Here is a 63399-nt window from a genome sequence, read left to right on the forward strand (position 1 = left end):
GGCAAAAGAATGTACAAGGCACACTTTTCCCCTCTGCATTGCCTGTGCCTCTCTGAGGTGACAGCTCAGAGTGAAAGAGGCTTCTTGGGAGTCACATTCAAAAGGAACAAGGATGCTGTTGACCCTTGACTGCAATCATCCCCACTACCCCATGGCCAAGCTGAAGTGGCTATTACACACTGGTAGGAGCTGGCCTGGGGAAAAAACTCATCTCAGATGTCTCAGTAATACTGGGATTTGGCAACTTCTCCTCTGTAATCATGCCCATAATGCACATGATGCTGCCAGAGGTGAGTACAGTGGGCCCAGGATTTACAGATTTGGAAGGGGCCATGCAAGTGATAGAGAAGGGGGCTGGTACTGGGGCAATGGATCAGCAGGGAAGAACAATGACAGGTCTGCACTGAGAGGCTGGAGAGTGAATGTCCTCCAATGTGGATATTCTTACTATGTCCTCCAATATGGATATTCCTTCTCCACACCCGATGCTCTTCCTGTTGGAAAGTCCACCAACTTCCAATGGGTTAGGCATGACCTACAGATTGGTTTACTACTCTGCCTCGAAGGTGAACTTTCTGGTCATTAAATACACGTTTTTAGGAGAGTGTAAGATCAATTAGAGTGGGGAGGTTCATCTGTGTTAGACAGTGTGCCTTGAGGTTGTTCACACAATGGGAGAGCACTTAAAGGAGATAGCCCACATGAGAATTCACCTTCTCCATTAATTCTCAGTGACTTATCTCTGTATTAGAGATGTTCCTCAATGAAACTGATTATCAAAGTGGATTTTTGAAAAAAAAAAAAAAAAGTTTATAGGTCTTTTTCTGAAACATAAACCCATTTTTGTTTTGGAAATCCCTATTAATTTCTTATCCTAAACATATATGCCTGTCTCAGGGATACTGGTCCCCTTCCCCATATCAGGCTGTGAACTTTCTTTAACCCAGGCCTTCCCATTCACTAAAATGTCTCTTTGACCTGAGCTGTAAAGCAGTTGACCTTCCCACCTCCAGCTCCCTCATTCATATGCACTTCTTCCAAGATATCTGCATGACACAGGCCATCTTTATGGGCGACATAAAGAGCAGTCAGGCTAAGTACCTAATAACAATGCCTAAGGGTTTAAAAGCCCTCAATGTCTGAAAAGTATCGTTATAGTTTGTGTGATATACGACATTGTAGAGCACCTCTGACTCTCCAAATGAGGAGGCTTTCAGAGAACTGGGACAGCCATCCTCATCTCTGGATAGGTGAAAACTTTGGAGCGAAGATGTGCAGAATTGTGTTATTGCCCCTAAAGAAACTAACTGAAAAAACCCCAGAAGGTAGGCAAAGCATGGTCTGTACTTGTATCCTGAAAGCTTTGTCCTTTGGTACAATAAAGAAACCCAAGAGATTATAATTACATTTAGTTTCCTCACGGTGTCTCCAGATGGAGAGGTATGGACACGGTGCAAACCAATCTTCTGAGCAGGAGGCGATCTTGCAGTTTGAAGTCTTGACAAGCTTAATGGACCTCTAATACTTCCTGCTGCTTTTGGAAAGACTTTTGGAAATGGATTTATTCCTTCACTGTCATATAACCCTTGGACAAACACTACTTCTAAAAAGAATCTCAAAATGTCTGTTTTGTGAGTGAAATACACTTGCTTGGCACAGATCTAAATAGCAGCAAATATACAATAGGAGAGAAGACACTGCTTATATACATTTTAATTTGAGCAACAACAAATTTGTTGCTATCGGTCACCATAAAGTATGTATGTTTCATATATCTCACATAGAAAAACTATGGCATGAAATAGGCCTGCAAATAGCATTAGTTCTTCTTTTGGCATCTGGTATTTAGTGCCACCATATGTTGATCCTGCATGCTGAGATTTGTTTCCTTCATCTAATATTACCATTTTTCCCCACAGCTGGTTTTGTAGAAGATGAGAGATATTGATGCAGTGGCTGCTTGCATTTGTCCTGCCAGGCTTCGCTTGCTGCAATGGAATCATTATACCTCTCATTAAATAGTCAAGGTCAAACCAGCAGCTAAGATCTCTTGTATGTGGTTCTCTGTGGGTGGCTAAATAAATGAAGATTTCAATAAATATTTGATGTGTTCTGAGAGATGAGAAGTAGCTTTCTTTGTTCTTACAGAAGGTCCTTGGCTAGTACTGATTTTTAAGGGAACAGCCAGCCTGTAATATATGTTGAAAGGCAATTTTCTTGGATCCTAAAGCTAAAAATATTGGCAGACCTTCATGTAATGATAATGTCTTTGCTCATATGATTTATAGTGCCTGATGCATGAATTCAGCTGGCATGGCTGAGCATCAGCTCCTGTTAGAGCTTGTGTCTAAACATCACAGATATCCTGTTAGAGCTTGAATCTGAGTAATGCCTGGGAAGAACAGCAGACCTCTCTCCAATTAAAACCCTTCAAAGACATGTTCATGGTCATGACATTCCTTTTCTGTCCTCTAGGGTCCCTAGAGGACCTACCAATCAGTTATTTGTGAAATCCCTTAAGGAAATTCTCAGATCACAGAGACATGGCACACTCATCTCTTTGCAGCCAGTGACACATTTTTCTCTGTGTAGAAGCCACTGTGACCATGCCTGAGGAGTGATTCTGCCTGGAGTCCTGTCATATATTAAGGTTTCCTGTTGTTATATTTCCAGAAGTGAATTGTTAATTGTTGGGCAACAAAAACCTGGAGCTATTTGGGACTGTCGGGATGTAGGTGGTGAATCAACCACGGGTCAAGGAAGTGAACTGTCAGTAACAGAGTGACCTGGATTTTTTGAATGGGGTGTTCCTCCATTCTTCCCCAAAATGCTTTGTCAAGTCTCACAGAGTCTTGCTGATCTCAGAAATCAGCATGCTTTGACTGTCAAAGCATGGCCTTGGTCTAGGATCTGGATCAGAGATCAGTTTAGCTTATATTCTGTGATCAGTTGTGCAACAAAGATATCTGTCAGATATTTGCTTCTGTTCTGCCTGATAGCCAATGGAAAGCTGTGGCTTTTACTGCGCATGTGAGAGGCTCAGGTAGAATAAGCCTGGGAAGTAAATAACCTCTCTTTCACCCTTCCCAGCCCCCAGAGACAATGGCTGTAGAGAATCTGTTCACTGGCAGATTAGCTCAGGATAGCTGTCTTTAGGATGTAAATGTTCTGTGTTTTAAAACATGACAAAAGAACTTAATTTGATTGTGAGGCTGGACTTTGTAGAGACTTTTTATCCTTTGAAGAGGATAATAGGCTTCCCGAGATCAATAAAAAGAAAACTTGGGACTGGGACCACAAAAGCATAACTCATGACCTAATACATATGACAAAATTTCAAAACATCTGAGTCATATTTATATGAATGCCTATTACATCAGAATTCTACAAAAAAAAAAAAAAGTAACGAGCAACGCTAGAAAAACTTGTACTTATTTAATGTCCTTTCTTCAAGCTGAAATCTGTAGGGCTGTTCATTTCTTTCCCTGATTATTACATTTCTAGAAGTAAAAAAAAGTAGAATTTTGTACTGATTTACATAAGATTTACAATTATATGGTGAGCAACTGTAGACAGGATGGGCCTGTACATCTTCTTTTATGTGCTAAGTCAAAGAAGAAAAGTTGCATTGACAGTATCATGAAATGTAGGTATGCAGTAATTGTCAGTTTTGGTAAAAGAATAGAATACTATGAGTGTTATTCTCTTGCAAATTGCAATAGCAGTTGTGTTTCATTCTGAAGCTGAATAAAATCCCTGTCATTAAAACAGGGAAGATCTCTCTCCCTCCTGTTGCTTGCAGAAGTTTTTCACTCCAAAAAGCCATGGTGTCATTGTCTCAGTCCCCACTCTGGCATATCCCGTATTGGCTTCTGAAAATATTGTATGTCTGTACCTCCATGTGGCAAAACCAGGATGAAATATTAGCACAATCAAACAAATAGGTACTTCCAGAATCTTATGGATACATGTATCCCAGCAAATTCACAGTATCCATCAACTGATACTTTTGTTTATAACCAGATCAAAAGGGGTCCCAAGTGTTTTGTATTCACTCATTTTGCTCAAAATCAGACAATTTTCTTTGTTTGGAGCATCCAGAAACATATTTTTTTCTTGTTCTTAAACCAGGTTAAAGCACTATGATTATTACAGAGCTGATCGCCTGGACTGGTAAAATGTCCCACATATTTCAACCCTGGGTAATGACTTCTGGAATTTTACTTGCAAAAATATTAACAGAGAAAAAGAGGAATGTATAAATAAAGTTTCATTCACTACTACATTTTGCTACTGTGAGTAAAGCTGCTGTACTTTAAGACAGTCAAATCTCATCCTTATGGTTGTGGTTTCTAGACTTACTAGTTCGAAAAATCATTTTCACCAGTGCTGAATATGAAAGATAAACAAATAATACAGGCAAATTCAGGCTGGTTGACATTGTATTACTCATTTGGGAGCTGATTTTGGGGTTTTGGGTTATTTCTGTAGCAAAATGAAGCAAATCCTTGGTGATATACCTGAGATTTTTTTTAATGATTTCTGCAGTAATACATTCTAGAAAATTGCCACTAGACTCCATGTCCCAGAGATTGAGTGAATTGAAGTTGTTTCACCACCTCCCTGGTGTGTAGGCTGGAAGAAAACCTGTCTGCAAAAAGGAGGCTGAATCACAAGTAGTACCAGGCAGCCTGCAACAGACCTTTAAAAACGAGACGTCTTATACCATTTGCCAAAGAGTGGGGAAAGCGTGAAGATGACTGAGATGATTCAAAGCCCTTTTAAAAGCCCTCACATGCCTCATCATGTTCAGTTTCACAGGGAGTAATTTACTCCCACCACAACATTTTGCTACATTTGGATGAAAACCTGCAAACTGGTGTTAAGCTAGTGTAGTACTAGTGGAAGGTACTAGACCTCATCTTAGAGAGCTGCGGGGTCTGAATGGGATTCTGGGGGAAAGGGTGGTGTAAGGAATTGATTTTATGTTCATTGCAAGAAAGGAGGAGCTAAACCTCTCTCCCTGTTCATGTAGGATGAGGACATAAGCCTATTTACTCTAATGAATTCCCGACTGGAATCTCAGGCCTCATCCCAGCTCAGGCCACCATAGACCTGAAATAGTGTTGAATGCTATTATAGATATTGCTCTACAGTGATAATAAAGAGACTGCAAGACAGTAAGATGGGGGGGGGGGAAGCATTTTATTGTCTGTTTGAGTATCAAATAATTTTTTCTCACCTTAGTTTTTATATATTTTTGTTGGATTTAAGTTAGTAAATTTCAGCACAAGTTAAGAGATTCCACTGCTCTTGACCAGACTCCAGGTCAGCAGTTACTCCAGCTCATGTATTTTCTAAAAGATAAGACAAGAACCACAGAAAAAAGCAGATACTTTCAATACTGAATTACCAATTTTGTTATCAGCTCAATACAGTGGGCAATGTACTGCTATGTGGTTTTAGAAGAGATTTTCTGTTTGAGCCTATGGCTACCTCTTAAAAATTGATAGCACATTAACTTCATTTGTATCTTCATTTTTGATTTTGGGTGTAAATACCTTCAAATAGTGGGAAACTGCTGAAAAGTTAGTGTCCTGGTAGTGTCTTACCTTTATGGAGGTAGTGTTTTATCTTTGTGGACAAAAAGAATAATCTCAGTGTAGAAAAAATCCAGTCAGTTACCATGAGAAAGTAATGCTTTGACATATTTTTTCCTCTGGTCTGCTCCTGTGTGCATGGTTTGCTGTATTCAAGAGCTTTCATGGTATAGCTGACATATTTAGACATTTCTATTTGTCTCTTTCTAATATATGCTGCCTTTTTCTTGCTTTCTGTGTGGTGATGATGATTTCATGGCCTAGGCCATAATAAATCCAGGTGAGGAACATTAAACTAAAAAGAAAAAAGGCATAAGATGCATATTATCCCTTTAAAATTTATTAATGCCAAAGTTTCTTCAATGCATTTTTAAAGACGAACATTTGAAATATTTTTGGCTTAAGAAACTGATTGACACTCTATTAGAGTCCCAATCAGAACAAGCCATTCAGTTCAAACCGATAAAATACGAATGAGTTTTCATTGGGTGTACAAATCTGTTGATAAAAGCTTGAGTTTTATCCAAATTGAGGGATAAAGAACATGAGATGTGACATTTCATTTCTGTGAAATGAAACAAAGAGCTCATAAACAGTGACAGAAGACTTGCTGGTGCACAGTTACAGCTGCTGGTGTCCATAGTGTGCAGCACTTACCAGAGGCCATGGTTGCTTCAGTTTCAGGGTCTGTCTTGACATAAGTAATTACAAAGCCAACCATCATCTTCTTGCACAGCACCTGATTTTGTGCCTGTCCTGGTTACCCTAGGACAGTGCCACAACAGAAGAAGTGATTCCTGTGTTTACACCATCTGGGTGATGTTTGTCTCATGGTTGTTTTGTCATCAGTGAACTTTCCACAGATATTATCTATCCAGAATAAGTAAGAACAAAATCTCCAGTAAATGTACTCTTACCTGCCATCTCCTTGGGAAACAGGCTTGAACTACCTCCAGAATATATGTTTTTCCCTTTTTTTTCTTGATGCTGTGGTTGTAGGGGGAGATTTAACTAAGTTGTCTGGATGTAAGCCTCACAGATGACCAGAAAAAACAGGTGGAAAAAAGCACAACAAAAAATATTGTCAGATATTGTTGACAGCACAGCTTCTATCAGCACACCAGAAGGATTCAGAGTAGTCACAGAGCCACAGCCATAAAATGGATTTGAAGGTGTATAAATTTCCAGGACCACATTTTAAAGCTCAACCTCACAGAAGGCCACTAATGGCTCTCTGTGAAGAAACTCTGTGGCATTGGTTTAGTTTATGGTCATGAGAAAAAGCCTAGCTTTTGTGTTTAAAAAACCCTGCAGAACTGGGGGAAGGGCTAAATAAAGGACCTTTGATTGAGACATGGGAACAGAGGTAGACAGGCTCTAATTTGGTCGTAGCATTTTTATCTGGTGAAATTCCATTACTACAACATCTCATGGTATGCCAGTTTTTGCTGTTAAATCTATTTTTGTTAACATGGAAAATGAAATAATTTCAAGGCTCTGGAGTAATCTGCCCAGTGTTTCACATACACATGCAATATTTTCAGTTTTGCTGGAAGAAAAATAGTATGTGCTTATCTGGAACGTTTTCTTGCCTAGCTCCATCCTGCAGTGATTAATTATTGTTGCATTTCAGTCCTTTGGAACAGAGGACTTATAACAGAAATACTGCAGAGTGTGCCACATTTTTCAGCTCTGCACAACCAGACTGGGCTTGTTGCAGCAGGTTTTGCATACATCTTGAAATGCCTTGCAAGAGCTGAAGCTCTTGAGGATATTTTCAACCTTGTAAGTCTGCGGAAATCTTGCGTCACAGTCTTCACGAGGCTGGCGGTGTGTACAGCAGCCTGCAGGAGGAAAGCTCTGTGGTGCAAAGCTGTTTGAGCACAGGCTGCATGGCTGGTGGTGCCACTGCCTAACCCAGATTCCCCTGACTGCTTCAAAGGGCTGAGAGCCCTCAATCTCTCAAGCACATCTCTATTGCTCTTCCAATCAGTGGCTCATTTCTTACTGCTGGGAAGTAAAAATAGTCTTGTTAGGTAATGTATGAACCTTGGGCTTTTTTTTTTTTTCTGATTGTACAGAGGATGTCTTTATAGATCACTTTTATTTCTGTGTTTGCTTTTATTTTAGCCATTGTAAAATGCAGGTAATAGTTCAAAATGCTTTGCTTTTAGCCACACCGCTGTCTAAAGCTCTACTGGAATTCAGTTGGACAAAAACCCAGAAAACCACAGGAGAAACCTAATCTGCTAACCACAAGAAAGGAACCAGTGGCCATAACTCAGACACTCAGTAGGTTATCACTGTATTATTTTGGTAGCAACTTTTTTCTTTGTTAGTGACACTGTTTCTCAGTGCCCTGGATATCCCAGGCTCTGTATTTTTAAGACATGGAACATGAAAATGGGAATCCCCACTCAGAGCACACGGTAGTCTAGATCACTGTGGTGTGGTCCTAGCTAGGGAAGGAGGTAAATGATGGAGACTGTGGGAGTTGAGAAAGTGGGGGATGGTGCAGGGAGGCAATCATCAGTGGTACCTGCTGGATGAATTCTGCACACACATTTCAGTGACTGAAGGACCAAGGCGTTCAGAAAGGCCTGAAAAGTGCAGTGACTATCTGTCTCCTGAACACAACACCTCCCTGCTGGAATCCTGGCATACATAGCTTTATATGTGCCTCAGCAAGTTCTCCCTGCTGAAGAAAAAGGAGCATGCTGCAGGTTGTGCTTGTCAATATAGTTTCCCCTTTGTGACATTGCAATGCTGCCAACATTCATAAATCATTTCTTTTTGAAAAATACATCTAAGAACCACCTCTTAAAAGTAGATTGTCATTCTTCCCTATCTTAAATAAAATACTATTAGGATTAAAAAGAATGATGTCCTAATCTTCTTTTTATATTTGATCAGTTTTCTTTGTTCGCGTTTACCTTTATGTTTTCATCACTCAGACCAATATAGGTCAAAATCCTCTTACTGATCTCTGTGAATACACACTAATAATTCTGGGGCTCCATGGAAGCATAAATATCTGTCTGCCTACACTGCACTGCAGAAATATCAGGTTTAGTCAGTTTTCCTTTTTCTTTCATTATTTTCTAGCTCCTGCTCCTGCTTTCATGATACATAAGTTTTAACAAAATGCTGGATCTTAGCTGGCAGAATAAACAGACAACATATTCTGAAACTGGATGGAAGAAGTGTAATAACTGTTTTAAAAACCCATAATTAGCTAGGTCACAAGATAGGCATAGAGCATGTACCTAATTCTGTCAACACCCTGCTACCATAAAGTTAGGCTCTTGAAGTTATTCCTGAATCATTCATTAAATGCAGATTAGACTTGCTGTCTTACCTAATCAAGCTTGCAGGCACTGAATTTCCTAAGAGTCTGGTGTCATTAGCTCTGCAGTCACCGGGAATGCAATGACTGGGAGTGATGGCTGCCTATGTCAGACCTACTTCTTTCTTATCTCCCTGTCCCTCTTGGGCAATTAGTTTCATTTGAGTCCTTGAAACAGCTTTTAATATAGCTTTTTTTCAACCCTAGTGGGAATCTCTAGTTTCTTGAAGCAACCACGAGCAGATCTGTGGTGTCTGAAATACACATTATATTTTACTGGAGCAGACATATGACCCAGTTTTTCCCTATTATGGGTAGTGAACACTTCAAAAGGTATAGTTTTGATCAAAGTGCAAAGGGTTGAAATCAAAGATAAAGCAACTACTTTCTAAATACAAAATACTTGATTGGCTTGATGAGGAAAATTTGTTTTGGTTGATAATTGCTATATTGCTTTTCTATTTCATATCCACTCTAAGAAAAATGGTCTCTGAATGACAAAAATAAACAGTTTTTCAAAGGTTTCTATTACTGAGAACATAACATGCTGAAGGAGGGCAGACTTTTCCTTCTCATGAATTGGGACTGACATTTATCATGCAGTCAGATATATTGCAGTTGTTAGATATGAGGCCTAAGGTCTAAAAACACATTATTCCTATACTTTGTTATTATCATATATCTTTATTAAACACAGTGTGGTGATTGATGACAAACCAGGTCAATTGCTCTGACATTATTCCTCCAAATGAAAATAATCTAAATGCTCCACAAATTTAGATTTTTTTTTTCTGTTTGCTATTTTTCTTTCTGAAAGGCAAAGATACACTCACAGTCCCCTCTCCTTAACCTAGAAAGCTGCTCAGTTGCAATATCCTCTGAGAAATAGTATCAGATTTTCATATGGGAATGATCTGACACTTCCATTTACCTGGAGACTTCACAAGGATTAGATGAGTAGATAGAAATAGAATTAGGAGCTGAATCCTGCAAGTCACTTACAAGCATGCTCAGATTTCTTCACATGAGCAGTCCCAACAGCCTAGCTCACACCCATTCCTCCATCTTACCCCCTTTCCACTATTCCTCAGGATACATCCCTAAACTGAAACTAAAAGGAACAGGGCACCTGACCTTTCAAGTATGCAGCCTCCTACCTCTACTACTCATGGAAGGAGAATGGCCCTTCCTGTGCAATGTCTGTGAGAAACCAATTAATCTTTGATTAATGGATAGGATTACTCATGTATGTGATTAGTCACATCAGATCAGGCCTTAACTTCTGTTGTTTCTTCCCCCATACACTTGATGATGTGACGAGTTGTTCTCCAGAGAAGGAGAACCTTAGGAAATGCAGAGCAGAAGGTGACATTTCAGAACTCACAGCAGGAGAATTTTACTCATTCTGGGACTAGTGCATTTTGTATGTGTAGGCATTAATTGAACACTTGTTTATGTCTCTAAAAATAATTTAAAATACTTTGATTTCAAAATGCAGTCTGGGTATGACTTCAATTACTAGTCAGAAAGCATTTAAGAGGGCCTGATGCACTTCTACAGAGAGTAGGAGGAAATTATGTTTACCACCCCCTTTTAAAGCTGATCTGCAAAATGCTGTCCTTGTAAATGTCTCCCAGGAACAGATTTAGAGTGAGGATGGTATATTTTCAAGCCTTGTGTTTCTCTTTTGTTCCAGCCAAATGCTGCTTTTGTTTTCTTTTCTACTTCTACCTTCCTTCTTGAAGCGTGATTATTAACCACTAAAACAACCAAAACACGTGCTCAGTGCAAGTATCTAAAAGCATTTAGATATTGATTTTGATTCAAAGAATATATTATTTAGGACTGTCATTTGAGAATAAAAAGTTAGACTACTGTTAATAAAGTGGTGAAGAGATGCACCATCCAAATTACAGTATCCTGCCTCACCTGATGTGTCAGCCTATTAAACATGCTCATGTTCCTTTTCTTGAATCAAGCCAGCTGATCGAAGAGGGATTTAAGCAAAGGAAAGGGGAAGCTCTTCCCTGACCTTCAAGTAATTCCAGCAAAGTGTTTTGCTGCTACACAGTTTTGCAAATCCAGGATCATTGAATATCCTTCCTCCTTTGCTTTGGAAAGGGTTCTCCATTTCCCTGCTTAGGTGCACTGGACTCCTGAAGGCCCAGCTGTGGAGCAAAAAGGAAGAGAATATCCCATGAGTCATTTCACCAGACTGCTTTTTCCTCTGTAAGGTAGGGTGGCACAAGATGAGGAAAGAGGATCCCTCAATGGTCAAGGGCTCCAGTTTTCACGCTGATAAACCCTGCAGGTTCACTGGAGTGAGTTCATTTGGGCTTCCCAAGACAGAAGGAGGTCACAGAATCACAGAATCACAGAAATTCAAGGCTGGAAGAGACCTGTAAGATCATCAAGTCCAACCCATGTTCTAACAATTCAACTAGATCATGGCAGCAAGTGCCACATCCAGTCTTTTTTTGAACTCTTCGAGGGATGATGACTCCACCACCTCACTGGGTAGATGATTCCAGTATCTGACCACTCTTTCTGTAAAATATTTCCTCCTTAATTCTAGCCTGTATCTCCCTTGGCGCAGCTTGAGACTGTGTCCTCTTGTTCTGTCTGTTGTTGCCCGGAGAAAGAGACCGACCCCCAGCTCACCACAGCCACCCTTCAGGGAGTTGAAGAGAGTGATAAGGTCACCTCTGAGTCTCCTTTTCTCCAGGCTGAACAACCCCAGCTCCCTCAGTCGTTCTTCATATGGCTTGTGCTCCAAGCCCCTCACCAGCCTCAAGGGTCAATACTTTGCAGCGAATTTTCCAGGTCTTTGACCACTCATAATTATTACAAGCCTCATTAAACCCTATTCTTTTGGAAAAGAATGTAATTATATGTTAATATGCACCTGTTACTTCTTTATTGCACATGATATCAATGCATTTCTTTACTCTTTCAGGGTGTGAGCTCACACTGAGCAAAAAAGACCAGTGATTGCCTCTGTACATATGTAGAATACCTTACGACATGCAAGATTATAAAGACAAGGCTTATGTATTGTCTTTTTCCAAGTGACCCGAGGGTACCTTTTTTACTGTTTAATACACTGGAGTGCACTGACACCCTCAGTGATACCCTCAGTGACATCCTTCCTGACAAAACTGACTAATCAGGGATTAGGAGCAGCACAGCTACTCCATGTTAGCACAGAGCCTGCTGACCATCTGGGTCCATCAGGCCAGGCAACAGAGCTGTGTTGCTTTGAGCTGCTTTGAACAAAGTGAGCATTTGGGAGAGCTTCTTGTTAGGGTGAACGTCAGAATCACTGCACTGTAACTCACAATGGGCTGGGATGTACCCAAACCAAATGGCCTTGTTTTGCAGCTTGGATAACACAGAGTGAAATGTGGTCTAAAATTAGTCAGGGATCCCTGAAAAGTTTTGTGCATCTTCCTTTAGGATGTTGTTGGCTGGGGAGCCTCATGGCCTGAGTGAACCATTGATGGCAGCACAGCTGTTTACCATCATAGAGAAAGAGGAAGTGCACAACAGTGAAATGTCCAGTTCCCAAATAGACTTAAAATATACCAAACACTCAGTGTAAACAACTGTCACCAAGTGCTATATGAATGTATGGGGTGCTGTGGTTTGGAAGAGGAAGTGGTGGATGTTAGAGGGTCCATGGGAGTTTTTCAATAAAGCTACTGCTTGTACTTTCATCACTCCTTGTTTCTATGGTACTAGATTTGACACAGCTGTTGCTTGCACGGCTTTCCTTTGGAGAGTCAGAAAATCCTAAAGCTGTCATTTAGTGAGTGATACTCTTCTATAAACTATCTGGACTTCTATAAATATTGCTGACTCTATGAAGGGCATCATTAATCTTATCTTCCAGGGTACATCTCTAATCACAGCTCTACCCGCCCATGTCAATCTAGGACACATCCAAGCCTTAGAAATAGCAGTGGAAAAATCATAAAATGTTCTAACACACGGAGTTGGCAGACAAGTGCCAGACAAGATCACAAACTGTGCAAAATGAACAGTTTGCAAGTGAATGTGCTTCCCTCTTTCCCCCGTCCAAGTGCTGGCTGAGTATCCTATGATGATTTCAAATTAATGCACTAGCCCTTTTTTTTCCTTCTACATGAATTTCCCTTTAATCAGAGCTGCCTAGTTGACAGTAACACAATTACATGTGCTGGAACATCTCTGGTTCCATGACCAAAGTGGTCTCTTAATTTGCATTATGAATTCAGCAACAGTTTTCCAGTTAAAACAGGATGATGTTAGAATGGGTGTTGTCTGCTGTGCAACAATGGCAAGACCTAATTACAAACTTTTTATATAAGCAATTAGTAAATAAGGTCAGAAAGAAGAGCTGGATGCTTCTGTTCACCATTATCTTAATTGAACTCACAATTCAGGGAACAAATCATGAATGCCAAGTAAATTGTTTTCTTTATTTCCGGGTTGGACTTAATACGTGTCTCCCTTAAAAAAGGCTATCTATCTATTGCACTAGAATCAAACTGCAAAATGTGAGTTTGTGGTAAGTTCATGTATCATTTTATTCTGGAGAGAGCTGGAAAGGGGTTTTTTTTTGGGTAGGATTTTGAGGTGTGGTTCTGTAATTTGGCTTACTTCCAGAAAAAGCAAAAAGACTAGTGCTGCCTGGTAGACCACCCAGGTAAGACATAATACAGGCTGTTCCTGTACCTAAATATGTAACCTAGGAACACCAGCATGAACTGTCTGGCTGAATACAGAAGTACTTCATCCTCAGTAAAGGCAAACATATGGCACTGGCAACATTCCAGATAAACAGACTCGCACAAACAAGATGATAAATATATGGCTGATGTTGATTGTCTTCCCTGTTAGCTATTATTTATGGAGCAACCTTGAAGTGTGATGGAATATAAGATATGAAACTCTTTATTGCAGCAGTGGCTAGAACCTCAAGGGCATGTCCATGTTTTTACCCCAGCCATTAGTTCACATTCTCTGTCATGTACCAGCCTGGAAAATTTTTCAGCTCTTCATGTACCAATGAGATTACCACTCCTCAAGCAGCCTTAGTGCTTTGTATTCAGGTTATCATAATTGTCAAGGTATGGGTTTAGAGTTGTAAAATCCGTATTTTGGTTTTGGGTTTGTTGGGTTTTATTTTGAGGGGGGTGTACAATGGTGGGTGTTTTACATGTGGAAGCTTTTCAGAGGCTGAGATCTGACATTTTTTTCTGAAGCTGTTTGTATGCACTTCAAGATATCTTCATTCTCATCACACACATTTCAAGATCCAGGTGCTTCAGAACATAGCCTGCCCAACTGATACCTTATAAATTACAACGTGATTCCTTATGGAGTAGCAAACTCATAACAAATTAATTTAAAAACTAGCACCAAAATCTAGCCCATTCTTCAACAGAATTTTGTTCAAAAGTTTTGTGAGGGCGTCTTTCATTGTACATTCCAATTTGATGATCATTTGTAATGATTGCTCAAAATTAACACTTCCTTCTGCTATCAGAGAGAAGATACCTACTTAGAGAAAATTTCTTAGCATGTCCATACAGTCTTGCATTCATGTTCAGTGTCACTGAAGCCAATTCCCAATGTATGTATCTAGCAATTATGTTTCATATGCAACCATGTGAACAGATTAGTGACTTCTTACCAAAATTAAAATAACAGCAGGGAAGCAAAAAAATAGAAGTATAGATTTATTAGAGAAGTTATCTAAAATACAATATTATTTTCCTTTTTAAATTAGGACATATATTATTTCAATGAAAAGATATTTTGTATTATTTCTATGGTAATAACAACTTTTAAAGAAAACATTTAATTTAGAACATTTTTAATTAAAAAACCCAACACTATCATTAAGACGTAACTAAGGCTGTTGACAGCACGGGTAAAAATGCAAAATAGTCTCAAAAATATTTACATGTCAGTTTCTTAAAATCTAAGTAGTCTAATTCTAAATATTCATTTTGCTTAACTTTCTCAAAATACATTTTTCTCTAAATTATAGCTAGATTCTGTATTCCTGTGCTTCTTACAAAGCTTCAAGTTATCGTTAGTTACGTGTACTATCACACCAGTAGATGAGGTTTCTTAAAATGGCTTATTTTGCTACCACCATATCCTCTCCCAAGTGGCCAACTTACTGTTATACCAAAGTGTCAGTCGCAGTAATAGTCACCAAAATGCACACAGCCACCCACCCCCTGCCTCCCCCAACCCCACACCTTAAGAACCCTTTCCCATTCAGCCAAGAGCCTTTCCCGTTTCAATAGCTGGCATTTCAGACGCAGAGCAAAAGAAAGTAAATGGATCTGGGAGACAAGATGTTGCCTGGGCACACACGGCAAAGTTTGATTTGGGCTTAGCAAAAGGGGCTCCTCACAAACACAGCAATTCCTAACACTCTCAGCACTGAGGTTACTGGAAGGAGGCTCTGACTTCTCTGCTCTTCAAAGGCTGGCATGGGCGCCAGTTGTCCACCATATGGCACACGGGCTCATTCTCAGCGTTGAAGCAAAGGCCACGGAGTTTGCACATCTGTGGGAAAAGGCACAAATATCCTCAAATGCATCCTCCCATTTCAGCAGGACTTGTTGAAACTACACATCTTGGGCCTGAACCAGAGCTCTGACCCAAAGTTTTGACAGTACTAGTAGCCTGGAGATGGCATCAGCACCTACGGGTCTGCATTTCACCCACACCATTTCCAGCCTTGACATAGCCCCTCCTGTCCACAAAATATCCTGGCAAGAACTGTGAATGCACAAAAAACAAGGACATAGACACACATTTCTGAACTCTGCAAGCAAAGAGCTGTTTGTCCTTGATCCAGATATGAATTGAAATCCTTTCAGAATCCTCTGCAAGTTATACAGTTTTGGCTGGGTTTTTTTTAAGTCCACTTGAAATAATAACAATTAAAAATCGTTTTACCCCTGGGTCAAAATAAAGCTGTTGAATGAATTCAAATTATCCTGATTTTGAAATGCTGTGAGGGGAAAGCTGCTTCACATCAACAGCAGCATACTGTATAGTTATGGTACTTGTTCCTAAAGTACAACTGGAACTGTTCTCACAATCTGATGTAAAAACAGCACCTTTATGTGGAAATAGGGATCTCCAAAACTCACAAAAAGATTGTGCCAAAATAATAACCCACCCCAAACATAGTCTCACATGGACAGGTAGAAGTGCTGATGAATGTATGTAGGTGGGTCATAGGATTTCCTACAAATCAGGCTCTAGACCAGTTTTTCCACATTCAAGGAAAAAAGGCCTCAGCAGTGACCTGTGTCCTCTGGACTTCACCTTCAGGACCAACCAGAACAAAGTTCAGAGCTGAACCTCTGACCGGAACTGCTGCATCACAACAAGTGACAGCAGGTTTGCTATACCCTACTCTTATATTCAGCTTCTTTTTAGCTTTGGAAAACCTAACCACCTTAAACCTTGAATCAATACTCTTACATACGGTTTCTTGTTTTGATCAGTATGGGAATGAAAAAGCCAACTGCCACACAGTGTGGAAATATTGATGATAACATGGAGGGATGTGTAAGGGAGAAATAAGTGGTAACTTTTACCACGTGTAGGTGGTTGGAGTAGGTAGAGTAGAAAAAAACCACTATTTTGGTGGATGTGCTCCTGCCTTATAATAAAACCATATTTGCAAACTTTGGATTATCAACAGTAGTAGGAATAGTTTGGAGTAGTGTCAACTTTAATGCTCCCTTGCAGTTTACTAAAGACAAAAATTAAAATCAATTACTACTATAGTTATTACTTCCAATAGATCTTCCTCATCACATATTCTATGGGTGCTGCCTGCTTCTGAAACATCTCAGTTGCATTTTCTTTCCTATCAGAAGCCCCCTAGAATTAGGTGCAGGTTGTTAGCATTTCTAGCATCAATAAAAGATACTTAGGAATTTGAAGGTTAAAGCCCTTCAGGGCTGTTTTGTATTTACAGGCTCTAGATTCTATTTATATCTCTCAAGCACACAGATCTGAACCCAAAAATGGAATCTTAATTTCATTAATGGATAGTACAGAAAGCTGTGGCCAAGAGTGGTTTAATCTGCACAAGCTTCTTCCTGCTAGGAAGACTATCATTCTCAGGCTGGTCAAAAGAGTATTTTCTTAGGCAGCAGACTTCTGGAATCTGCAAATTTTGCCTCTTCTTAACAATGGGAGCTTTGTTAGAATCACCACAAAGCTGCGTAGGATTTCCCAGTCTGTTCTGTGACAACTTGCAAAAAGAGCTCAGTGTCCTGGAAATGCTGGAAAATCAACGGACCAACTACAGCTGTACTGTACTCTGTACAGCTACTACTCACAGTGTGAGACTGTGGATGCAGCACACACGGTCCCCAGGTGCTTTGTAAACCTGGCCTTTTCAGGGCAAGCAGACCCAGAGAGGTAATTACATGTACAGCAAACCTGCTGATGCTCACAATGCATGCTGGAATAACTCTGCATGTGCAAATGGTGCTTTCATGCATGCCTCAATTTTTCAGATTTTTACCACATGACAGCTCTAACCATGTATCTGAAAAATATCTGATAATTTTTTTCAAATTCCCCCCAGTCTTCCCTGGAGTGCCCAAATAGAAGACAGCCTTACATTCTACAGCAAACTACATCCACAAGCAGAAGCAGAGTCCTGTCAGGATTACCACTTCAGATAGATTTTTTTGACATGTGATGCTAGCTAATACCACACACAGCTCTGCACTAACACTGCCACTTCAAAGATCGCCTGGTGGGATGAACTGAAGCCATCAGTGCAACTCCAGTACACATCTACTGGCACCATCCAAAGGAAACCTACCTGCTCAGAGCTCACAGTGATGGGCTCCTTCAGAACATGCCAGATCACACATTCAAGCAGTGGTGGAGTTGTCAGTGAGCCAGGGTATGTCCAGTAGTCTCTGCATGCAGGAAGGAGTCCAGTGGGGTCAAAATTTGTAAAGGAAGCTTGCTTTCCCTACAATAAAATAAGCAGATGGGCTGATGTCAGGGAGAGAGCATTTGCACACACTAGGATTGCAGTAGTGAAGTCTCCTAGGAAAGCTCCATGGTTGTAGAAAGGCAAAAATGGAATTTGGCATCAAGTGTTGCATGCCAATTATAGTGCCTTTGGGATTAAATACTCTCAGCAATATATTTCTTACAAGATTTTCGAGATATTGCTTCTCATAACAAATGCTGCATTTATGTTCCTTAGTCTTAGAGATAAGATTTAACCTTGCCTGAAAAACAATGAGATTTCAGATGCCTCGTACACTGATTGCATGGGAAACACAGAACCTGTGAGACCTGTTGGAGAGTCCATTGCAGTAAGCAGCACATCCCTTTACCACAAAGGGCACCTCATGAGAATATGACAGCATAGTCTCATTTCTTATCTTTGCTGTCCACATTTCTCATTGGCCTTTACCCACTATGAAGGTGTCTAATTACTCACCAAGTACTTTAGTTTCTCATTACTCAGCACACTAAAATCACACACACTGCACACAATATTTAAGACACAGGAAGAGTTTTTCCCCTTAATTATATGTACTGATCAAACTGTTTATCTGAACTCTCTCTAGAAATAGCCAAGAGAAGCATGACCTCCTGGAAAAAGGCAATTTAACCCACAGATGCACAGAGGGGAAATGCCTTTTCCATCTGTTACCACAGACGAGAAAGGGCACCTGTGGTTTAGATTAGGAAGATGAATCCTATCCTATAGGCTTAAAAACAGTTAAAAGACAGAGAAAGGGAAATGTAGTCACAAAGATAGGAAATAATCACTATTTCCAGTATTCCATGCTCTCTACCTCAACTTCATTCCAATCTGTTTTGCTTTTAGAATTATAGGAGCACCTTTGCTAATGGCAGGAAGTTTGTTTTACTTTCATATATGCAGAAGGCTGGGAAGAAGTAAAAAACTGTACTTTCCAAAGAGGATGACTTAGCAGAGTTGTGATGGGTGTCCATGAACACAGACAGCAAGTATTACCTTGGTTTGAATGGAGCTCAGAGCATCCACAACCTTCTGCATCTCAGGCTTGGCATTTCCCACCTGTAACACAAACCATAAGAAAATAAAAATCACCATGCATTCTCATGACACCTTTAGTTTTCTGTTATAGTTCTCAGGGAAACTTTTTTTTTCCCAGTTGCATTTCATTACATAATAGGAGTATTACAGTGTAAGTGACTTAAACAGGCTCTGTAAAATCATGCCAGTTGACAGTGAGCACAAACGGGTCAGCCAAGGACATTGGACACAATGAAGCTATTTTCATTTACAGTGTGTGGATTTATTTTTGGACCTAAGCTGCTGTTCTTTTATGGAAGTCACCCTCCCAATAAAATAGTCACCCTCAGTGAGGCCAGGATGGAATACTACGTACTGCTGGAGCAGATATCTCTGCAAGCTAGCTGTCAAGACAATTCAACTAACACAAAACACAAAACACTCTGGCATTTAACAATGACAAGAAAAGGAAAATAGGTGTTATTTAGGCTGGTCACAATGCAGATGCACACACACAACTTGGTCAGTTATGCACATTACCTTTCACTGGTAAGGCAGCATCACTGTCTTGATGAAGGCAAGAATGCTGCTACAGGGCTGCCACAGTGATGGATGGCAGTCACACTCCATGGCCAGTGTACAATTTTTATAGATAAAGGAAGGTAACAATTTGGAGCACCACCTAGTTTGGTATGGATTTGGGCAGTACAGCACAATGCTGCCTTATTCTTTTCTGCTCTTAGGTTCTCCTCACAACACAATGAATTTGCTGGACAAATAATAAAAAAGTAAAAGTTTCACAAACCTTCATGAAGATGCCCACCACCGCTAAACCATCAGGATGCTTCACAGCTTCAGCAAATTTACCATATTTTACATTCCAGTGAACAATATGGAGCTGGGAGCAAGAAAACAAAGAAGCACTGTGAAGATGATATTCCATCCAGAATACTTCACAAATAAAGATGCAGGGAAGTAATTTATTAAGAGCAAGATGGTGTTTTACTGCTGAGGTTTGAAAGCTTTTGTGTATAGTTAAGAACTTGTTGAATTATTTATCTACTTTAAAGTTTCATTTATTCAAAGAGATTTCTGTAATGTGTTTTATTTTGCTCCTCACTCCAAGTCTCTAGTGAGTTTTAAAGGCAAACTGTGGCTGTATCATTCTGCTTTTCATGTGGTGAAACTCCTGTTATCTTCAGCATAAGTTTTTTCCCACATACAGCCCACAGGATTTCAATGTAGTATTTTAATGCTATATATCCTGGAGTTCTGAGCACACTGACATACATTGCCAGTGTCAGAAGAAGCAGAGAAGACACATTAACTACAGATTTGACTCACAATTTGGAAGGTTTGTTTTTTTTTAAAGCCAGTCCTGCCCTTTACTGGAAAGGCTTGGAAAAGAATATGAAATTAATCTCCAGATCATGTTAGCCAGGATGTTACTTTCTTTTTAATTTCCAAGTTATTTCTAATTTAAGTTTATCAGGCTGTTTCCCTACATCTGCAAGTCAAGTTGAACAAGTAATTATGGTACTGTGAAAGACAGAATGTAATTGAAGTATCTCAGATAAGACAAAAGCTACTTCCCTCATCAAAAAGCAGCAGAGCCAATGAATTTGTGGAGCAGTTTCTTTTATCTGTCAATGCAAATCACAGATACGTTCCACAAATATGTATTTATGAATATATTTTAGAAGTCAGTCACAGAAACCAGAGGTAGATTTCTAAACAGGGGATGAGGAAAGGTGAGATGAAAGGCCCTAAACTCATTCAGTTTCTGTATCAGACTGTAATATGGAGTCTTAAGTGGTCTGAGGGACACCTGGAGTCTCAAGGGATCACAAAGAGTGCCAGACAGTAAGATTGCACTTTACTGTCTGCCCTCTTCATAACTTTCCTTGATTATTTGCGACCAAAGTATGAAAATATCTGTCCCGAAATTATTCTACTGCTTTTATAAAGACCTCTGATGTTAAAAACTGAAGCTAGGAAAAGGGGATGTGCATGTACAGATGTGCTGTAATTCTCTTTTTTCATAATTTCCGAGAGTCATAGAGAAAGCGGGGAAAAATAGAGGTATTATCAATGTGGGGTTTTCTGTTTCTCTTTGACATGAAGTAGCTGAGAAAAATTACAAGGCTAATGCCCTGCTCTTGCAAGGACTATGTTCTAAGGTGGCATCATACCAAAATTGTCTATGCGAACCTTCTCCTGTGAGGATCTGTAGTGAAAGTGCTACTGTGGTGGAATACTTTAAAAAAATCAAACCTCATTATACAAAGAAGACTGGAGAAGGTAAAGCCTACCTCTGCATCATACTTCACACCATCCACAGTGTGCTCAGATCCCTGGCCATCACAGGATCCCCAGTGAATGTGAAACTGCACCAGCCTGTAGACTCCATCCAGCGCTCCTCCTTGCACCACTGCAAAATAAAGCAAATCACATAGTTGTTTCAGTTTGAAGGGAGACTTGATAACAAAAATTATCTCAAGTCTTTTATGTGATTTACAGTTCATTGCATGCTGCCATGCTACTCCAGATCATCCTCAATGGTACATTACTGCAATACACCAAAATTGATAATAAATGCATAAAAACATAAGTGACTTTACAGTGAGCATCTCATCAGCAATTTAACAGGCATGCTGGTATTTCAAGTGATGAAGGAAGATGTAACTTTTCTGTCACCAAATAGATTAAAAAAGCCCTTTGTAAGAGGCCCACATAGAATCATCCTAAGGAGGTACATTTGAAGACTGAATCATCTTCCATGTACAAACGTAGTCTGTTCTTTCGTTTTAGATACTTCATCCATTTAGGCCTTAATCCTGCAAATCCTGTAGCAGATTGGATTGGGTAAAATGATTTTGGTTCCAATTTAAACCTGAACACCTTTTAGCCATGGGTTAGCCTTCCTGCAGCAAGGTAAAGCACTAGGCACAGGAGAAGACAGTGCAGAGATATGAATTCAAATCTCTTGTTCTTGCCATTGTGGTGAAAACAGCAATGCTTACACAGATGGACTTTTTGGAAATGAGTTGTTTATTTCTGCTCTCCATTATCTGGCATTGCTTGTGCTATGGGACTGCTCTGAGTGAAGCTCCTAGACACACTTTGAATTATACAAGAGCAAGCTCCCTTATTCTGCTTGTTAGTTTTACCCTTCTACTCCAACTGTGACCAATCACCATTATGATTTGCAGGATCAAGCCCTACCATTGCAAAATGCTGAGGGCACAGACAACGTCTCCTCCAGTGCAGCATAAAGCACAGAATAATAACAATTAGTTCTATTAAATAGAGGTATTTATCTAAGTTATCAGAGAAAGGTTTCACATCAGGTTATGTTTTGGTTGGGGATTTTTTCATTTTTTTCCCTCAAGCATCTCAAATCCAAATTCAAAATAAAATCTTTAAGTTGTTATTTAAAAATTTAAAAACAAAAAGTAATTTGAAGTGTTAGGTATTTTAAGGGACCAATTTCTCTCTATAAATACCTATATACAATAAAGTGACAGAAGAGTGCTGACATCAGATATTACAGGTAAGTGTGCTCTGTGTATGTACAAATTAATGATTCTGAGGAGTAAAGATGCTTTCCTCTCAGTCTGCAATTAGTCTAGACATTAGCACAATACGTGCATGTGTGAAAATATGTATCAAATGCTGACTGGGAAAGGAGGCTGCAGGTTTGAAAAAGTCCCATTATACACAAGCATGGACAACACTAGCCATAGATACCAACAATCGGGTGAGAAAGATTTCACAAAAAATTTGCAACACATGAAATTGAAGTAAGATTTCTTAAAAATATGTTCATTTCCACCAGTGTTCCCTATGCATGCAAAATTTGGGTTCAGTGGACAAATCTAGAATTTGCCAAGGGCTCCTTTGGTAAATATATTTAGAAGTCTCCCAACATGTATCTTTATTTGAAAAACATGAATGGATGTTCCACTGCAACCTATGTAATTTCCAAAACTTTAGCCAACAGACCAGGACTTGCCCTACCTATTTCCAAGCTATGTGATCCAAAGAAGAATGTCTACTTAAAGTAATCAAATGGGAACTTAACTTATTCTACTTTTACATTTCTGCATGCACTAGTTTTCGAGAAGCATAACTCTTTCAAGCACAGGGCTACAAATCTGAGTACTTGATTCAGAACAGCAGCTGTAGAAGGATATTAGATCTTTTTGGAAATGAAGGAACTGGTTACTGTGTCTTTACAGAAACAAAATCATTTCATGTATACAATTTTAAAATGATGCCATGGAGTTACAGTGTTTCAGTTCCTTTAGCTCAGAGTCTTGCCGGTTGTTGCAGGCACAAATGGACTGAGGTTCCATCACTCCTTGACCTCAGAAAGCACTAGCACAGCACAGGTTAATCTGCCATTATTAATCAATGGAAAGCATGCTGAAAAGCAGAACCATGCAATGTTCTTGAGTTCATTTGCAGTGTTATTTCTCCACACAAAGTTTGCTATAGTCTCAAAACCTCAAAAGATGCAGAAAAGTCTCTTTGCAGTTTTTGCTTACTTTTCTCATTCTGTGGTTCTCAAATCCAGCACTAGCTTATTTTGACTCACAGCAGAGCATTCAAAGAAAGTAACAATTAGATTAGTGTGAATGAATACAAATCCAGCAGGCTTAATTACAGAATGGCCCTCTTGTTCTAGCCTATGTTAAGCAGTTATTTTTTTTAACACTTCTCAGTCTTCCCAAGAAAGTAAAACTAAACTTAAAAGGCAAAGTAGGAATGATGGAACTGCTTTTTTCTTCAGAGCAAGCTTTTCAAACCATAGACAAATGCTACCACTTTTTGCAATATAAAAGTCCACAGAGAATCAGAACAACATTGATACCAGCAACTTCCCTTTGTTCCATCTGACAGGAATATCAATTCGAGGCCATGTTGAAAAAAGTCCAACCTTTCCATCCCTTTTTTAAAAGGAATGGGGAAGTTCTGATCCATATTGGAGAATGTCATCATTAGCTCCCTTACTTTTGAAATCAGTATTAGTGAAAACCATCCCGAAAATACCTAGGTAGCTGTGATCTTTTCTGTTTTATAGTACAGCTTCAGATGCAACACTGTCTGAAAACAGCACAAGAGGAGCTGAAAAAACATTATTTTCTCACAGATTCCATTTACTCAAGACAATTATCACAACCTGGTCTTGTGTTGTAGCCCAAGAGGTGACAGTTTGGCAATGCCTGTTCTTCTTTTCCACTATTAGACACTTATTAGACAAATCTGGAGCTATTTTCCTTAGATTAAGAAAAAGGGGTTTTTTTCATTACCATTCTATCTTCTACCCTTTACTGGAAAAGTTATACTAGCAACATCCAGTAATTACTGGACATTTCATAACATTTCACTGTTAAATGTTCTCATAACTTGGTCTAAATTAAGTGAACACAGTATTAGAAGCACTAATTCAGGAAGTCAAATAAGCACCCAAACTCTTCCCTTTATGTGACTTATACCAACTGTGGGATAGAGAAGGTGAAGTTTATTTGACTTCATTACACTTTCTTGGGATATTTGAAAACACACAGAAATCAAAGGGTGTTTTGCTGCATCTGGTATAGCTGTTAACCGAGGCTTCACACCTTCACTGTTTTATTTAAAGGAAAGTTGGTGAACAGTTATCCTTCCAATGTAAAGCAGAACAGCCTTGTAAAAAAATGCTGTCGACCACTTCATACCTTTTTTCAGGAAGTGGCAGCATCCACATCTAAATTTCTGTAGGAATACCGCAGGAATTCCTGTTATTTAGTTAAGTCCTATGGAATGTTCTCTTTATACAGAGCAGAAGACTAATACACCTCATAAAACCAATAAACATGTCAAAGGATTAATAAAAATGGAGGAAGCACAAGACTGTTTAAAAAGGTAGACTGAATTCCTTCGTGTCATACAAATTAGTGTGACAAGAAAAAATAGAACTGTAAAGTCTGTCAATCTGAGAAAAATGCAGAATGAGAAAATGTTCTACAAATGAGAATCATTGACTACAAAGCTCCTTCCAGCAGCTAAAATAATGGGTTCACTAGAGCACAGTAGATGTCCAAAAGCTCCAGACTTGGAGAATTAATTCTAACTGAGACTCTACCAAACAAAAACCCAGCAGCAGGGAATTTCAAGCGTCTACCTTTGAGCACAGCCCTCTTACACACATACTGCTTTAGCACAAAGAAAACCATGATTTTTTATCAGCCTACAGTAGGTGTGATGTCTAAATAATATTCTAGGCATATGTTTATGTTAATATATGCATAGTACATACATTAGTGCTAATATTTGGTAAGCTTTTGTGTGTACACAGACATCTGTACAGTGGAAAACAGGACAAAAAGACAAAGCAGATGAAGCATTACTTGAGGCAAGAAAAAAACCTACTTGAGCACCATGTACTATTAATGACATGAAAAAGGCTCTTATGATGATGCTCAGGAATTAGCCTTGTGTTCTTATGCAAGGATGGGCTTCCCATCTGACAGACTAGAGTTCAGTTAGGGTGAGCTGCCACTTCTGTGAAACGTGGAGTACAGAGAGCCACATTTTGTGAGATGTTTCCTTCTTTATGTTATCTCTTTCAGACATTCCTCCTAGGACATTGTATCATGACAAGCAACAAGAGCAAGACAGCACCGAAGCATCTGACTTTAGGGCTCATATTTGCAGAAAACATCTGTAATGGGTTTCCCTATGAGAAAAAAAAAGGTATATCATAAGGAAAAAAACCAAAACAAACCTACTTCTGACCTTCCTAGAAACTTAACCTGATAAGGCTGTAAGGATGTTCCACAGAGATAGACCAGAATAAAAAGTTGCCAAAACACAGCAAGTCCTGAAGACGTGTGTATCTGCAGCAGGTCAGCGGTTCCAATTCACCTCAGTTGAACTATTTCACCCAGACTGAGCAGCAGCCAGGAAGACTCTGACCTGCTTCAGGATACAAAGTAATTTAGGTTCTTAACATTCCTCCAACTGCCTGGGACCAGCAGAGCTTATTTCTCATGTAGTCTTTTAAATAAAAATTCTCTGAGAATCATAAGATGCTGTACTGAGTCTCTGACCAGCCTTCTGCCCTCACATTTCACACTATATAGCCTTACAACAACTTTGAGAACCAAGCTGGAAGAATTAAAATTCTCTTGAAAGTATCAACTGATTTAATTTCTAATGTAATACCTAAATACTAATGCAGTGGCTGCTCATTGTACTGAAAATTGTGTACTGGACAGTGTTCATACTACCCTCAGATCTAATGAAGAACTAGCAAATTCAAGGTGTGAGCATTGCCTCTAAGTATGCAGCAGTCCCTCACGCCTGTAAGTAAATAAACAAATTATCAGCTGAGAAGAGTGGTAATCGTGACATCTGGCACACAGCTTCATTACAGCTTAAAAATAAACTTTTCCAAGTGGCCCCAGCTGATAACAGCTGACTAGTTTCTCCTGGTTTTGCATTAAAAGCGCCTCTAGAGGAGGGATTAGCAAAAGGAAAGGAAGGAAGTTTCCATAATGGTTAAATTCACAATCCAAGTCAAATGTCTGCTCAGAAATTGCATGTTAATATTAAAAAAAAAAAAAAACAAAACAAACAAACCTCCCCCCCCGAACAAACCAACCCCACCCCAGTGTAAATGAAGAAGGACACTTCTCTGTGAAGAAATGAAGACCTGAAACATGCAGGACTAATCTCATGCCCTCTCATCTTCTTTCCAGTTCCTGGAAATACTGGAACTATTCAAGTTACTTGTTTGTACAGACTTTGCAGCTTCTGCTGATCCCAATTCACAGGAAAGATGACTTAAAGATCACACGCCCTTGAAACCTCTGACTTTTTAGCCAAGCCATGCACAACATTACTTGTGACATAAGCAGGTGTCTGAATGCAGTCCCCTAAATCTATAATCAGTCAGTTCTCTGATTCCAAAGGATCAACACATTCATTGCTTAACCAGTGTGGACCTTCAATGCATGACCCTATACTGATGACATGCAATATTATTCTGGCATGGTTAATATTGTATCTTTAGATCTGGGAAACCTAAAAATAAACCAGTAGCAGTGACTTTGATTTAGAGCTGTTCCTTAAAGACAGCAGACCTACATGCTTCTTCTTTCGTTTACCAAGTGAAGTGGAAGTGTAGAAGAGCAACAATGATATTATTTTCAAAGAAACTCACTGCCAACTGAGCAGTGCCAATGCACTGGCTCTTCAATAACCACTGTGACAAAACAGATTAGTTTATTTACAGTGAGTCATAATTCAAGACAGCTGAAGTGTATGCATTAATATTTACAATTATAGAAAGAATCAGGTAATATATTGGATTACAGCTACTGAAGGTCTCTCAAAGGGAGCTAGCATCAAGGCAAATACAGTATTTTCATTTTCAAGGTCTTTCCCATAATTTTAAGTTCTACTATAACTTAATGTTTGCAAAAATGTCAGATTTACTTGGGACACTGACTTGAATTTCAGTACTCTAGCTCGGCAACAAGGAGAAGGGAAAAATTAAGTGACTTAGCCACAAGCATAAATTACCAGCACATTTTGTCAAGTCTCTAGAGTTTGACACCATAGTTTCAATTCACTTCTGTCAGGTTCTACAGTTAAAATATGATATTTTAACATTCTTGTTACAGAACAAAGTCATGGCTAATTGACTTCTTTTATAAGCTCATCAAACACTTGGTCAGAAAATGCAGAATACAGAGTCTACTGTTGTGAACATGCCTTGCTTGAATTTCAGAACTTAGATAAATTCTCAAAGACTCTGGAAAAACTCACATAGAGAACACACTTTATGTGTGTTACGAAATCTTTCAGACTCTTGAGGGTTTTTTGAGCAGATCATGTCCTGCGGTTTTATGGCTCTGAGAGGTCACTATTTACTTCTGTCTTTTAAAGTGAGGGAAGTGATACACAAGTCCTTACAGAAGACTGGAATATGCCACATTTAATATGATAAAAGAAGTACCCTTAATGAGACTCCTTTGCTGTAAAGTTCTTGTATTATAGTTACACATCTTATTTTGAGAGTTATCATCATCAGTTGCTTCACTCATACATGTAGGGTCTAGTTCTACTACAAGAGTGGATAAACCTGAATTCAAAGTTTTATTCCTAGTGACACTTTTATCATAATGACTTCTGGCTGTGAAAATGAAGTAGAAATTTTTGAAATTAAAGAATTTTGAAGATGAACACCTACAAATACCTTATGTTCCACTACTATTAAAAGACAGTGGATATGAAAATTAAGAAAGCAACTGCAAGAATTGAAGGCAAAGACTGACTAAGTAACAACTGAATGGGGAAGTTCAGAATTCAGTTTCTAAGAAAGCATTCCAAAAGGGTCCAAGCATACCAAATAGAAAATACCTATTTTCTTTACGCTATTACTACCTGCTTGGAATTTTTAAAATTGCAATTGCATATTTTTAATTGTATTATTTATTACATTATTATTAAATATTATTTATTATCTTTTAAATTGCATTTTGTATATTCAGAAGAGCAGGAGTGATCAAACAGACACCAAGACCTAGAACTGATGTTCAGAAGGCTTCAGTGTCATTAGTTATGAGACTGACGGTTCTTAATGAAATGGATCTACTTTGCGTGCAGTTACTCATCTTGAAGATTATTCACAAACAATGATCTTATTACTTCATTTTGCGCCTACTACTACAGATAATTCATTACCACATATGGGACAGCTCATAGAAACAAGCAATACAGCCTGTGGGAAGTATTTACAGGATATTATTCCATTGTCTTCTGTAAAACATACCAGCACATCACATAACCTCACATAGCTTCTCCCTGTGATTGTTGTGTGATGTCTAAGCAAGAGCTGGGTATGCACATTTGAGTCTCAAATTCAGAATCAAGCAGATACAAGTCAAAGACAGCTCTATTTTGTGTAAGGAAAGTAGGTTACCTAGTTAACCGCATACAAATGAAGCCATTAAGTGTGCTGCCAGGTAGATTCTATGCACTGTAGATTTCAATAGGAAGTCTAGTAGTGAATGATCCACCCTACTCAGCTTCACAGAAATCTGTTTAGTGCTTTTTGTTTCTAAAGAATAATAATTTTTTGCTTCACTAATAGAGATACTGAGAATATTTCTACTTGCATCTCCTATCCTCCCACTCTGAAAGCTGTGTCACTGCATATTTGTCAAAGGATCCCTGTCACAGATGTTCTGGTTCTGCACTGACTTCTCATAAAAGCATTCTTCCTGCAGACATTCTTTAAATTATTTTATGTTCTTGCCATTTTTTCCTCAAACCAGATTTTCACAGTTCTTTGCAGACTTAGGCAGACACCAAGTGAACACAAGAGTTGTTTTACACTGTGGAGACCTGAACCTGATTCCTTTGGGCTCAGTGAGAGCAGGATGGCAGCAAGAGTAGACTTGCACCTATCTGGTAAGAGAATCTTTTTTTTTTTTTTTGTTTACACTGGATCATTTGCCTTATTCTCCATGACACTGTTAGATTGAACACGATGCAGCTCCTTAAGCTTCCCAGTGTTTCAAAAAAATAAACAGACCTCAGAATACCTTTTTTCTTTCCTTTTTAAAATATCAATATCGACACTTTTCGCAAACTATATATGGACTTATGTGTATTTATACAACTGTTAACACTTATATCTGACCACTTAATATTGTCCAGCAAAAAACTATAGTTAAAATACAAAGTCAAATTCTTAGAGCACTGCTGAATGTCTGTTACACCACTGTATTACATTAGTTACAAAAACCTCGTATTTTTAGTAGGCATAGATCATTTGGTTTCAGCGCCATTCCCTAAATGACATGCCCAACAAAACACTTAGGAAAAATAGGACACGTGCTCAAGCAAGTTAAATCAGGCAGTGTATAGAGAAGGCAGTGACTTACAACAGGATTGTTTTGTTGTCCAAATTAAAAAATAAAGGCACATTCATTGTGGCAGGGTGATGACTTCTGCAAATGCAGCCATATGAAAAACTACAATCAAAGACAACATACAGAACCCTTGCTGCAAGGACAGCTTGGATTCAGTCTGCCCATCAGAAAGGCTGTTCCTTTCAGTAAGATTACTAAGGTTTTGCAGGACTCCATGCTTAATTTCACTACAGAGCACAATGAACAGCATGGGACTGTGGACCTGAGTGCCTGCTAACAAACTTTGTAGGAATGCGTCAGACACTTTATCTAGAAAGCCCAGGATCAAGAAACGCCAGGGATAATGTTTTTTTGACTTACAAAAGAACAGAGGTATTTTCTAACCATTCTTCTGATTATGTACTAACCTGAGAGCATAGTGGCTTCAGAAACATGAAATAATATTTTGATAACCAAAGAAACTATTTCCACTTCAAGTTGTTAACTGTAATCCTTTGCTATTCTAAGGCCATTTTTTTTCCTACGATATATTTTGCCTCTTCTTTTAACCATTTGATCAGTAGCTTATGATAACCTATGCCTAAAATTATTCCTGTCAAATACTTTAATCTTTTTTTTCCACAGCCAAGCCCTTATCCCAATCCTTCTGATTTATACAAAAATAAACCAATTAGCCTCACTGAAGTTTAGCTGCCTAGACAGCCTTAGTTTTCTTCTAACGGGATCTCAGTTTCCTGTTTGCTGAATCCTCACCTTGCAGAAGCCAGAATATTTTGGTATATTTTCATCCTTTAAAAAACCTTTTTGATTTAGTATACATTTTAGTAAATTTTAGTAGCAATTTCTGCCATTCCCCTCCGGCACACGAATTGTCTCACCTGACTTGTCGGAAGAATCATCAAACTCCACGTTGAAGGAGTGCCCGTTGTTGACGATGCTTCTGGCCGTGCTGGCATCATAGCTGAAGCTAAGAGGCTTCAGAGAGGAGTCGTACTTGGCGGACTTGCGGCAGATGTCAATGGGGGACTGGCGCTCTCCATTAGCGATGGGAAAGTGCTCGTGCCAGTGAGCGGGTCCTGTAAGACAGCGAAACGCAACTCAGTGGGAAAAGACACAAAGTTAGGGGGATAAAAGCGACAACCCTCCTTCTGGAAATCGGGATGTTCGAACTATTTCGAACACCAGCATCAGCCTTTAACTGCGCGCTACATGTGTGGGCGGGCGGCAGCGGCAGCAGCGGCGAGCGGGGTCCCACCTGGGCACGGCGGCACCCGGCAGCCGCGCAGCCTCGGCGGGGGCTGTACCGGGGAGTCCTCGGGGACACCCCGTCCTGTGGAGGAGCGCCGCGTTCCCTTCCCCAAGTAAAGGAATGTGAGCAGGGAAGCAGGAGATGCTCCGGCGCGGCGTGCGGAGCGCCGGACGCGCTCCCCGGGCGCAGGTGCATTTCAAGGTTACGAGGAAAAAGCGCCACGAGCTCGCTGCCGCTCCAGGCAAGGGCTCCGCGGGGCAGCAGCGGGCACGTCCCGGGCGCGGCTGCCGGCAGGTGTCCCGCACCGCCGGGCACTCACCGTCGTGGCTGCCGTATCCCCAGTGGTGGGACATGGTGCGCGGCCCTGCTCTGCCCGTGGAGGCTGTCACAGCACCGTGGCCCCAGAGCGCTCTCAGGGGCTTTTATAGGCTCCCGCCAACTCCATGCCCTTCTCTGCGGCCAGAGGAGGGGTGGGGAGTGCGGGCGAGGGCGGAGGGAGACTCCGCTGGGGGCGGAGAGAGCGGTCCCTTATAATCCGCCATCGGCCGCGGAGCTGCTGCGGGCCCGGCGCAGAGCGCCCCCGGCAGGCAGGCCGGGCTGGGCGAGGCGGGTTGGGTCGGCGCGGCCCCAGGCAGGGCGGGCGTGCCGGGGCCCCATGTCCCCTGGTCCCCTCCGCGTCCCCTCCGCCCTCCCGCCCTCCTTCCGCGCATCGCGCACCTGCGGGCGCTGCGGGGCGCCGTGACCTTGGGAGGTGCCGGCGGCGGGGCCGAGCAGCGCGCCGGGAGCCGGTGCGGGGCGGGCGGCGGTGCCAGAGCGCGGCGTGAGAGAGGGAGCGGGTGTGCGTCCGTGTGTCCCTCGGTCTGTGTGCGTGTCTGTGTGTACGTGCGGGTGCGCGGCGCGGCAGGGCGGTCGGGTGCTGCTCCCTGCTGGGAGCGGGGGGAAAAGAGGGAAGAGGGCAGTTCGGCAGTGCCGGAGAGTGCTGCAGCCAGGGTTTCTCATAGGTGCCAGGTTTTGGAGGCGCAGATCGGCGGAGTCACGGAGAGGAGCTGTGGTGGGGCTTCAGGAGATCGGGGTTGTCGCCGCTTATTGCTCCGTAGTGCGTTTTTCCTGATCGCCTCCGGAGAAGCTGCAGGTCGAGCTGCGCTTACATGTAATTCTTATCATTGAGGTATTACACACTTAACTGTGAGAGCGGCTCAGCTACCGCTCTCGAGGCTGGATAAGAGAGAACAAAACTGTGCAATACATATTTTAGATGTTTTCCTATTGCGCAACGCTCCGGTGTTCCGTGGGAGGGCGGGAGGGCTCGGACCTTGGCGGCCCTGCCAGCGGCCAGGGTTTGTCACAGGTGCCGGGCTCCGTTCCTGTGGTGCCGGCTCCCCTGGCCCGGCGCTGCCGTGGGGCGGGCTGGCCCCGAGGGGCAGCGCCTGCCCGAGCGCGCTTGCAGATGGTCCTGTTCGAGGGCTTTTCTGTGTCTGTCTTTTTCTGCTCGGAGCAGTTTTCGGTATGGAAATGACATTGTAACTTAACCCCATTTTCTTATTAAGATGGTTTGTTCAAATCTGGTTTCAATATTGTCCTGTTGTGGTTTAACCACGGGGGTCTAGGTTCTGTTTTCAGTGAGGTCATTGTAAATCTAGAATAACAACACCAGAATGACTTCATCATTTACATTCAGCATTGTAAAATCTGTGTCTTTTGTTTGTATTTGTAAGACGAGGGAGAAAAGTCTATTTGTGTAATGGGTACTATTGGTAACAGCAAACGTAACCAGCTGGAAATTGCTTACAAAATTTACAGGCATTTCTCAGACCCTTTCAGGTATAAGCAGAAAATATTTAAAGCTTATTAGCGATTAGCAGAGTATGTGTCCTAACATTTGCATGCTTCAATATGGTTTAGTGACCACAAAATGGAAATGTGATGGCAAAACTGTATACACAGAAGTTATTTAGAAATGGCTGTGGCGTGGGATGTAGAACAACAAATGGAAATGCATGTTACACATTTATTAGTCATTCCTTGTTTGATCATTATAGATACTTTGTATCAATCACTTTCAAATCTGCCAGTCGTGCTATCCAGTATATCAACAGTCAGTGAATGCAGAGATACACAAATCCATATAGGTAAGAACCCTTGAAGAACAAAGCAAAAAACATCCCTTTATGTTGTAAGAAGGAATAAGATTTTGGTACCTTTTAGAAGGTTTCCTTCCATTGAATTTTACTATTGAAAAAATCCATTCAGCCTGATTCTTCTGTACTCTCACAAGTCAAGTTTCCACTGACGTCAACAGGAGTTCCATATAAAGGACAAGTAACAGGATTAAACACGACACAATGTTTGGCATGGTAGGTTTCCTAAAAGATCTAAGGGCTCTTACCAGGGAAATTAAGTCACCAGCATCATCAAGGGACTGGGATTTTTAATTACTTGAATCTTCATTTTCTTATCAGTAGATAAATGTGATGCATGCTAAGCACAGAGACAGAACATCCACAAATAGAAAGTCCAGTGCTCTTAAAATTAAATACCTATTTTCCTTGATCATTCAGCAGTACTTGCAGGCTTGAGCCTGTGCCAAGGGACTAATGAGAGCCTGGCATTGACTTGGGCTTGTTGAATCCAGCCTCTTTCTTTTCTGTCTGCCACCGGCACCAGACTCACAATCTGTGACTGTGGCTTTATGGCAGAATGCAGTGCCTTGGGCAAAGCCAAAAGCCAGCCCCGAGAGGAAGGTGGATCCTAGAAATGGTACAATCAATAACACTGCACATGGGTGAAGCTGCAAGGCATGTTAGGAACAGCAAAAGGACACAATGCACATCAGCTCTGTGCCTGCAGCAGTTCAGGCTTCTCAGAGAAACCCAAACTCTGCTCCATGAGGCTGCTCCTCCCCGCCACAGTTGTGGCGAGGTCGGTGGAATGACGCACACCACTGAGGCCTGCTTGCATGTACAGGATGTGTAGGAGCAGTTCCTAAAGCACATGTTCACAAATCCTGTGGCAACAGAAGCATTATAAATACATTTCAAGCAATACAAATACAGAGAACAGATTAGATAATTACTGTAGCCATTTGATTACTCATGACTGACATTTTGGGTAGAAAAGATGCCAGTGTAATCGTCTCCCTTTCTGTCACTACCAGTACCATATACTGTGAAGGTTTTTAGAAACCAATAAAACCAGATGCCATTCTTCATCTCTCCTCAACTTCTTAGAGTCAGATCACATCCAAATGTGGTAAACAAATTGGTGTCCCTAGATTTGATGGTACTTCTGAATCATATTAAATACAAACAGAAGCAACATCAATAGCTTCAGTCTGTTCATTCACTCAGATGCCTCCATGCTGTTTATGGTACTCATTTGTGGGCAAAGGACAGTACAAAGCCTGTACATCACTTAGGCCCCACTTGAATTCTGTTTTGAAGTTTTACATGTCACAGAACAGTTGTTGACTCTGTGCACAGGAAGGGCATATCCTGTTTGTGTACATTTTATGAAATTTCCTGAAATATGTTTTTATTGTGATTATTATTACTTGTGAAGCACAGAAAATGTCAGTACAGATGGAAAATGGCACAGATGCTTCCATATCAAAGTCTTTTTTTTCTTAGTAAATTACCAACTTCTAGTAGTACTCTGGCTGCGGGAGTGATGACATGCCACACAGGCTGTAACCTGCTAGACATTTTTAGCAGAAGTGCATCCAGTGATTATGCTGTAAATCTACATTTTTATGGTAGATTTTCAACTCTGAAAATCTATTTGTAGTCTTTTTTTAACATTAAAAGTCATGTTACTGTTCAGTGCTGAGCAAGATGCAGAAGAACCTTGCAGTGCTCTGATTCATTCTAGCAATTCTGTTAAAGTTAAATGCAATTATGAAAATAAAAGTAATTTTTGGTCCTCGGTCAGGTTAGAGTCCTTTCTTGTGTTACAAAAATGATGGTTTACTACTAATTTCTAATGAGAGAATAATGCAAGTACTAGCAAGGCGATCTTCGTGGCATTTCAGTGCAGTGGGAAAAGCCTGACTGCCTTTCTTGCTGAGTTCTAACTATTGCTGACACAAGCCACTTCAATGCATTTTGAAAAATCCATACTCACTTTGAAATATACCACATTCAAGAAATCTCTGCTGTAGAAATGAACAAGTTTGGCTACATGAATAAACTTTATTTTCCGTACGAAAGCTATTTGTCATGATTAAGTGAAATTACATCCATAAAGCCATGTGCAGTGTAAAATTAATGTCAATAAGGACATTTTAGTTAAGTCCTGCATCCTGCATCCTCTCATACCAGGCTAATGTATTGGTTCACTAGCTGCCATGATGTTTTGAACTGTCTCACAACCTGGCCTTTAGGTGGCTGATCTTTACAGTTTCAGGCGCTATTTCCTTGCTCATGTGATAGTGTGCCTTCCTCCTCACATGAAGGTGTCTGTGGTCATCATCCTGATTTCTCACTATGTAACTTTCTGCAGATACACTCCATAATGTTTTGAAAACCCCTGCCTCCTGCAGCTGGCATTGTGCCATGTGGAAGCTTACATCAACTCCCGCTGAAGTCTATTACCAGGATGCACATGTGAGAGTATTGCAAGGAAATGGTGGCGGCAGCAGCTCGCCAGTCTGACACAGTACAACACTGCATATGCAAAGGATTTAAAACTGGTTTATAAAATAATCAAAGCCATCAGCTTCCAGCTGGTCACAGGGAAGTCACTCACTATTCCTCTGCCAAGAGGTGCCAGCACTATTTGGGAGACTGTGAAAAGACAATGTTAACTCTAGAGTTCCTGCCCACCAAGGTCAGCATATTATAGATTCTTATTTTAAAAGGTTACTAGCATCCAAAAGTTTCTTGCTTCTGATACCCCCAGTAACTTCTGGAAGCAAAAAGTTACATTTGGATAGAGCATAAAACATTTTATTGTACTGGTACACTGACTGATGAAAATGAAAGTCGTTCTTCTGCTGTAGTGAAAAATAGTTAATGGTAGCTCATACTCAGATTTGGACTCACCAAATATTACAGCTTTAGAAACACCAAAATGAGTGCAGCGTGAATGAGAAGGGAATTCCCAAAAGACAGAATAGAAAGTTCCAAAGGAAACCTCTGTATCTTTCCAAAAACAAAAGAAAAGGTAGGAAATCAGTTTGTGAAACTGAACTAGAGAGAAATGGAAACAAAAAAAGAGGAGTACCTAATTACACATGCTAAGAGATAGCTATGGGTAAAGGATTGAACCTTACCTCTAAGTACAGCTGAAAGAAGTTACAGAAAATAGATTTGTGAGAAAATTTAGTATATACCTTGGTGTCAACTATTACCATACAAATGTATGGTATATACATATCATATACATAAGTAATTGTATGTATGTAATTCTGTTAGGTTCTCTGATGAGTTTAACAATGCCTGCAAAGTGTAGATCAGTTAAATCACCTGAACTTAAAAAACCCACCAAAATCAAACAGCCATATTGTTTTCACCTTCATTGCAGGTAAAAAGCTAAAATTTAGGAAGAAATGAGATTTGAACTTCTGTGACAACTTCTTAATTTAAAATTAAACAAAACAAACAAAAACACACAGCACACTGGGAGGTATTCTATTTTTGTTATTAGAGACCATGCCATGCTCTGCTGTTGTTTGCTGAATGTGTAAACTGATGGCACTGAAAATAGTATTCAACCAGATACCCCTGAAATGGGCATTCTGAGATTTACTTTACATGCGATCCTGCACAAAGCTCTTACTTTGAACACAGGAATGCTGCTTCTCAGGGTACAAGGGAATGGTGACAAGCTCCTCTTTTACCCTTTGAAAGAAGTTTCTGCTCCAGCTACAGACAATGTAATGAAAATTCTCGTGGGTTGGGAAAAGCAGTGCTAAGCACACAGAGGGACTATGAGCTGTGTGCGGAGCAGTGACCAAGGGGAGCTTCCCCAGGAGCTCTCAGTTGCCCCCAGGATGGGAGTTAGGTGGTGGCTGAACACCCATGACTGCACTGTGCAGAGCTCCCAAATGTCCTGTCTCAAAGGAATAAATATTGGTTGTTTTTTTTTTTTAGTTTCTCTGGCCAAAGTTTCACATCCAAACGAGCAGGAAAGAGCAGAATAAGCCCTCTTAGTAACAAAAGACCATCTAGCTTTGTCCAAAAGCCCTTCACATGAATCTGTGTCTTTTGCCATCAATGGGTGTAAAGAAGAAGGATGGATGCAAACCTTAACCTTTGATCCAAAGACTACACCTGAGGCCTCTGGTCCTAATGAAATACTGCAAATTGAACTGGACAATCCTAGCAGCCGCGTGAATCTGCCACTGAAATGGAAGTAGTTTAAAAGGAGCAATAAACCTGCCAAGGTTTGCAAATACTTAATAAATCAATGAAATAGCCACATAACACGTCTCGTTTTTGGTTCCTAGTAGTTGAGTTTTATTTTGATAAAATATCTGCTGGTTTGTTTACATTTCTGTCTAGGAAATACTTATAGTGAGATATAGAGAAATCTCTTTTGCTATACATTTCTACATCAAGCTGCCACTAAATGAAAAGTTCTGTATTCCCTATGAAATTCTGTGATAGGCCAAAATATTGGGCAAGGGACCTTCATATTTCCTGGGGTTAAGTATTGTTCTGAACTGTAACCAGCTTGTGTGTCAGAACTAATGTTTCTTTCTCTACACTATTAACTGCTCACTCATTCTTTTCTACCTGGGTAAAAAATTAACATTATTGTCCTATTTGTGTCAGCATTAGATGCCTTTCTCAGTGATAAGGAAACAACCTTGTGACTTCAGAAAGAATGCTTTGGAACTTTTCCTATTATATGCATATACTGATTTTTAGACTTTAAAGGCTACAGAAACCAACAGGAAGTGCACAAACTATCACGGGCTGGTTTTGCTTACATTTCTTTTCATCCACTTTATCTTCCTTTCTATTATTCCAGACGTGCACACACATACACAAAGACATAATTTTTCAGATTTTTGCATGATTCCAATGCTAGGCTTTTTAAAACTTTGTTTTAGGGAGGAGAGAGCTGTGCTGCATTCAGCAGTGATGAACACCAACTTCACTCATGACAAATGAAAATAAATTCACCTGCTTTTTTTTTTTTTTTTTTTGTGTGTGTAAGATACTTCAGTATCTGGCAATGGAAAATATGGTACTGGAAAATCTGTCAGTAAAATATTGTTGATTTAAAAATAATTTCTATTCTCAGAAATTGAAAGAGGAAAGCTCGTTATGGGTACTATGTATGGTTAAGGCTTTGTATTCACTCAGCCAAGATTTAAGCCCAAATTGGTGGGTTTAAACAGCTTAGTACAACAGCTGCTATCCATCTCACAAAGTTCAAATCAGTTCAACCTTTTCACTGGCATATGCCATCAAAGCAAGCTGTAAAGCCAGCCTTGTAGGACTAGCTAAACTGTTTTCAGCACAGACTGAAAAAATAAACAAAAGGTTTTTTCATGTCAGTTTTTCTGAATGTTGACCTGTGGAGTTGCTGATAGCTTCCTCACTCCTTGACACAAGGTATCGGGGTAACTATTTCAGATATGTTATCTTGCAAAGAGTTTAAACTGGGGATAATACTTCATCTCCAACTCATGTCAGAGCCTGACCCCAGAATGTCCTCTGCAGATTAAAGCCTGAGGTGGTGTGAAAAGGAAAAGCAGTACAGAGCTGGCTAAACCAGTTTTTAGTCAGAAGGTCATTGAAAACTTCAGCCTGTGTCAGTGGATAACATCACTGGTTATCCCAGCCATGTTTAAGGCTTTGTGTTGGAATGCATATTGTCACTCTATTCCTTTCTGTCAAAATCTTTACATGCTTTTCCGTCGTAGCGTGGATTTCATGGAATATCTCTGCTACTTGCTTAGGATGCAACAACCTTGAAAACAACCCGGCTAACTCACAATATTAGTGTCACCCTGCAACACTCCCTACAAATTATTAAAACACATCAGTGACAGAACTTAACTTTGCCATATATTTTCTTTGGAAAAGATGGCTTTCAGTAAAGTGAAATTGGCTAACTGCTGCTATTAGAGTAAAATGGTAATTATCTTCAGAAAAAAGTTGTGGAGTGACAGTATTTTCAAAAAGCACAGGACAATCTAGAAAAAATAACAATTAATGGCTTTTAATGTTTTTAGCATTTTAAGATGCTTACTTTGGGCATGTGGGTTAGCACCCATTAAAAATAAAGATTAGTGTTAGAACCTAATCAAAGTTTTAGACACTTTGAAAAGTCATGGATTGTAAAATGCTTCTACAGAGTTCCTTTTGTTTTCCATATCTGTCCAAGCTGTATGTTTTTCCTTTTCAGAAGAAGTAGAAAATGGAGGAAAATTAGGAATCCAAATTCATGTCCACTTTACAACTAGAGGAAGACCTTACTTGCAGGTGAAATGCAGGACCGGGTCTTCAACAAGAATGAATAGAAAGTAGATGCTTTGAATTTTGATTGCTCCAAACTAATCTTAATTTAAAATTGCAATGTTATCTGAATACTTCTAATTTATCATATTCTGATGTATTGCATAGGTCACAAAATTGACTTTTCAACTCAGAAAGCAAAGTTCAGAAATGTAACTACTATTTTCATATTTCTTCATTTTTTGTGGTGGTTCTCACATGCAACTCTGAAAACTTCTATTCAGTAAGCATTAGCATTAGTCACCCTTCTTAAGGATTCTGACTGGATTAGCATTTTCCCAGGACTGATACACCACACAAAACTGGTTTGATTATGCAGCTCATTGTAAAAAGCCTTTCAAAACCTACAAAAAAATGTACATTGTGTACCAAATTGTCTGCTATTACAGGTAACAAATGCAAATAATGATGAGCAGCTACCACCTCTCTTATATCAAAGCATTACAGAAATTATGTTGGCCTTTAAATTTTAAATGGCTTCCTATATTGGACCAGCAGCAGGATATAATCCCTTTCCGAACATTTGTTTTGAGCTGAATATTCTTTGAAGAATAGAATTCAAACTGAATTTAGACATAGAATGTCAAAGTTTAGAGGAGAAAGAGTTGCTTGCAAAAGCTGATTTTAACAAGAACATGATTTTGGTAGTCATGATTTTGTCTGTCAGCAATTCCCTGGGAAACAGGCTTGGCTCACCACATTTTTATGTGGTTTGTTAGAATGCATAACTGACATTTTTTGAATAAGTTTAATTTTAACATGCAAATTTTGGGTTACAAAAATGGTGAAAACCCCTAAATAATAAGTTCACAACAGTGGAGACACTTAGGACTGTGATGTATTGACCCAGAAAAAGATTCATGATGGTGCTGTATAAGACGTTATAGCTCTTTCTGTGTCAGTGATGTGTTGCAGTTGCCAATGTTGGGGACAAATCCTATAGAAAGGGATGCAGGCAGAAGAGTGGTAATGTGAGGATAAAGCTGTGTACAGCCAGCCTAGAATACAGAGAGCTGTAAATAAAATTAATAAAAAGGCAACAGTGATCATCTGTGCTTGTCCAGATAACTTGCAATTGGAAATTAAGACTACTAGGTAAACTTCTAAAAATTGCATGTTTTCCTGAAAGACATCACGTCCTGTGTCTGCTGAATTCCTTTTTCTTTTGCTGTGGTCAAAACCAAGCATTATTGCAGTCAGTTACAGCTACCATCTGAAATTTCTATGCACAGGGGAGAGAATTATGAAACTTCCTTCTTGAATGCAAAGTAACACTGAAGGGCAACAGGCATAGCTGCTGTGCTGAATAAAAATAGCTAGTGAGGTTGACTGTGCAAAGTCATAGAGACTGTGCTTTATTTGAAGAAATAGCTCAGATGGGGCTTGTCATTTGACACAGGGATGGTTTGACAGTATGAATTGGAAGCATTCAAACTGATTTGCCAGCAGTAATAAAGCTAGTCAGCTTCTGTTTGAAAAGGAAACAAGCACTTCTCAGACTTGTTATCTTGGTCAGACATATCTGCTGACAAACTGGATTAAAGGCCATTTGTCACTGAATCCAGATCAAGTTGTATGACCTTAAAGACTTCTGTGGTAGAGCATCAGTGTTAACAGTATTCATACACTGCCAGTTCTTGTTTGAAGAAATCAAAAAGCAGTTTTCAGGCAAACAATAGAAATTTTTTATAGCATTTATCATCATAGAAAGACAGGAAAAGGAAAAAGTAAAACTTAAGACATTTACACTGCTTCAATGAGTTTATTAAAACCTCTGATGCAATCAGAAACCCAGACTTTGAAGATTCCTGGAAAGTCTCTCCTGTCCTAGAGCAGTTCTTAATTCTGAAGTATCTCCATGATGAGAAGCAAGGCAGAGTAAAGGTCAATCAAGCCTTTTCAAGCACTTTGTTTTTATAAGGAACATTAAAACAGGATGCATCTTGAAGCACATCCTGCTTGTCTTGCTTAGGCCATGAGGCATGATGATCTGTACCCTCCAAAATAGGTCTTCAGACTCAATTTAGATTGCAAAAGTCAGGTTTTTTTCATATAGAGGGATTAATAGGAACTATTCATGCTAATCATTTACTTACTGAACATTTCTGAACAAATTTCTAAGACTGTTTATCAGAAAGCTCTGGTAAAAAGTGTAACTTTTATTTTGTATCCATCAATAGAACGGAGTTTTAAGTCATTAATGAGTTTGCTTCATTTAGAAGCATCTTTTCATTAGAGACATACAAGTGATCTCCCAGAAAGGGAAAGAACCATCCTTTCTGATGAATTTTTACAGTGACTACATGGTCAACACAAAATCAAGCTCTCTGCTAGAGTAAAGCTGTACCAAGCTCTTGTACCTACCTCTCTGCCAGACTAGCACAAAACCTGGCTATTTAACAGAAGATGACTTCTCACAACCAATATGGGCTAATTTATAAGGTGATGTAACAAGCTGATCTGTGATGAAGCCTTGCAGCACATTGCATTTTCATCAAGATGTTATCGATAATAGTTCCACCATGATGGGCAGAACTCACAACACAGTTTGACATGTGAAGGACCAAGCAGCTCTAGACAGGGACACAAAGGACATGAAAGAAGACCTGTAGCTGATAAGAGCAAGAGCCAGGAACTGGAAAGCCACATCCCAAATTTTCATTTGACTCGTCATGAGACAAGTTCCAGATCTGCTGAGAAGCTGAGGAAAGGAAGTTTACACATGACAGCAGCTTCTCACAGTGAGCAGAGCCAGGCTGTGCTTGCTGCATGTACTCCATGTGCTGGTGTAGCTGGAATCATGAGCTTGTTCCAGCTCACTTCTTCCCACAGCTAGGGGTTACTCATGAGATCCTGCACTAGCCTGTCAGTCCAATGGCATATTCCTCTAGGGTGGGAGCTGTGCCTCAATGTGTGACAAGTTACAGGGAACTTACACGCCAAATTACAGCCATTTCTTTCCCAAAAGACAGTTGACTAAGTGTGGTTAACATCAACTCATATCAAGTATTTCTGCACAGAATAATGGAGACTAGGATAATACAAAAGCCTCTCTGGGCAGGAATAGCTTTATTTTGGACTGGAGTGCACACAAGCAAAGGGCTGATCAGTAGTGTGGGCAGAAACAACAGCTACAAACGGAAGAGCTCTGAACAGCACTGCGAGTTGTGCAATACAGGGCGTCTATTGCATATAGGCTGGCACAGTCAGCTGTACACTCCCTGACCTTGTTAACTGCCCCTCTCTGCCTCAGGACTGCTCTGCACAAGTGATGTACAACAGCAGTCTGACATTTTCCCACAATACGGGTTCTGGGGAAAAGGTTACACAGGATTCACCTGTAGCAGGACTATTCCAGACCCAAGAAGTTACTACAAAACTGAAAGGCACTCTGGACAGCAACTACATGGAACTTCACTGGCAAATTACTATTTTTTCAATTATATAATTTGTCCAGTTACAGCAACATTCCAGAGGCAGCCTCAGACACACACCAATAATTAACTGTCTTTAGAAGAATCTGTAATTGTTCTGAGCAAAAAATTGCAATAGAGCCAAGTTCAAAAGCCATGGATTTTTTTAATATGACTATTACATAATGAAAACTCGGTCTAAATTTTAAGGGCAAAAACGTACAGTGACATTTCAAAATTTAAACATTCTTATTAATAAGGTGTTTTAAAATACCTCTTAAAATTAGTTCTATCAGAATAAACCTAAATTCAAATGAGACTTAATTCAACTTTTTTTGTACTTTCTGCTTGATGACATTTTTCTGCATTAGCTATACAGTTTTTGCCAATAACTCCTTTAATTTAAAAACAAACTGAATCTCCTCTGTAAAATATCACCTATCTCCCTTCCAGGTAAGCAACAACCAACATCACTCTTAAATACCTCCCACTTCTCTTGTCTGACTTTACCTTGCATAAGAATAAGATAATAAGTGTGAATAGCTCAGAATTATGTATATGGATAAATAATATCTTAATCTTTGTTAAAATTCGAAGCACTGAATGCTGACAGACTTGAAAAGTAGATTTTATTCAATGGCTTCAGTGCAGGCTTTTCATATAAGTTTGTGTCCTCTAGCTTGGTAGTATTGGTAAAAATGGCCCTAATTTATCTGCCAGCCTTAGGTTTGGTCAGAACTGGGACAGAACTCAGGAAAGGAATTGGTATTATCAAATTCCATTGTCTCTACCTGCTCTACAGCCTGCATATTAATATATCCATGCTACCATCAAACCTCCTTAAACACTATGCTGTATTTATCCATCATTATACACCAGGAAGAGTCTATATAATAGCAGCAGCACATGACTGCAATGACCTAATTAAAAAGGAATTATTTTCCCTTGAGAAGATAGATAAGAGATGACAGGGGATCCTTTAGCATTAATAAAACACGAAATAAACTTGACTGCATGGGATTGGCTTTGTAACAAACTAAATATTTTATTTGATTACAAGGTATTTAATGGTTTGTGGATGTGGTATTGAGCTGAGACATCTATTTTATGCTAATATTTGTAGAGGAGATGAACAGGTTTTGCTAGTTTAAGTGTTCTTAACATTAAAGTCAGGCTGATCAAGGTAATAGCATAGACACAATGTAACATTATTTACCTTTTCTCCTAACTGACTCCTACATTAGTTTCCAGGATTCATGAACTATATGCGGTATTATTAGTATGTAATTTTTAAATGAATATTATTCTTTAGTCCAAATTTCTTCTCTTTATAAGTTATTGTTATTTCAGTAGACACTATTTTCCCCCAATACATCCACATTTCTTTTGACGTATCTCAGTCTTGGTCTTGGTCCACTCTTTAGTCAGTCTTTCTGATGTACCTTATCTTAATTCTACTATCCAGAAGGGCCAGTTTTGGAGCTGACATTTTCCCTTCCCCAAATTCTCCATTATAATGTTATCTCTGTCCTTTAAGAATCCCTGTCTTTCCTTTCTCACCTTGAATCTACTTCTGTGGCTAATTCACAGAAATTATCCAGGCCTTTTCTCTCTCTTTCTCTGCAAATATTCACCAATTCATCTTGCTCTGCTTTCCATTGTGATTTGATGGATTTCTGACAATATCAGTTCATGCCTTGTTTTTCAAGCATCTTAGCTTGCCTTTTGATCTTTCTGACTGCTTCCTGAAGAGCTCTGCTCAAACTAAATGTGCCATTTCTACCTCTTCTGTCCCTTACATCTTCCGTAGTGCACACGCAGTATTTGACTCCTCTGGAGGACATCTAAACTCTTCCAATAAAAGACTCGTCTACGTCACAAGCCCTTGTACTGTTAATGACATCTATTCTCCAACCCCACAACCAAGATTTCAAGTCCTTTATATGTCTGCAATGATAGCAGCCTGAGCTAGCAGACTTACCCTTACAGGATAGTAAGACCTGAATTAGCAAAATACTCTTATGAGAATGTAACTGAGTTAGAAAACTGAATCTTACCTTCTTTTTCTCCCATAATTTCTAAGGTAAAGGGTAGTAGAGAGAGAAGGAACTAGGACCAGGCAGGCACATTTCTGTGTCTTCCAGTGCTTCTACAAATTGGCTATTCATTTTCCCCTATGTTCCTGTTTTCTGAAAACTTTATAGACATATGACACTGCACGTTAATCTTCATTTTTTTCTCTAAAGACTTTCATCATTAATACCAATTCTTGTCCTCTCAAATCAAGAAACAGTCCCTGAAACTCCTTGATAGTGGAAGCATACTAGATTTGTCACAGGCTGGTGGATGGCCCTGGAAGGGTGACATTAGCAGAAGTTCCAGGCATCACTGTGTCGGTCTCACAACATCAGGCGCAGCTGGGTATCTACAGATTGCTCTATCAATGACCTTAGCAGATCAACCTGCAGCAAAGTGAGGCTAAGGATGCCACTCAAAAGTGTGTCTCTTACACACATCATGAGCCCCTTTGACAGCTTTTCAGTAAGGCCCTATCCAAAGCATGGAGTCTAAAACTCCCTCATAATCAGCCTCTAGAAAATCTGATTTCAAGAAGAGGATGTTTCTGAACAGCAGCATCCAATCACATGAGATCATTATACATCTAACAAGGAACAATTTACTTATGAACTTTTTTGCAACATTATCCTCCAAAATGGACATCTTACAATTTTTGGAGGGCAGGACTGAAATTTGAGATTATCGGGGAGAGGAAGAACCACAAGACTCTGAAAGCTCCCTAAGGTGTAGTGTTAATAGAGTCAACTTCCCTGCTTTCACAAGATGTGTCTATATTTCTGTACAAAAAGTTTTGATGCCAAAGAGATGACAGCATAGTTAATGGCTATTGTCATGAAGGTTGTTGTTTGCCAAATGGAACACTTAGTATAACTATGAGGAAAAGACAGTTAAGTACTTTCCCATGCTGCTTTTCCTTTCCTAACCCTGCTGATGCTCCTCTAATATACATACTTTCCTACCAGAAAGGGAGAAAATATTCAGCAGCCAAGCCCTTCCTGCATTAAGCTGCCACTGCATTATAATACCATTGTTGCAGTTTTACATGAATAAGCCCTGTGTAGGTGAAGGCAATAATTTTCTAAAACTGGTGAGAGACAGTGGATGCAGAAAACCATGATAAGTCTGTTTAATATTTCAGTTTTCATTTCTACAGTTATCAGGGATCACAGTCTTGTGTTGCATGGATAATGTCTAGGAAGACAAGATAAATAGAAGCAAGACAGAGTTGATAAGTGGTTCCAAATTCATAAATCGCCATGGCTGAAATGCTCCCTGTGACCCACTCTCATGAAATTCAGGTACTACAGTCTGCATGTTTCACTCCTTGGGTTCTTTGGTTTGGGGGTTTGTTTTGGGTTTGTTTTTCTTTTTTCTTTTTTCTTTTCTTTTTTTCCAAGTTAAAGCACAATCACTTTTCAGCCCTAAGCCCACTCCAGGCCATACAGACATTATTGCATAGTGCAAAGGGCAGGATTTGGACACCCCTGGGGTTGCTGGGGAACCAGAAATTCCAGGAATTTGGGAAAGGGAGAGGTATAAACAGCAAAACAATAAGCTCATGTGCTCGAGCCCCTGAAGCATGGTACAAGGTGTGCTAAACATTTTATCAGGGGGGAGAAGGGGGGTAAGAAGGGCTCTGCAGAAAAGCAACAAATTACTGCTATTATGTAACTGCTATTAGGCAGGCTGCCTGCAAGCCTTTGTTGAACCTCAGTTTCATGGACTTAGGGTTAATTATTTCACTATGTCCTCGTGTACTTGTCTTATTTTGCTGGCTGCTTTTCCTCTATTTATTTAATGTCTTTTGTTTTCTTCCAAACTTTTAAGCTTACAAGGAAATAAATATCAATACTTGAGCATAAAAGTTTCATGAAAATTCAAGGAAACATCAATGCCTTGGATTATAAACCTAGTTTTATTAACACAAAATCTGTAAGAGAATTCAAAACAAATTGATGCAGAAGAAAGCAGAGGAAAAACCCACAACAATATGCAGATACAAATAGAAAGTGTTTTCTCCATAAAATGCCAACAACAGTGCAAAGAATGGAAAGACATGCCTAGTCACAGCTACAGCAGCTCCATTTTCTAGGCCTCCTACATAACTTGGAAACTAAGCAACACATAGATAAAATAATGCATCAGATGACCTCTGTCAATACAAACATATATGAGTTCATATTCAGTCACTCACAGAATTCACCTTGCCTTCAACAAGTATGAATTATCTTGGTTGCACTTTCAAAAACTGTTGGTGATCAGACCTGATAATCCAAGCATAACGTAGCATACTTTCTATTTTGATAAACAAATAAAGGAGAAACAATAATAATAAACTCACTGAGGCACAAAATCACAGGTTTAAGGGAGGTAGGGAAGACATTGTACAGGGTAAAAAGTCATGCAAGAAATCATGCTAAATAATTGTCATTAAATGCAACAGCTCTAGAAGAAAGTTCCAACTCTTGAGTTCTATGCTCAATGTCAATATTTACCTCTGATGACAGTGAAAAATAGTGGCTTGGCCAGTGCCAGGTGCATCCTAGCTCTCTCTGGTTTTCTTCCTGCCCACCCTGAGGTACCTGGCAAGTGAAAGTAGGTTGGAATGTTTCTTCTGCAAGTAGGTTGGAATGTTTCTTCCCTACCTCCCTGATGAAAACTTCTGTAATCACCTGCCACTGTTGCTGGGGTCTTCCAGGGAGCAACTGGAGAGAAGGACTTCCTACAGCTTTACTAGGGTCACTCCCCAGGTCAGATAAATTTTAAACCAATCTGTATTGTGGCAAAGGGTTGTTGACTCAGAATTATTCCCAAAGTTTGAGAAAATGTGACTTATCTAATAGAAATAATTCCTCCATTGTTTGGGGGTTCATCTTTATTCCCTTTTTCTTTCCTCAGATAAAGACTTAAATATATGTGACAGATAAAACTGTCTCTCATTGACTCACTGATACACAGCAGAGAACATGCCATACCAGATCTGGTAGCCTGGCCCTGCTGGACCTTAAGCAGGAGTTTCAGAACCACAAGTCCATGACTTTTTGATCCTTCAACCTGTAGGAGAAAAGCCTTGCAAGCTCTTCTGCTGATTCAGGCTTTGCATTTTAAACCCTGCCATCTAACACCAGTGAGTCTTTCTTCTGCATCTGACAAAGCTTACAAGGTTTGTTTCTGTTTGCATCATGGAAATTCAACTACTTTAATACAGTGTGCCTAGCACAGGGCATACCAAGGAGGAGAGGACATCTGAAGGGCTACAGGAAAATGGCATAATAGGGCTGACCAAGAAGACCCCAAAAACCGCAGAGCTGAAAACCACAGTGAATCCAGAAGGCACAATCTCAGCTGGATTTGCTCGTGTCTGCCTGCATTATTATTGTCATTCAGATATGCATTTAAATGCGGTTTGTGTTCTGTCTCTACTGCGCTGGGTCTTGTGACTGCATGGAGCTGTATCAGTGAGGACACCTCCACAGTGATGAGAAGTTCCTCTGAAAGGCAAAGGCAAAGGTTTACCTTTGTGCTATTGAATCCAACGTGTATATGCGGGGGAGGAAAGCTCATACCACACACAAACACATTGCAAACGCCTGAACACGTCCCCTCCAATTCCTTCCGCAGGGAGTTCAAATCCGCATTAATCTGCTCCCTGCTTGCAGCTCACAACCCGATTATATCTCCACATGCCCCACATCTGAGCCCGCACGCTCGGGGTGTGCTCAGCCCAGTACGACACGGGCTACCCAGGCTGCTCCCCAAATCCCAGAGTGCTCCCCAAATCCCAGGCTGGGCCGGTGGGAGAGGGCAGAGCCTGCGCCTGGGCAGAGGCCGGGTTTACCCCTGCTCCAGCGGCACAGTTCGCAGCGGGTAACCCGGGACGTGCAGCGAGAGCCGACAGAGCGGGACGGGAGCCGACAGTGCCGGGCCCCTGCCAGGGCCCGCACACGTCCCGCCCTCGCTTCTCCGCAGGATGCCCGGCGCTGTCGCGGCCTGCGGCCGGCGCTGTTCGCGCGCCGCCGGGAGCGCTGCCCTGAGGGCTGGCACCGGCCCTCCCGGCAGCTCCTGCGTTCAGAGTGCCCGAGAGCGGACAGCAATGCGGCGCCAGGCAGAGCTCACCGCCGCAGGGGGCAGCCGGCCCAGCCCAGCCCGGCCCGGCCCGGCCCAGCCGATCCGGCCCAGCCGATCCCCGAAGCTGCCGCAGTCCCGGGCCGCTGCTGCCGCTCGGCGGGCGGAGCGGGCTCGTCCCGCCCGGGCTCCTGCCGAGCCTTATGGCAGCATCGGCACAAACAGGACGCGGCACGAATCGTGCCCCTTTCTTATCTCGTTCTGCGGAAAGCAAGGGCTGCCCAGCGCCAGTTCGTGCGTGACTGTGCTGGGAGCTCAGTCTGTGGCAAGTTGTGCCTCTCACTGGTGCCCACGTTAGGAACTGCAAGGCCTGTTCAGAAGCTCAAATCGTCAGCACATAAAACAAGTAGAAATTACCTGTCATGAATGATTTCACAAATCAAGGGACTTGTTCAAAGCTGTCCTGTCCATCTGTCTAAAGCGGTTATTTTCAAGAAGAAAATTCTTAGTCTGCATGGCAGTGCTGGAAAGACACAGCTGGAAAATCAAGTCTCTCTCAAGTTGCTCTCTTCCCCCATCCCCTCCTGGTGAGAGGGCGACTAAAAGTAGAGGTTCTGAGTGAGATAAGAATGGTTGCATTGAAAGAGTTGCAGTCAATGACAAGTGATGGGGAGAAACATTAATCCAGCAACCCAGTTGCTGTCAAATGAAGTCGACTCTCCTCACTACCAAAAGCCCGGTGCTTGACACACAGCAATTTAGGTCAATCTTAAAGGGAATTCCCTCTCTCCACAGATTGTGTAGCAATACTAAAATTGCTGACACTTTGAAAAATTCAGCTTCTGGCAATTGTGTTTCTGTTCAGATAATTTTTGTGCATTGCTGCTAAATAAGTGCTCAAAATTTAAGTACTCTATGTCGTATAGTTGGAATGTAAACTTCCATTTCTTTCAGTTAGGAATTGTTATATGTGGTTTTGTATGATCACTTACAAAACTCCTTATGTTTCATGATCATTAATGGGTACTGTACAACTAAGCTAAGGTGAGTATTTTTGCTCACGTTAGTATGCCATACAAATAGGCCTACTTATTTTTTTTTTTTAATGGATGATCATTATTTCACTTGAGTGCAAATATGATGTGAGCCAAAGTCTTAGGCTAAAGTTAACACAAGCTTCTGCACAGCTGTGTTTAAATACTGGTCTTGACCAGCTCATTTGGATGTTGAGCTGCCTGGAAGGCATTTCTCAATTTTTTCTTTGTGATACTAAAGTTATTTGATATTTTGAAACTTGTCCTTGCATGCTGGTGTGATCTCATCAGCTTCTGGCTGCAAAATAGAGATCCTTATTTCTGACTCAGCTATCTACGTTGCATAGCATCAGCTACAGATTTATCTGTGTCTCAGATGAAAGCAGGATCATTACTGAGTCACTGTTCCCTCAGGGACAAAAATGCCAAAATCCTGTTATTTTGCCCACCTGAGTATATTCAATTTAGTATGAAATAATTTAGAATATAAAAGATAAGTGCTGTCTCACTGGTCCATTTTTTTTGCAGCATGTTTTTGATCTCAGCTGGGATTCAGGTTCTTTATTCAGAATTATCATCACTAGCTTTGAAAGAGAAATGGATCATTCATCTGATGGCTGGACAGATCTGTGCATACTGTTCTGAAGAACACTTGGCCTGGTACAGAGAGGAAAATTACTGATTCGGTGGACATTTAATTAATCTGGCAGTGTCACATTGATTTGGGGTTTCATTATTCCAGAGATAATTTTTTTTAAACTCACCTACACGTATGGTGGTGCCACGTTCAATCATGAGACATTACCCAGCCATAGCAGGTACTAAGGTACTGCAGACACATGAAACAAATACATGGCCCTTGTCCTCAGAGAACTTACAACCCAATGCCAGGCCCCGACTGATTTTTAGTAGCAGACATTCTAGTAAAATTTCAAGTACTCAGGATTTTGCCTTAGAGAGTGAAACAGTGCCCTCCCTTTGGTAGGGCAGGGACATTGGGGCAGATTTTCAGGACCATGCAATAGGTGCTCTGGGAATCGTGTCTTCACATCAGCTGGTGGGTCAGTGCCACACAGTAACACGACCTTCAGGCTGGCTTTGCAATTCCACATTTGAGTGTGGCCCTGATAGCAACAGCAGGTGCAAACACTCATGGATACAGAGACGTGTGGCTGCAGGTAGGTAAAACAGGCACGAACCACACTGAAAATCAGGCTTGATAAAAACACTGCAAGCTTCTTAAGAGGCAGATGCACAATGCTACCTGTAGCTTCCATCAAAGCAGGTAGAGAATTTTAAGCTGTCTCATAACAATGAAATAAACTGGTATCTCTGTTTATAACTGCTCAAAGGGTGGATCAGATCATCATTTTGCTTTAATGTTGTAGTCAGTAATCATGGATATATGTGCTACCTTTTTGTATAAAAATTTTCTGTCTTTGCTCACCACTGAAGTGAAGGACTTGTTAGGTAACGGCCTTATCTCTTCTTTTGTGGGAACATTGGTTTTTCTCTTCTCCTATTTCCTTTCATCTTGGGTTTGGGTAGGGAAAGCATATAGCTAAGAGAGTTCTGCCAATTCTATCTTTGGTTTCAGAGATGTGAGCCCTAACTGAGTCATTAAGGCATGTATATTCCAAGGATGTTCTCTAGGACGTCAGCAAGGCTGATCACACATTGTATTTTTATCCCAATTTCTGGGCCCAATAGTTATGCTGTCACAAATCATGAATTTTCAGGCATATGTGACTAGAGCCTCTGGGCTGCTTTTAATCACAAAATTTCATCTTTTTGAAAATTACATCTTCATCAGGGATTAATAAAGGGCCAGAAAGGACTTGAGGATTATTGGTCCTGGTTTCTAATTATATGTTGGTTTAACTTAGGTAGACAATGCAAAGTAGTCTTGTAAATTGGCATCTGTTGTACAGCAAACTGAACAACATGGGAGACCTTGAAACACTGTGCTGCATGTATTTTTAGGTATTCTCAGATTAATGGCTGTTACAATTCACTGTTAAAGTCCTCTGCCCAAATTAAGGTACAAGTGAGACCAAATAGTGGTTCAAAAATACCAGCTTTATTTTGTAAAGTTGTTTGTATAGGGAAACAAGAGAGAAAGACAGAAAGAGTGAGAGAAAGGGAGTAGGAGAAAGGCACTAAGCAGAAGATAATCACTACCATAGATCCAGTACCATCTCATTGGTCCTTCAGTGTCCTGGGCTTCTTGCTGGTGGGGTCTTACCCAGTTCATTCTCTGAGTTTCTTTATACAGTCCCTCATTATCATAAGAGGTGAGGGAATGTGTGTGTTTTACCTCTCTGCTTGCTCGGGTCTCAGTTCAGTGGTTGTGAGGGATCTACACTGAGGGTTTCAATGGAAGGTTGTGATAGAGAACACCAGTTTTGGTCCTGCCTCAGCAAGGCCAGAGCTAAGACTTTGTTCCACTTGCAGCTTGAGCATAGGCACCCATGATATTTTATGCAACAGATTTCACCACCTGGTGCTTGTTTAAGGCATAAAATGCAAATGTCCTTAACCCTTTACTTACAATGGCCCCCATCCTACACTGGTGCAGAGGATTGTTCCTCCCCAGACGCAGCACTTCATACTTCTTCTTGTTGAACTTCATTACATTCCTGTTGGCCCATTTCTCCAGCTTGCCAATGTCCCTCTGGATGGCAGCACAACCCTTGGGTGTTTCAGTCACTCCTCCCATGTTTCCTCCCAGTTTTGAGTCATCAGCACAATTGCTGTTGGTACACTGCCCATCATCCAGATCATTAATGAAGATGTTAGACAGGACTGAACACAGTCTCGACTCACAGCATTCACCAGTAGTTGCTGGCTTCCAGCTAGGTGCCATGCTTCTCAAGACCACCCTCTGGACCTGGCCATCCACCCAGTTTTTGGTCCACCTCAATGTCTGCTCATCCAGCCCGTATATCAACAGCTTTTCTATGAGGATCTGATGGGACACATTGTCAAAGCCTCACTGAAGTTCAGGTAGACAATATCTGCTGCACTTTACTCATCTGTCAGGGCACTCAAGTTATTGTAGAACTTTAGCAAGTTGGTCAAGCCCTTCCTTGGTCAAGCCTTCACCTTGGTGAAGCCATGCTGACTACTCCTGATTATTTTCTTGTCCCTAATGTGCTTAGAAATGGCTTTCAGAATTTATTGCTTCACAAGTAGTCAGAAGCTGATGAGATCATGCCAGTAATGCAAGGACAGTGCAAGTTTTTTCTGAGCATCTGGAGGAAGCACTTGAGGTAGCAGAAAATAATGTTCCCAAATGAAGGATTTATTAAGGTGAAACAACAAAGACAAGATTCCTTAGTGGCCTTCTATATTGAGTGTTCAGCAGCAGTAGAAGGATGTCCGGCAGACTTGAAAAACAGTGTCTATCCTTATGAAAAAGCATTAAAACTCCCAGCAGACACCAGTTCTGCAGGCTGGAGTGATAACTCACCGTTTGAAATAAACATCCCAATTATTGAATGTTTAAAATGTTGTCTTTGTGCCATTCCATATGAAAAAGAAGCTGTGGAGTTAAAAAATTTATTCAGTACAATTAAACTGCAGAAATGAATGAGCTTTTGTCTCACCATAGTCCTGTTGTAATAATGAACACAGAGCAGGCCCTTTGTCTCACAAAGTTATTATAAAAATTTGATAGTAAAGATAAAGTAACTAGAAAAGTCAGAGGAGCAAAGGCAATTCTTCTTATTTCCTCTGGTTCAGTATGGCCCTAGCTGCATTGGGATCATAAGTAACCAAAGCAGGAACAAATGAGCATAATACACTGTTCCATTGAAATGAACACATGACCTTGTGTCCTGTGATAACAGGGTAATTTTTGCCACTGATCATATGCAAGCAAGACTGGCTAGATATAAATTTTACTGTTGATAAAAAAGTGCAAAGAATGACACAAATTATTTATGTGGTTTATCATCTTGCATGTGTGTTTACTCACTCCTCATGGGCACCTATTTACTTTGTTTTCAGAGAAAAGCAATACAGGTTTACTGAGGACTTGGTGACCTGCTTTTGAGATTACAGCTTTTCTTAGCTGTAAACAACAAAAATTCCTTATTACAAACTTGACTTTGGTGTAATGTTGTGTAATTGTACAGCTTTATAGTGATTGTTTCACAGGTTATTGCACTGCACACAGATTACAAATAGTTCAAACTGATGTGCTCAAGATACAGCACTGGAAATTGTTTGTGTCTCACCAAAACACTGGTGATACATCAAACCTTTCATCATATCCCTAGATGTGCCCAATGTCTGACATATGAGGGGAAAAAGGAAAAAAAATATAATATCTATTCAACAAGATCCAAATAGTCTGGTCTACTGGTTGTATCCATCTATTCTGGAGGGGTTCGGGTTGGTTTTTTTTCTGAAGAAAAAAAGTATGATTGCTTCTGCCTCAGCATAGAGTCACGAGGCTGAAGAGCTACATCCTTCTAAAATGATTTCAACTGTAGCCCTTGAGGAAGATGCTGCAGCCATCAATGATGAAAACACCTCATTAATTAAACCTGAAATTAAAAGAAAAAACCAACCCCTCCTCCCTCCAAAAATACCCCAAAAATCCCCAAACAACAACAACAAAAAAGAACCAAACAACATAAAAAACCAAAACCCAAACACCCAAATAAATTATTCTAGTTCCCAAAGGCACAATGTTGACTTTCTCCACTAAAATTCTTGATCTTCGTTATGTCCAAGCTCAAAAAAACCAGACAATCAAGAAAAGATACTAAAAGCTTCCTCATACTTCAAGTCTAAGGCTAAAAGTAGTGTCTCAAAAATATACAAGCATGCACAACAAGTCAAAGGCATCTACAAATATACAAATGCTGCTGATAGATTTTTTTCAAGCAAATAGAATTAGAGAAATTTTTTTTAATAGATATTGATAAATTTAGCCATGCTTAAGCCCAGGAAGAACAGGATCATTTGGGTTGGATGTGGTCTCTTCAGACACCTAGTGCAGTCCCCCTGCTGAAGCAGCACAAGGCAGTGCAGGTTGTCCCCGTCCGCTCGGCTTTTCGAATGGCTTCAAGGATGGAGACTCCACAGCCCTCCTGGGCAGGGTTCACACAGCCCTCGGGGGTTCACGGCAGTGCACCCTGCGAGGCTTTCGGATGTTTCTGGCTCCTCGTTCCGGCGCAGAGCCCCGGGCAGCGTGTGCTCCAGCGGAGAGGGCGGCACAGGAGCCAGGGCCCGGCACTAGAGGGCGGGACAGGCCGCGGGAAGCGGGGCAGCGAGCGGGGGCCGCCGGGCTGGGCCGGCACCGAGGCATTCACCGCCACAGAAACCAGGCCTGGGCTCCCTTCACACACTGCGCTTCACACACTGCGCTTGACTCTTTTTCAAAGTCTGGTCATATTCCTGAAGCGAGGCCCCTTCAGAAGAAGGGGATGGGTGTCTGTTGTCGCTTAAGTTACAGAAAGTGAGCATTTACAGTGATGGAAGGAGGTGCTGAATGGCCCAAACTCGTTCCTTCAGAACACAAAGATAACAAAGATAACAGAAGACTATGGACTGGGAAGTCGGAGTGCCATGTAATAAAACATGGGCCAGGAACAGTCAGTCCTTTGCAGACACGGCACTTTGCGCTTGTGTTAACGACTGACTTCATTCTTGCTGACCAAACAAAGCCATCGGTCTGCAGCTCTGCAGGGCTTCAGAGTAAGGCTCCTGGAGGTTTGCCTCTGCACTCTGTTCCATGGTCCCATTAGAGCTGTCCTGTTCACAGCTGTCCACTTCAGAAACGTGGAGCTGAAATCCTATTTCACCAGAGCTTCAGGAAGTCTGTTCCGGGACAGGGAACTGTGTGAAATGACAAAAATGCAAACCAGTTCAGGTGATCTGCTTTGTAGGAATTTGGCAAGCAGAATCCTGCTTCTTCAGAGAGGTCTTTGACACCAGCTAATTTTTATATTTTCCATTTAAATCCCTGTAGCTTTGCCTTGGGTCACTGCAGAAAACACGGCAGACTCCCTCACATGCCTTGAACTGAATTACTTATCAGCAGAAAGAGGGTAAAACGAACAGCTTTCACTAAAATAAAAGAAGTAATTGAGATTTACCATGACTTTATGTATCTAACAATACTGTTGAAAGGCCTGCAGGCTCTTTTCAGAGAGGTGAAAACCACGGAAACAGAAAGATAAAACAGACATGTAAAGAGTGGACTGAATAGAAACCTGGGAAACAAAGAGGAAAAAAAAAAGAGAAAACACCTTACAGGGATCAGCAGTCAAAATTGAAAGGGCAGAAGGATCATGCTTATTCCTGCCTTTATGGTTCCATCAGTGCTTTGTGACTCTTATCACTGTAAGTGCCAGTTTATTTTTTTGGCTGGATTTCCTGCTGGCCTGGGACTCCTGGGCTACCAGGGACATGATGTGGACCAGGCATCTCCTTTGGCAGAGGTGAGGAAAGGTGAGGTGCCCACGACCTGCTGCTCTTGCCAGCAGATTTCATTCACACAAGACTGAGATGAAATGATAAAGGGCACCCCTGGCCCCAGCAGCAGGGAACTTCTGCCGCTCTGGGGCAGCCCAGGCTGGCCTCAGGTCCACCCATGTGCAAGAGAAAAAGAGCTCTTCATTCAGCACTTAATGAGAGAAGCACTGAAACCTGTGCTGCTTGTACTAGGTGTGCCAGGAGGGTGCAAAAAGCTTCCTAGCCCTGGCAGGAGGCTTAGCTGGCTGAATCATCAACTCCTTGAAGAGGTGAGAGATGGCTCAATGACTGAACTGCAGCTTCCCAAAGTCCAGGTTAAAAAAGCCTGTCACCATGATATTTTCTGAAAAATCCCTTTGCCAGGATTTTTTCTCCTGAGAAGCTGAGAAGCCTCAGAAATGAAAGCAATATTATCTGATGGCTTCTCCCTGTGTTTTGCTGCTTTGGAATGTGGCAGGTGCATCTTTAATTGGTTCCATGTGAATTATTTTACTTAATGACCAATGGCAGTCCACCTGTGTCAGACTCTCTGGTCAGTCATGGATTTTTATTATTCATTCTTTTCTAGCTTTCTGATATTGCTCTTTCTTTTGTATAGTTTTAGTATATATATAAAATAAATATTATATTATATTATATTATATTATATTACATTACATTACATTACATTACATTACATTACATTACATTACATTACATTATATCAGACTTCTGAGAACTTGGAATCAAATTCTCATCTCTCACCTCGTCCTGGGGACCCTCACAACACCGCAACAAACACCCTACCAAAGATAGCATGATTCCCTCCCCTCACCATCATTTTTCAACATAAAAAAAAGAGTGAAAATACTAAGAAGTACAATTTATACTAAGAATACTAATGAAGAAAACTTTCCATAAGGTAATAGGAATTTATCCAGTATCTATCAAGGCCTGCAAACTAATTTTCCATGTGCTAAACTATTTTTTCATTAATCTTATTTTAAGAAAAGTAAAAAATTAAGGATTTATTTGGTGTTCTTGATGTACTTTTCTTAAAACCAGGCAAAAAGGAAATCTGGTGCTTTTTCTGTTTCTACAGTAGCACTTTGACAGCTTGGCATGAGAGCAGACATGAGAGTATAGGTCATTTGTCTGCTGTTGCTGCCTGAATTGCTGCTAGCAAAGTCCAGGGTAAAGAAGCAAAAAGGGCCTTTGAATAATTTCCACAGGTGTTTAATTCAGCCACGTGGTGAGATGTTCAGAGTTCCCCAAGCACACACATCTGAAGGCTCCAGGTTACTCAATCCCGAGGGGTTGGGGGTGAACCTGGTCTCGGGGTAGTACAAAGATGAGGGGCAATCAGGGATTAGGGATGAGCAGCTCAGGGACATAGGAACAGGGAAAGGAGCCAATGGGGTCTAACAGCTTTTTGAGGGAAGCTTCTTGTGTCTCCCTAAACCAGGGAATGGCCCCCAGGCTCTCCACAGTCTGTGTATAAGATGCTCATTGTAAAGGATGACAAAACAGTTTTGTTTTCCAAATTATCAAGCATGGTCTAATTGGCCAGCATTGATCTTGTGCCTAAAAAAGTTTGGAAATACTGTTCTTGTAGCAGGGCAGCATTTTTTCCCTGGAATCTACTTCTAAATGTTTTTTATTAGCTGGCTAATTTTTATTGTTTTGTGTTTTGTTTTGTTTTACAGATTGTTTAATGAAGCCTTGAAAACTCTTAATCCTCAGATTCCGCCTCCTGACAATTCTGGAACAGTGACTTAGGAAAAGCAATAAAGCATTAAGCAAGCTGTAGTACCCGAAAAGTAAGTGTTTTATAAATGCTTTTTACAATCTTGTAGCCAGGTATTTAGACAGACTGTTGGAAGCAGTGAGTGAGGGGTGGCCTGTGGGGGTTTTGGAACACTTCTGCATATCATACCATAGCCCCTGTCACAGCCCCTGGGTCAGGTGAAGGGCTGGAGGGAGTGCATGCTCTGACATTCAGTTGGATCATTCAGACATATAAGATCTGTGAAATACCTTTCTGAATTCAGTGAGATAACTTAGGACAATTAATATGTTTTAACTTGGGATGACAACATTCAAAATCTTTTGAGCATTGTGTCAAACATAGAGAGTTTTTTTCCTCATCTCTTCCCAGATACAGATCACAAGAAAAAACCCAGGTGTAGATACTAGGCCACTAAAAAGATCATAAAAATGCTGCAGTGGCAAGTAATTTATTAAAAAGCAACTTTGATATTCTGACAAAAATTTCTCTGATTGTATTTTGCTGTTTTATCTGAAATCTCTTAAGTTTTTTAATATTATAGACATCAGGAACTAGGTAGGTTTCCTGAAGCCCCAGAATAAAATATCAAATTGTCAGATTTCTTCTTCATCTTGTGTTTGCAGGAGGGTCTGTTTCCCAGCTGATCTCTACTACCTACTGGTTTCTTTGGTTTGAGCTCCTTTACTTTGAATCCTGTGGAGTTTTTCTCTAGTTCTGTAGTATGGTGACAAATTATTTAGGGATGTTGCTTCTTTTATTGATTTGTTTAGGGGATACTACCCCTGCAACTGTAGGATTTTTTCCCTGATGACCCAGCACACTGCTGGTGTCCCAGATACTCTCTGCGTGTTGCCCACTCCTGGCATCTTGCCCCACCGTGCCAGACACTCCTGCCTGGGGAGGGAAAAGGCTGTCCCACCCTGCATGGTCATGGCATCTTCTCCCCACCACCAGCTTCCCCAGCTCACAGCAGCCTCGTGCCTGGCTCTGTGGGAATGTGTCTGGGCAGATGTGTGCAAGAAGAGAAGAGCCAGAGAGACTGGGGGTGCAGAAAATGGAAAATACCGGACAAACCAATGAGCTGTTGCTACAAGTGAGTCACCAAAGGAGGTTACCACAAAGTGGGATCTGTATTCCTTTGGGGAGCTATTTGAAGTGTAATGTCTAAGCTTTTGCAGTGAGGTCCCTAGGACAGCCTTGCGTTGTGCTGTACCACTCTGCTTGTCTCCTCCAGACAGCTTTGTGGAAAACTGTGATCATCAGGGAAGTTGTGCACAGCCCTCAGGCTTCATCCAGATTTCCTGAACTTGAGGAGAGTCACTCCATGAACCTGCCTGGCCACATACCCCTGGGACATACCCCTGTGACAATAAGAGTCCCAATGGGCTACTTACATAGCAGTACCAACTGCTTTTCCTCTGTTGCTATTAATATTTAATGCAAAGGATTCTGAGAGAAACTGCCAGCCTGTCTGGATTTCTCTAGGCCTGCAACAGTACTTTTTGAATGGCAGTTCCCTTCCTGAGTATGGACAAGAGCAATAGCATTGACATTACCTTATGATTCAGTTTCCCATTCAGCAGATGGAATTTTCTGTTTTGAGATACAATGATTTTGTATCAGAGAAATAAGAGATGGCTTAAACTTAATCCTTAACCAAAATACTGGAGGCAAGTAGGCATGAAAGTTGCCTCCTGGATCCAAGTGTTGGAGACCTCTGGTAGGCCCACCTATTGCAGAAACAGATGTGAGTAATTAATAACCAACTCGAGCTAGCTGCCTCATCCTAGATAAAATGTTTGAAAATGAACCACAATCTGAATCACTTTTTCTTTTTTTTATGGGACCTGTACTGAGATTGCCAACACATGTGGCAGGAATATCAGGACTGTGATGTACACAGAAACTACATGGTGGGGATATCTTAGTGACTGAAGTGTTTGGTGCTGGGACTGGTAATGATGAGGGCTCAAAGTGGTGCAACAACAAAGCTGTGCACATAAAAAGGGAGCTGCCATGCAACAGTAACTCAGCGGCTAAGTAACCTGGTAAGCCCAAGGGTTCCCTCTGTTTCCATGTGTAAAGAAGAAACACTAGACCCCATCTGCACAATTGTCTTTCCAGCCAGCTCAGACAGCTGAACATTCTCCGCTTCTCTGCTGGGTTTTCCTTATGAGTTTAATGTAATGGGGAAATGAAAACCATTACTCTTTTTTTTCATAATCCATTTTCTGATCCAGCTACACCAGGTCCTTGAAAATGACCCAAGAGAATTCAATCCTTCAGCTTACATGTTGTTATAATTATCTGAGTTTGAATCTCCTTGCCTCCCTCCATCTCTTCTCTCTCTGGATATGGGATCTATAAATTAGAAAGAAAGGCAGGTGTAACTATTGCTCAATAGTTTGCTGTGACCTTAAACAAGTAAATAAAATTATTATGAAAGATACTAGACTTATCTTTTAAAATTATGGATTTCAGTGAGACTACCTATGTGTTTTTATGCATGTTTGTGTGTTTACATATATGTGTGTATTAACTTTTTTAATTGCAACTGAGATGATAAATGTTGCCATTCCAATGTGGCAATTCTGCTGGCACTAACATGATCTCTCATTGCTATGTTGATAAGTGTCTGAGAAGAAAATTTATGTCTGGGGTTTGTTATGGCATGCACTACATAAATCACTGTACGTGTCAGTACCAGGTAACCCTCCCAAAGACCCAAATTATAGTTAAACATATCTTCAATCTCATTCTCTTCCATGGGGTCATTGACCCCCAGCCTTTCTATAAAAAAAGTTTTGCACTCCAGTTCTAATTGCTTCCTTTAAAACCAAAAGCATGCAGGGCTCGTGCATAGTACATACTCTTTTTCCTTAGGTGATTATTGCCATGCTTTCATATGAACTCACTTGAATGATGTGCTTGCTGAAACTCAAGGCTCCAGTCAAGAATGAAAATGTGATCTGATCTGTCTACACAAAAGTACTCTGGCACAGTCTGCTTGGAGAGATCCAGGATTGAAAGTTTGACCTAAGCTTATTTATCAGCTCCAGACTTACTGTGAAATTCCAGCAGCTTGGTGAGTCTCCCAAGGCAAAGTTTGTGTAACAGATACTGACCTTACCTTGAAGTCTGAAGAGAATATGGAGTCACACTGGAATAGCTCAAAGAAAATAGGAAATTTAGGATGCAAAGAGCTAGGATGAAACTTCAAGGCTAGTAGTGTGAGCAAGGCTATAATTTCTTCACAATCCTTACAACCAAATTATTTGTCAGAAGAGGCTTAAGACCATGCTGCTTACTGAGGCTAATAGAAAGCATTATCTACTTTTATAAACTCAAGAAGTTATTAGAAATTTTAACCTATTTCATAATTTGCCAGTGCCCATAATTTCAATCAGAAGGGGTGTAGCTGGTAATCTTCAGTGCAAGATCTGTCGGGAGACACATAGAATTCATATGTAAACATAAAAGCAACCTTTTCCAGAAAAGCACACCAATTCCTGATTTTTTTTTTTTTTTTTTTTTTTTTAATGCAGAAGGCTGTAATGGATCAGATCTCTCCGTTCAAGCCGAGCTGGTAACAAGAAAGTGAATCCACATTTCTTGCTGTGGAAAACTACTCATTGTAGTGCACTCCTGAAGAAACTAGGAACAGCAAAGCTAAACCCCAATGTTTCTAGAGGTGAAAATGTCTACTGTTTGTGTTCTTGTTACTGAAAAATAATTTTCAACAAATGATCACAGGGTGGATATCCTTGAAATTCATTGCACCTTCAGAGCTCACTACTGCAGAGTGGAGCAGAAGAACACTTCTCAAAACCCTGAAATAGATTTTCTGCTTATACTGTCAGTGGGACTTTGCTCAGGAGAAAGGGGTTGGACCCAAACAGTGGGTGCTAATATCTCAACTTTATTAATGAGGCAAACAGTTTTAAATGCACACTTTGCCTAGACATACAGAACATAAAATCCAGTAACTAAAATCTTGTAATACCTTGAAAAAATGCAATTCCAATTCTAGTATATGAGTATGTGAGTATAGAATGGTATATGAGATTATTTGCTATCAGATCAAAGATAAAGTTTCTTCTCATTTATTTGTTGTTTACAACTAAAAATCCAACAAATCTTAGCCAAATATAGCTGTAGGAGTGCAAAAATTAAATAAAAATAATTCTGCAAAGCAAATAGAGAAGCCTTCATATCTGGACTGACAGCTGCTCTGGCACCTAATGCTTCAACAGCATGAAAACTATAAACATACCCTACACTCAGTTTTGCGGTATTTCTTGACAGACCCAAGAAGCAGCCATATACTAAGCTTTTTTTTTTTCAAGCCAAACTAATAACAAGTGCAGAACAAAACCTTCTCTAAAGCAGTTTTTGTCACTTTTCTTTAAAAGATTTTGCTGGGACACTCTGCATGTGTGAGTCTTGCAGCTGTCTAGCCAAAGAGTGTTCAGACATAAGACTTTTGACAGCCAAGGTTCATACGCTACTAACTAGGTCCTGGAGATTCTTTGTCCTCCAAGAGTTGAAGCTGGTGAGTTCCTGAAGAAAAATGTGAGATATTCAGGGGTCTGGAGTGAGAGAAGGAGAAAAAAGGATGCTCAACCCCCTTAGCAGGACAGTTGTGATTTTCACATGGATACGAGCCCCATCTCCCAGTTCCAGAGACACTGCATTCATTATGAACAGTGACTGCTTATCCTAAGTCATTTCTTGGGCCAAGCACTGGCAGGAGTCTACATGCCTTCTCCTAGGACTAGTTTCTGTGTTCCAGGGTAATGATGGAAAGAAGAACCTGCCAAAGGCCATGAAGTACCTTAGTGGCTTGAGCCACCGGACTCCAGTCATTGACTGAATGCTTTTGCAAGGCAAGACCCAT

General features: G+C 40.6%; 1 protein-coding gene across 2 annotated transcripts; it reads right to left on the minus strand.

Annotated features, from left to right (window-relative positions):
* Positions 1–14656: 14656 nt before the first annotated feature.
* LOC134427256 (carbonic anhydrase 2) lies at positions 14657–47784 on the minus strand. Of its 2 annotated transcripts, none has more exons than XM_063172938.1 (7): positions 47642–47784; positions 30816–31013; positions 21319–21437; positions 19812–19904; positions 18986–19048; positions 17807–17962; positions 14657–15513 (listed from the first exon to the last, which is right to left on the minus strand). In XM_063172938.1, exons 1-7 carry the CDS (start codon positions 47685–47687, stop codon positions 15394–15396), a joined length of 795 nt encoding a protein of 264 aa, XP_063029008.1. In that variant the 5' UTR covers positions 47688–47784; the 3' UTR covers positions 14657–15393. The 2 variants fall into 2 exon arrangements, with proteins under 2 accessions (XP_063029008.1, XP_063029018.1); XM_063172948.1 differs by lacking the exon at positions 47642–47784 and adding an exon at positions 31506–31666.
* Positions 47785–63399: the final 15615 nt, after the last annotated feature.

This window comes from Melospiza melodia, chromosome 1 (genome assembly GCF_035770615.1).
Source record: "Melospiza melodia melodia isolate bMelMel2 chromosome 1, bMelMel2.pri, whole genome shotgun sequence".
NCBI classification, from domain to species: Eukaryota; Metazoa; Chordata; class Aves; order Passeriformes; family Passerellidae; genus Melospiza; species Melospiza melodia.

Bases quoted from the DNA above. Each gene is read 5' to 3' on its own strand.
- LOC134427256 (XM_063172938.1), bottom strand. From the start codon at position 47,687: ATGCACCTGGCACTGGCCAAGCCACTATTTTTCACTGTCATCAGAG. The intron at 21,438-30,815 runs GTGAGACAATTC...TTTATTTTGCAG, and splicing joins TGATTCTTCCGACAAGTCAG to TGGTGCAAGGAGGAGCGCTG. The intron at 19,905-21,318 runs GTAGGCTTTACC...TCTTGCTCCCAG, and splicing joins GTGTGAAGTATGATGCAGAG to CTCCATATTGTTCACTGGAA.